The sequence below is a fragment of the Tasmannia lanceolata genome, unplaced genomic scaffold (assembly GCF_043159265.1).
Source record: "Tasmannia lanceolata isolate RefF3 unplaced genomic scaffold, GAP_Taslan_0.1 ptg000025l, whole genome shotgun sequence".
In the NCBI taxonomy this organism is placed as follows: Eukaryota; Viridiplantae; Streptophyta; class Magnoliopsida; order Canellales; family Winteraceae; genus Tasmannia; species Tasmannia lanceolata.
In genome coordinates, this window is record NW_027518702.1 from 8,166,872 (window position 1) to 8,237,745 (window position 70,874).

A 70,874-nucleotide genomic window follows, 5' to 3' on the forward strand; every position below is an offset into this window, starting at 1 on the left:
TAAAATCATTGCATTGAAAGTCTACGAAACTCTCCAAATCAATTATTAATCGAAACCCATTTCACCAAACACTTAGGATAGTTAAAAGGTTTAGAGAACTTTGAGTGTACGTTTAGCTTTTCAAAGTAGTTAGGATAGGAATTTGGTTAATCTGAGCAAGACCCACCCAATCTATTGAGAAGATTTTGCTATCCCTTTCTTAGACAAGGTTGCATCAATCATGGGCTCCCATCATATCTAAATTCCAAGCTTTTGCTAATATGGACTACTTTTTCTTTGTTAAAGAAATCAAGGCTTGATTCTTGCTGTCAAAAATCAGTTGTAAAAGGACAGCATTCAAGATCTTGCCTGGATGGCTCCTGAGCTACACCAGTCAACTTCATTATTAAACCAAATGGGTATAATATTCTCTTAGCCTAAAGTCTTAAGTAATGTGAATTTACATATTCTTCTTATTACTAGACATAAATCCTTCAAATACGTTGAATATAGGAAGGAAGAAAATTGACTAAAGGATGTCAGTTAGTAGAGGTAAATCTTTCACTTATTTTTCTTCTTAGAGAGAGAGATGCCATTTTGTTATTGATAGTGTACAAAATGTCAAGCCCTAAAAGCATTTTTTGTCATTTTTTATTATTATGAATAATACCTTTTTATTTTTGTCAAGCCCTAAAAGCATCTAATTCTAGAAGGGCTTAGTTTGTATGTGATCAATCAACATGAAACTCATCTTAGAAACATAAGAATTAGAGTCTAAGCATTATATTATGATTTCAAAGAAACAACATCATAAAAAGAAGTTAAAATTTAATTCACATGGAACATTCCTCCTATATATATATATATATATATATATATATATATATATATATATATATATATATAATATACTAGTAAAAAACCCCGTGCGATGCACGGGCCAACAAAGAATTGTACGGACCACATCATAGGTTCATCCAAACTGTCCATGTGATGGAACACAGCATCAATAGGTTGTGCCCGTAAAATCATTTTCATAGGCTGATCCTAGCTCTCCAATCTATAGAGGTTTCCATAATTAAAAAATCATAAAAGAGGGGGGTAGGATTGAAATTATGTGGCTTTAATGAGTGCCTTTGTTAAAAAGCATAAAGGAGGGGGTAGGATTGAAAATATGTGGGTTGAATGGGTCCCTCCATTGTTTGAGAGAGAGAGAGAGAGGCTTCTCTAGTTCGCCGACCAAAAACATAGTGGGCCCACATTGTTTGGATGATCCAAAGCATTCATTTGATGGGCTCTGACATAGATAGGGTGTGCCTAAAAAATTAGCTCCATTGCATCATCCTTACTCTTCGATTTGTGGAGGTTATATGCTTTGGATCATCCAAACAATGTGGGCCCACTGTGTTTTTAACCTCCACTGTCCATTTTTAACGTCCACAAATCAAAGGTTAGGACTTAGGATGATCCTATGGAGATGATTTTTTGGGCACACCCTATCTATGTGAGGGCCCATCAAATGAATGCTTTGGATCATCTCAACAAAGTGGGCCCACTGTGTTGGTTCTCTAGTCGACCGACTAGAAACACTTTGCTATATAACATTAATTCATAGCTAAGAAAATATATTAATTAAGCAATTCAGATAATCAATGATTATCTGAAGAAGTAATAAATTTAGAAAATCACTAATTAAGAGATGTGAAGAGGTTAACTAAAGGTTAACCCCAAAAGCCAAAATTGTGTTAATAAGGATGGTAAGTATTTGGCAGTCATTTTTTTTTTTTTTTTTACTTTTAGTTGGGGAGAATGAAATCTCACATCAATCAAAGTCCAGATCAAAGGGAAATAATAAAAGAAAAGGAAAAGAGATCCAATGTTGGAGATATGCAAAGTGAAAAGTTCATAGTGAAAACAAGGTGGTTAGTGGCAGTTAAAGCATTGAAGTGGGCCCTCTTTTTTAGTTGCATAGTATTGAGTAAATCACCTATTTCTGGAATTTGATTTCTCATATATGATAAGTACATGTGGGGCCCTTTTATTTCGTAATCTAATACATTCATCTGCTAGGCCCTATGGTTGATGAGTTACGAACCGAAGATCTTATGTTTCGAACAATCATATCTCTCGAACGACTGTTGCCTTCACTTGCTGAATAATCTATTTTACAAACCACAAATTCAAGGGTTAGGATCATCCGACGGAGAAGATGCCCTTTTCCAAACCTACTGTGTTTGTAGTTTTTTTTGTGGGATTTGCTAGGGACTTCCACATAAACGCATTTCGTGGCTAGCTGTTGCATGAAAGAGAAGCCACACGGGCTCACTTTTCAGCAGATTTTGTCTTATTCATTTAATTCATCTCAGAACACTACTCTCTCATGCAACAGCCAGCTTTTTATTAAAAAACTCGGCAAATTATAGTTTCATGGTGCTTGACAACTTGCTTTTTCCAAATTCTACTTTATATTTTTCTATCTACCAGGGTCCAGTTTGTTTTGGATTTTGAGAACCGATTGCGGATTGTTTGAAGCAATAATCAGTTTTGGACTCACAATCGGTTCTCAGTATCCAAAACAAACAAGACGTAAGTAGTTGGCTTCAATGTTAAATCTCCATGCCGTGATTCTCGGTAAGAGTCTTGTCAATCAACCAAACTATTTATCTTCTTTTTCTTTAAGACTAAAAAATTGGTTTTTTTAATAGTTTCATATGCATTGCTCAGCTTATATTCATATGCAATGCAGTTTGCATGTTAGTTATTAGCTTTCTAGATTTATAATAAAAACCCAAGTGGAAGTAAATGAAAAAAAATAAATGAGGAATGTATTGAGATTTTATATGGTGTAAGCCCGTAGAGTCCAGTATTCGTCAAGAAGTACTGTACTGTACGGCATACGTCATAGGAAAATCCAAACCGTCCATTTGATGGGCCTTAACATTTGATGGGCCTTAACATAAATAGGTTGTGGCCCAAAAATCATTTCCATAGGAAGGTCCTAGTCCTACGATCCCCAAAAAATCATTTCCATAGGATGATCATTGCCCTATGATCCATAAAAAAATCATTTCCGTAGTATGATCCTAGCCCTACCTAGGATCATTATGGAAACCTCTATAGATAGCCCTGCAATTCCCAAAAATCATTTCCGTAGGATGGTCCATTATGAAAACCTCTATAGATCGAAGGTTTGGGATCCTCCTATGGAAATGATTTTTGGGACACAACCTATTTACATTGTGGCCGGTCAAATGGACAGTTTGGACCATCCTATGCTGTAAGGCGTATGGTACTTCTTGAAAATTATTGGACTATACTTTTTTTTTGGGAATGGTACAGGACTAGACTATACGGGCTTACACGATATAAAAAGTCGCATTGATCAAATGAGAGAGGGAGAGAGAGGTATTTGAAGAAACAAAAGAAAAAAAAAAAAAAAACAGAGAGAGAGGAAATGTTGGTGAATTCTATTAAATTAAGTCCACACTCTCCAAGTCCTTATAAACGGCTAGACCATGTAAGTAGAACTCTCCAAGTCCTTATAAACGGCTAGACCATGAAAGTAGAGCTTTCTTATTTAATTGAATGAAGCTGTTGTGGTTGTTACTCTTTATATAAATAGTAACTTTCTGTACGGCTAAGGGTCCTCTTATTTTGTACTGTAATTTTCAATCACTAAATCAATGTGAGACTTTGTTTATTTATTTATTAGTTGTTAGAGATACTTCTTTAGAACTAAGAAACCCATATAACCTTGTTAGAGAAATAAATAAGAAAAGCTATATACTAATATACAAATGTTGGGGCAAAGCAAGAAATCATGTTAATGAAAACTTTATAGTAAATCACATTAAAAACAGAAAGTATACATGTTGTTCCAAAAATGAAAATCATTTTACAGAAATATAAGAAAATTCTATTACTAGTATTTGGGTCGGTTGGTCTTATAGCATTCAGGCCCATCCTTTAGCTTAAATTTTTATAAAAGGGTAAAAATTTAGGTGCCCAATTGAATACAGAGAAAGACAAAAGGGTACTTCTCTTACAAGAAGAGGGGTAGGGACATTTTAGTAATTTAAAGGGACTTGTGGTTAGAAAATTGGAATGTGTTATTGAACTATTACCCAAAACTGCTTAGCTCACTTGGGTTTGGGCCTTTTTCCATGAGGACAAATCCAAAACCACGCGGTTTCTCTTCACCGAAGTGGGTGAAAAAGTAGTATTGTCTTTTACACCAAAAAACCACCTAGCGGTTTTTGGTCTCAACATCTCAAAAGGTTCAGTTAGTTGAAAATCTTACCCTACACAAACTTCTATTTATTCTCCCCCTCACCCTTCAACTTTCTCCTCACAACTTACTTTTCCTCCTCTTTGTTTCTCCCCTCTTGTAACCACTTCAATGTAATCATATACATTTTCTTCTTAGACTCTTATTTTTTTTCATTTTAGTTCTTTTTATGACAAGTCTTAAGTGGGCTTAATTTCTTTCAAAATGCTGAAAACCCACCATTTTTTTGTGCAGGGAAATGGCTTTTGTTGGCTTACTTGTAGTTGGTTTTCTCTCAATGTTCAAATCTGTTTATGGGTATGGTTGGGGTTATGGTGGGGGTTGGACTAATGCTCATGCCACCTTCTATGGAGGGGGTGATGCCTCTGGAACAATGGGTATGCAATGGAACACAAAAACCCCAAATTTAGTTTTTATACTTATATTACTATAAAACCTACCAAAAAGATGTAATGAAATGAGCATTTGTGGCCATTGTTATTTTAGGGGTGACACTTATTTTCATAATGTTGTTACATTGACATTTTTCTCTCTCTTTGTTTTCAAGGTGGGGCTTGTGGTTATGGAAACCTCTATAGTACTGGTTATGGGACTAACACAGCAGCTTTGAGCACTGCGCTCTTCAATAATGGGTTGAGCTGTGGGTCTTGTTATGAAATTAGGTGTGTAAATGACCCTCAATGGTGTCTTCCTGGCACTATTGTGGTCACTGCCACCAATTTTTGCCCACCAGGGGGTTGGTGTAGCCCTCCTCAGCAACATTTTGACCTAGCTCAACCTGTATTCCAACACATTGCTCAATACAGGGCTGGAGTTGTACCTGTATCTTTTAGAAGGTATAACTTTCTTTGACATGCATCAAAAACCTATTTTGCTTTGGGTGCTTGATTTTTCAACTTTTTTTTTTCAAGGTTTCTGGGTTGTTTCTTAAAATCAAATCCTGTTCTTTTAGGCCTAAATACCATATATTTTAATGGGTGTATGTTACTTAAAAATCTTCTCTTGTTTGTGATTCTTATTGAGACTGTTTTCTCTTTGCTCTGTTTTAGAGCAGATTATAAGTGACATATATGACCTAAGAAGCCTAGCTTGTATTGGGTATTTTTGTGGGTTGCTAGAGTTTTCCCTTCTTTCTAATTCATACCTTTTCCTCCTTTGTGGTTTTAAGTAGTAGGGTTATCTAGGACTGGTAAATGAATATGCTTCTTGGGTATTTTCACTTTTGTTTTCAAGGGTATTTTATATGGTGTAAGTCAGTATGGTCCAGTAGTTTTCAAAAAGCACTGAATGGCTTACACCATAGGATGATTCAAACCATCGATTTGATGTCCATTTGATGTGCCACCATGGTTTTAAATTTCGACCGAAATCCAAAATTTCGGATCGAAATTTCGGATTTCGGTGGAGACCAACACCGAAATGGACCAAAACCGAAACGGTCATTTATTTCGGCCGAAATTTAGGTCGAAATTTCGGTTTTTCCGAAATTTGACCCAAAAAAACTGTTTTTTTATATTAATTTAATATTTTACCGAAATTTCGGTAATTTCGGCCGAAATTTAATATTAAATAAAATATTTGTTTCGGGTTATATACCAGATTTCGACCGAAATTTCGAAATTTCAGTCAAAATTTCGAAATTCCATGGTCCGAAACCAAAATTTTAAACCTTGTGCGCCACAACGTAAATAGGTTGTTCCCAAAAAATCATTTCCACCTATGATCTATTGAGGGACTGTATATTATGGAAACCTCTATAGATCTAAGGGTTGGGCTCATCCTATGGAAATGATTTTTGGGGCGCAACATATTTACACTCTGGTCCATCAAATGGACGGTTTGGATCATCCTATGGTGTAAGCGGCATAGTACTTTTTGAAAAATATTGGACTAAACGGGCTTACACCATATAAAACTCGTTTTTAAATTTTAATTTTCTCTTTCTTATTGTTTGTTTACTTTGGTGGGTTTTGAAGGGTACCATGCATGAAGAGAGGAGGCATAAGGTTCACCATTAATGGCCATTCCTACTTCAACTTAGTCCTTATAACTAATGTTGGAGGTGCTGGTGATGTTCATGCTGTTGCCATCAAGGGTTCAAGAACTGCATGGCAACCAATGTCTAGGAACTGGGGCCAAAATTGGCAAAGCAATTCTTACCTCAATGGCCAAAGCCTCTCTTTCAAGGTCACAACAAGTGATGGACGCAGTGTAGTTTCCTACAATGCTGCTCCTGCTGGATGGTCCTTTGGGCAGACCTTCTCTGGGGCCCAATTCCGCTAGACATTAGCTCAATTCCTAGCTAAATTTGGGGGGTGCCTCTATATTTAGCTCTATTTGAGACCATTGCAATATAGTATTATAGCTAAGTGTTGGGTTAACATGGAAGGGCTAATTTTAAGATGGCCCTTCTCATTTTAATTTCATATAGTGATTTTCTATTCCCTATCCCTTGGGATAGAAAATAGTAATGTCATGTTCTGTTTAGAGCAGAGGTGGACTTTTACCACCCGCTATTACTATATGGAGACTTATATTTTTTGTTTCTCATCTTTGGGAGATTTTTGAAGTTCATTGTAATCAGCTACTTGCTGAGTGTTTTCTTTGTTATATGGAGCCAGTATTTGAGACTGTAAATGTTGTTTTCCAAGTACCTAAGTAATGAAAAGCAGTTAATCCTGTGGTGTTTATGTTGTGTAATTTTGTCAATTTTATCTTCTTCAAATTGACTTCATAACTAAAGAATGTTTGGGTTGTTTTGGATTTTGAGAACCGATTGTAAGTCCAAAACTGATTATTAGACTCAAAGTTAAGGGAAATGATATCTGTACAACCATGTTTTGATAGTTACACTAACGTATTTTGTCTTATATTATTTAAAGAACTGTCCAAGGTTATTACTTATTGTCTTATCAACACAACCATGTTTTGATAATTACACTAACTCATTTTGTTTTTTATTATTTAAAGAGCGGTCAATGTTTATTATAGGTCCCAAAAAACCATCACAAACCAATTAACATAGAAAAGACAAGCTGGGTTTGTGTAATTATTAAAACATGGTTGTGCTCATATCATTTCCCAGAATTAAACATAGATCTGAGCCCAATAATAATCAGTTTTGGACTCACAAATTCACAACTGGTTCACAAAATCCAAAACAAACAGGGCCTTGGTGTTTTTTCATAAAGCCATTACACCATTATATGTAGAGGAAGCAAGAGCACACCTGTAAATATCAAAGAGGGTGTGTGTTTTTTATATTTTCCCCATTCATCTTGGAAGTGACTTTCTCCTTATTTGTTCTCTATTAATTTATAAAATGTCTAATTTATGGTTGTTTTTTCTAATTTTCTTCTAACTTTCTAAAATATAATTAAGGATTTGCTTTATTTTTTTTATTAGAACAACCATTTTAATTGGGGGACTAATGTTTCGGCAAGCAATGACTCTGAACCTCCCCTCCCTCACTCATTATTTAAAACCTTATAAATGTAAACTTCCCTATAGTTATTAAATACTTCAATGTAAATTTCTTCATAGCTATTATATATCTTATCTATACTACTATACAAAGAAAAGTGGATGATCCTAGAACCTAGAGGTGACAAAGGACCCAGACGATCTAATGAATCCAAAGGGTCAAAACTTAATTGGAGACGGCTAATGTATGAAACTATTTCCCCTCGTTTCGAACTACAAAAACTCTCTCTCTCTCTCTCTCTCTCTCTCTCTCTCTCTCTCTCTCTCTCTCTCTCTCTCTCTTATTTCTTCCAATTCCTAAGTTACTGGGCTCTTCCTCTGCCCCTAAGTTCTAACAAGTTAGACATTAACCTAATTTGGCTCTGTTTGGTTGCCACTTGCTTGGCATCCTCAAGGATTTCCCATGCAAAAGAAAAAAGAAAAAAAAAGCATTCATTGTTCTTCAACTTTATGGTGCTTGGTTGCCAATTTAACATCGAAATCCCTGAAGACTACCACACAAGTTTCAGAGGTAAAAATTGCATGTCTTTCCACGCGGTATCAATGCCCCCTCCTTATACTTTCCAAGTCAAATTTATCAAAAAATGAGGATTTTGGCTTGGGAACTTTTGCTTTTTCTCTTTCTCTCTTCCTTCTCTCTTTCTCTTATTTTTCATATTGATAATAACACCCTCCTCCACTGCTCTACGAGTTTGGCAGCCAAACACTACTACAAGGTAAATCAAATGTCTGTCTCCTCACCGTTGACTACTTATACCACTAATCTACAAGGTAACTACCTATATTCAAACAAACTGTCTGGTTGCCACATGCCTAGCATCCTCAAGTATTTCCCAAGCAAAAACTGCACTTTTTTTTGTTACTTTATGGTGTTTGGTTGCCAATTTAGTATCTAAATCCCTAGAGACTACTAGACAAGTTTCAGAGGTAATAATTGCATTGCATGCCTGGTAATGTGCATCAATGTCCCCTCCTTATACTTTTCAAGCAAAATTTCTCAAAAAGGGAAATTTGGTTTGGAAAAATTTGCTCTCTCTCTTGTCTTTCTATATTGGTAATAACACGCTCTCCCACTGCTCTACGAGGTTGGCAACCAAACACTACTTATCACTAATCTACAAGATATAAGTCAAAGAGGATCCAAACACTACTTATTCTTATTCTACAAGGTATTAGTCTGAGGATCTTCTGGCCGTACCGCCGTAGTACCAAGAAGTGAAATTTTAAGAAATTTTTCCAAAAACTGATGGATTATTTATTTTAAGACCATAAGAATTATTTCTATGGTGTTCCCACTAAAGAATATGATTGCTCTGTCAAATTTACTGCCTCCAAATGTACTAGCAAATTCAATTTGATTAAAGAAGAACGAAGGCTTATGTCATCCTGACAGCTAGTTTTTTTTTGGTAGAGAATAAATCAAAGAAAGAAATAGGCTAGTGATGTTGACACTACCATGTTTTGATAAATGCACAGACTCAGCTTGTCTTTTATTATGTAATCAGTTCGCCAAGGTGATTACAGTTCCGAAAAAGCTCTAAGAAGCCAATTAGAAAGGAAAAGGCGGAGTTTGTGCAACTATTAAAACATTGTAGTGCCAATATCAGCAGCCAAGAAAATATTCCTTTTTGTTGCTCCACAGGTGGATATGCTGTTAAAGTTGTTGCAACAAAATTGAAGAATACAACAGTGGCTTTAATGAAACTCTTGAAAACTTGTCACCTTTCATACACTTGTCTCCTTAATATCTCTCTTCTTTAATGTGATGTTTTGTCGGTGTTTGCTACTTGAATACAGACTATACGAGTGTAATAAATCTTCTATGTTTCTTGGAAATAAAAATGGTTAAGATTTCGTTTTACTGAATTGGGTATGTGATGAATCAAATTTACTTAAGCTGGGTGTTTCTGTTGAAGTATAACATAGGGACAACTCAAAAGAGGGGCAACATGTGCCACGTGTAGGCCAACCCCAAAAAGAGGGACAACACAAGACGGGGAGCGTTAAGTATAAAAGATTAAGCTTTTGGAGTAATTGGTCATTTAACATGGTATTAGAGCTACAGGTTCTAGGTTTAAATGAGGGGCCACACGTGAGGGGGGAAGTGTTGAAGTATAAATGATTAAATAACGGCAACTCTAACAGCTTAAGCTTTTGGAGTGATTGGTAGTTTCGTAGTTCCTTTTCGGATATCTACTAGTTCCTTTTCTCATATCTACTGAACTGGGTATTCCTTGAAGGGGATTTGCTAGGCAATTTTGCGGATCATTTTTGTAGGAAAAAAAATGACACACATGCTCACTTTTTAGCAGATTTTGTCTTATTCATTTAAATCATTTGAGGTGGCTGTTCTCAAATGCAAAAGTCAGTCGCAAAATGGCTTTCCGCAAAATTGCCTAGCAAATCCCTCAAATTTACAGTGGATCTTAACTGGGTATTTCTTGAACCATATTTACAGAACTGGGTATTTCTTGAAGGAATCGAATTTACAGTGGAATTGAATTATTTTTTGCTATCGAACAGGTGATTTTTTGTTGTGTTCTTTCTTTTTCAATTCCTCTCTATTGTCTCCTCTTTCCTTGTTTGTTAATGGGTTTTAGCTGGATAGAAGCCTGATATTTGTCCTCACTTGCTGTTATGTATCACATGATTGGAGAATCTTTGAAGAGAACAAGAACCTCAAGTCATCCATGACCACTCCTTCTTAATTCCTTATGGCCTTCTGTCGTGAATATTATACTTGTAACATGGATGGCAGATAAGGCATAAAAAGTAAAGACTACTGATATTGGCACTACCATGTTTTAATAATTTGACTAACTCAGCTTGTCTAATCTGTTTTAATTGGCTTCTGATAGCTTTTTGGGAACTGTAGTAACCTTTGACAGCTTCTTTGGGAACTGTAGTAACCTAAATACAGCTGTTTAAAACAGAAAAGACAAGCCGAGTTAGTGCAATTGTTAAAACATGGTGGTACCAACATGAGTCAAAGTAAAACTTACTGAATATTTGAAAGTTATTCTTTCTTTTCCCTCAGAAGATGAATTTCTCAAGTATTTTCTTGAGAAATTTAAATTGGATAAATAACGAGAACGTAAAGAAAATTGGTCCAAAAAAAATGGTCTTTTTCTTCAGCAAATTGGTCCAAAATAACGAGAAATTTAAATTCAGTTAAGTTATCTTGGCAAGAGCTCAAAAAATCATGTGGGCCCACATTTTTATTAGAAGAGATGAAGATGAATAGAAGATGTTGTATTGATAGACGTGAAGAGGGCTTGCGTGTGGGCAACCTTGACAAGTACTTATCTTGCTGTTCGTGACACATCTCATTCATTCTCCACCTTGCCCTGGGTCCATGCTTTCATGTTTTGGTTATGCTTCTCTGCTACTACATACCATAAAATAAGACTATCCCACTTCATCTTTTCTTTTTTAAATCAAACTCCCTCCTTTTTCCTCCATTCTTTTCTAGGGCAGAACATATAAACCTAGTGGGAACTTCGAGTAAAAAATTAGGCAGAATTATCAACAGAACCCATGCTTTTCAAAAATTATCAACGAGGGACAAAAGAGGTCTTGTCAGTAAAAGCTGGACGAAAATGCCATTTTCTTAAGCAACACGTTTTGCTTTGCTTTCCCTCTTTTCTCTTCTTTCCTTCTTTTTTTTACTTTTCCATTTTCAACTTTGTTTTTGGACCAGTTTTCTTTACTTTCTCGTTATTTATCCAATTTAAATTTCTCAAGAAAATACTTGAGAAATTCATCTTCTGAGGGAAAAGAAAGAATAACTTTCAAATATTCAGTAAGTTTTACTTTGACTCATGTTGGTACCACCATGTTTTAACAATTGCACTAACTCGGCTTGTCTTTTCTGTTTTAAACAGCTGTATTTAGGTTACTACAGTTCCCAAAGAAAATTACTCCAAAAAAATCCTGGGATTGTGATATTTCTCTGTGTTGCTGTTCTTCAGATTTTGTTCTGAGCCAAAATCTTTTAACAGAACAGATAAAGAGATAAACCAATCGGGTAATAACGATGGCACCCGTATCCAATAAGATAGAGAAGACAAGGTGGATTCAAGTGAGTTAAAAAAATCTCAAACACATGCAGTTTCCTGGGAATTTCAGATTGGTCTGCACCTTTTCTCGGGAAATGTGTTATTATTTTCAAAATAAAAGGAAAGAGGAATACTAAAATCTCATTTTCTATTGACATTGAATATCAGCTTTACATTTCATTCTGTTCTTTTATATGATGGGTGTTTTAAATCTAAAACCAAGTCATGATTGTTGAAGTATAAATGATTAAATTAGTACAACTCTAACAGCTTAAGCTTACGGAGTAATTGGTTGTTTCACATGGTATCAGAGCTATTTCCTCACGGCAGGTTCAAAACCCCACAACTCATTGATATTAAAACTTCACTTGTACGGCCAACTCAAAAGAGGGTCCATATGTGCCACGGGTAACCCAAAAAAAAGGGGCCACACGTGAATGTTGAAGTATAAATGATTAAATAACACCAACCCTAACAGCTTAAGCTTTTGGAGTAATTGGTTGTTTCACAATCTTCTTCGATTTTGATTGAAAAATCAGATTTAACATTTAATTCTGATGGGTGTTTTGAATTTAAAATTTTCTTTTTTCACTTTGTAGATAGGGCTTTTACCTTTTTCTTTTATGGGTCTTTTAAATTGAAAAAACTGATTTAAATTTTGTGTCATGTTGTTGGAGAGGAATCCCTGACAGGGAAATGCACATGGCTGTCCTATACGGTGGATCATCTTTCTTTTTCAAGAGGTCAATTTCATGATCTTTAACATCCAACTTGATATTTCACCACTTGTGGTAAATAAAAGTTCCAAGTTAAAGTTCATGGACCACTAGCATCTGTAAAGATTCTTTCTGGGCTTCTATTCTTCAGGAGAGCCCATTTTGATTATCCTTAATGTTTCAACTTGGGTTTCCCACATGGAGGTTTTACAAACTAAAGCCCATGAGGGCCCCCTTTATTTTTTTGAATGGAAGCCCATGGACCCATTAAATCTAAAACTATAGCTTTTGAACTTTGAACTTCAAATTTCAGCATCAAGCTTTTTAACTTGGGTTTCCTACATGGAGGTTTTACAAAATAAAGCCCATGGGCCCTTTAATTTTTAAAAAAAGATATAGCTTTTGAACTTTGAACTTCAAATGTCATCATCTAACTTTCTCAGGCATTGATTCAAATCTGGAAGCAACAGCCTGAAATGAATTTCTAGATTTCTTTTGGCCCTGTTTGGATTGAAGGATTTTCTTGGAAAAGTTTGGAAAGGAAATTTTTTTCACTTCTTTTAACCATAAAAAAACATAACTTGAACCAACCCTATTCAATTGTTAGTTAGGGGGACCTTCAATTTATGATGACATCCCTCTAAATTAATCACAATTAAATTATTTCCCTCTAAATTGACGAAAGGAAAAAATTTCCAAGAATTTTTTTTCCATGAGCAATGTTTTTCTTGTGCGAGTGGAGTAAGGAATATAGAATACTCAACTCAACTCAACTAAGCCTTTGTCCCAAACTTGTTGGGGTCAGCAGTAAGGAATATAGAATCATTATGGATATTTTACCATTTATAATGAGGAAAGCTTGTCTCTGTTCAGTTCAGTTTTAAATATTCCCATTCAGTAATTTCAAATTTGGGAATATAAAGCAGTTGGAGTTGGGTGAAAGATATGATACTTATGGCATTATTTGGGAAATGCTATATTCTCCCTCCTTTTTTTTTTAACTTGGGACAGCCCCCTCCAGTGCAAGCCTCCTCTAGTGTAAAAGAATGTTCATAAATTAACTAGAGGGGGCTGTCCCAAGTAAAAAATAGGGGCAAATATATCACTTCCCCTTTTTTTTTTGAGTCTTATGTTTTGTTTCTTGCTAGTGGAATTCTATGTTTGGCAATAGATAAGGGTATCCTTAATTCCTTATGATTAGGTATTTAGAGATCTTTTTGCCTTAACCAAGAGATAACAACTTTAGTTTCTTACCATTTCTTATGTCCTACTATTGTCTTTATTAGACTTGTTTAATGTCCTACTATTGTCTTACCATCATGACTTCAACTTTTTTACCCCCATCATATAAGCCCCCCCCCCCCCCCCCCCCCCCCACCACTTCCTCAAGTCGGTACGAGTTGCGGAAGTAGTGACGACGGTCCTGAAATTCGCATAGTGCTTACATGGGCTGAGGTGTGCTTTGAGGGGGAGAACGCATGCATAGGGAGAGTCGCTTCGGCTTCTGGAGTTAATGGAGGGTCATCGATGCTGGGAAAAAACCCTTTCCCGCTTTGGTCCAACCTGTGAGAAAACGATTGAATACAAACAATGGAAATATACTAACCACAAAAAATATCAACAAACAACCACAACCAACACAAGAGAATTTTTACGTGGAAAACTCCTTCAACGTAAAGGATAAAAACCACGGGACCTTTCTCGGAGTCCACCCAAATCTTCACTATAATACTTTAGGTACGAAACCTAATTCTCAACATCATCAACGGGGTAAACATCCCCCATTCCAACAACAATGGAATCCACAAATATGAGAGAAGATAGAGCAACAATATCAACTCCAAACAAGAAGAAAAAGTTGAAGAAAATGGTGAAGATCTCACCCAAAATCTGTTGTCCGTAAATGACGCAGAAACCTGATTTAGAGAACTCCAAATTACAATCCAACCGTTCAGAATGTAGATCAAGATGTCACGAACCTGCTGTCCAAATATCAGCTCAATCAGACCACGGATCAACCTCCGACCGTCAGTTTGATCACTGCTGCGCAGAAACCCCTTTTCCTGTGAATTTTCCCCGCTTTTTTCTTCTATTTTGTGTTGTTCTCTCTAGTTGCCAAAGATTAGGGCTACACTTAGAGATATGCTTTAGGTATAGAAAGACCATATTTTCCCTCTAGTTAAAACAAATTCCAAATAAACCCTTATTGGGCTAGACTTAAATCCAACAAATCTCCCCCTCCAGCCCAATGAGGGAGATTCCAACACTGACTCCTCAAGTGAAATCCATGCCGGCCAGATGCCGGCAAAAATCAAACTTATCTCTCGGAAGTGCCTTTGTCATCATATCTGAACCATTAGCTTCGGTATGTACTTTATGTAGTTCCAACTCTTTGGACTCTAAGATGTCTCGTATCCAATGATACCTTACATCAATATGTTTCGACCTCGCATGAAAAGTGGAATTTTTCGCGAGGTGGATAGCACTTTGACTATCACAAAGTAGCACATACCTTTCTTGAGTGAGACCAAGTTCCTCTGTAAGTCCTTTCATCCAAAGCAACTCCTTGCAAGCTTCCGTTGCTGCGATGAATCCTGCCTCTGTTGTAGACAAAACAATACATTTCTACAATCTTGACTGCCAAGCCACAGTTCCCCCTGAAAAATTGACCAAATAGCCTGAAGTAGATTTCCTAGTGTCAACATCCCCTGCCATGTTTGAATCAGTATACCCAACAACAATCGGCTGTTCACTTCCAAATGAAAGTTTCAAACTAGAAGTGCCTCGGAGATATCGTGGGATCCACTTTACTGCATTCCAATGCTCTCTTCCTAGATTTGAAGTAAACCGACTAACTACTCCAGCCGCATGAGCTATATCTGGCATTGTACAAACCATTGCATACATCAAACTACCCACGGCGGATGCATAAGGAACTCTTTCCATGTCTTTCACCTCTTTCTCACTCGATGAACATTGTTTCCTACTAAGCTTGAAGTGTCTAGCAAGAGGCGTGCTCACCACTTTAGCTTTATCCATTTTAAACCTTTGAAGCACTTTCTCTATGTACTGCTCTTGAGACAACCACAACCTCTTGGCCTTTCTGTCACGACTGATCCTCATACGAAGAATTTGCTTAGCCGGCCCCAAGTCTTTCATTGAAAACGACTTACTCAAATCTCGCTTCAACTTTTCAATCCTTGAAGCATTCTGGCCAACTATAAGCATGTCATCCACATAGAGCAGTAAAATGATGAAGTCATTTTCTGAGAACTTCTTCACAAAGACACAATGATCGTAAGTTGTCTTCTTATAGGCTTGCTCCCCCATAAAAGACTCAAACTTTTTGTACCATTGTCTCGGCGCTTGCTTCAACCCATATCAGCTCTTCTTTAGCTTGCAAACATAGTTCTCTTTACCTTTCACTTTGAAATCCTCTGGCTGCTCCATGTATATATCTTCCTCCAAATCACCATGAAGGAAAGCGGTATTCACATCCATTTGCTCAACCTCAAGATCAAGACTAGCTGCCAAACCCAAGACAACCCGGATTGAAGACATTTTCACAACGGGCAAGAAGATCTCATCATAGTCAATTCCCTTTTTCTGACTGAAACCCTTAATGACCAGCCTAGATTTGTATCGAGGATGTGAAGAATTCCCATCATCCTTCAACCTATAAATCCATCGATTCTTCAAAGCTCTCTTGCCCTGAGGCAATGTCACCAACTCAAAGGTGCGATTGTCATGCAACGATTTCAACTCATCTTGCATCGCATCAACCCAGTCTTTCTTGTTCGCATCCTCCATTGCTTCTTCAAACCTTTCAGGCTCACCTGCATCTATTAGTAGCACATACTCCTCAGGAGAGTATGTAATGGATGGATGGCGGTCCCTGGTAGACCTCCTCAAAGCAGTAGCTGGTGGAACTGTAGGTGCATGCTGTTGAACATCAACAACACCATCTGCCTGAGCATTACTGTCATCTGCACTCTGCTGGTCATTCTGAGTTTGATCCTGAACTTGATATGGAATCTGATCCTGAACATCATACTGAGTATCGACGTCATCCTGACCTTGCAATTGCGTCTGCAACTCGATGGATGGGGCTGAGTCAACATCAACCCACATATCAGAATCTCTAGATACTATCTTCTCCGTCTTCTCAATGTCCATTATGGTCTGATTCTCAACAAAAAAAACATCTCGACTCCTCACAATTTTCTTCTCAACTGGATCGTAAAGTCTGTAGCCGAATTCATCATAACCATAACCAAGAAAGATGCATTGTCGCGTCTTGACGTCCAACTTGAACCTCTCATCCCTCGGAACAAGGACAAATTCTTTGCAACCAAATACTCTTAGATGGTTATAAGAGACATCCTTGCCAAACCAAACTCTGTCAGACACATCACCATCTAAAGCAACAGTGGGGAATAAATTAATAACATGTGCCACTGTACTTAAAGCCTCACCCCAAAAGGATTTTGGCAATTTGTCATATGAAATCAGGCATCTGACTCTCTCAACCAATGTTCTGTTCATTCTTTCTGCTATACCATTCAACTGAGGTGTTTTAGGAGGTGTCTTCTGATGTCGAATACCTTGCTGTCTGTAGTACTCATCAAATGGTCCGATGTACTGACCACCATTGTCTGACCGGATGCATTTCAACTTCTTTCCTGTCTGTCTCTCTACTGAAGTCTGAAACTGCTTGAATACATCCAACACTTGGTCCTTCGCCTTTAAGGCATAAACCCAAAGTTTCCTGGAATGGTCATCAATGAAGGTAACAAAGTAAGCAGCACCACCAAGTGTTTAAGGTTTTATTGGACCACAAACATCTGAATGTACCAATTCTAATAAATCTGCTTTTCTCGAAGGAGGGTGACTTTGAAATGAAACTCTTTTCTGTTTCCCAGCCAAGCAATGTGCACATTTCTCAAGCATTGCACTCTTCACTCCAAAGAGTAAATTCTTCTTAACTAATATGCCCATACCTTTCTCACTCATATGACTCACTCGCTTGTGCCACAACTCAGTTGCATTCCCATCTTCCACAACATTACATATACCCTTGGAAATCTTGGCCTGCAACAAATATAAAGAAGACTCTTTCTTTCCTCTAGCCACAACTAATGAGCCTCTGGTGAGTTTCCACTGTCCATTATTAAAGGTATTGCAAAACCCTTCTTCATCAAGTTTTCCAGTTGAAATCAAATTCAAACGAATATCTGGTACATGTCTGACATCTCTGAGAACCAGCTTTGTTCCATTATTTGCCTCCAAACACACATCTCCCACACCTACAACTTTGGCCAAGCCATCATCGCCCATCTTCAATGTGCCAAAGTTCCATGGCGTATAAGAAGTAAAGAACTCCTTCTTTGATGTGATATGAAGCGAAGCTCCACTAACAATGACCCAACTCGTCTCATTGCATGCAAAATTAACGTTATCCATACAATGACAAGTTCCTCAGTGGCGGTGGCGACCCGATCATTATCATTGTGATCCTTCTTCTCATTGTTGTCACTACCATTTTTCTTCTCTCTTTTCAGCTGGAAGCAATTTTTTCTAATATGGCCCTTCTTGCCACACTCATAGCACTCAACATCCTTTTTCCATGAACATGACTTACTTCGGCTCTTGTGTTTACCTTTTGGACCTCTACTTTGACTTCTCCCCCTGTTTTCGGCAACCAAAGCTTCAGAGTGGGACGAAGAACCTTGAGTTTTCTTCTCATTTCCTCATTTAGAATGCCACTCTTAAAAAGTCCATGGTGACAATACCATCAGGAGTAGAATTACTCAACGACATACGAAATGTCTCCCACGAGTCTGGTAGAGTACCAAGCAACCAAAGCCCTTGTACCTCATCTTCAAATTTAATATTCATGGCTGAAAGTTGATCTATCACTCCTTGAAACTCATTCAAGTGATCGGATATAGATTGTCCATCTCTATATTTCAACCCCATAAATTGCTTTATCAAGTACATCTTGTTGTTGCCGGTCTTTCGCGTATACAACGATTCAAGCTTGCTCCACAGAGTCCTGGCATGTGATTCTTTACTGATGTGATTCAAAACATTATCATCCACATATTGTCGAATGAACCCGCACACAACTTTATGCTCAAGAGTCCAATCGGCATCGGTCATGTTGTCAGGTTTTGTATCGCCGAACACCGGTAGATGCCAACGCTTCACATATAGAAGGTCTTCCATTTTACCCCTCCAAACATGATAATTCCTTCCATTCAAGCTAATCATTTTATTCAAATTCGTTTCCATCGTTCAATCAAAGTCATTAACAACCTTGCTTTTCTCAAGCAATATCACAAACACCTTGTGTGCAAACAACCTGGATGCTCTGATACCACTATGTTGGGAAAAAACCCTTTCCCGATTTGATCGAACTTGTGAGAAAACGATTGAACACAAACAATGGAAATATACTAACCACAAAAAATATCAACAAACAACCACAATCAACACAAGATAATTTTTACGTGGAAAACTCCTTCAACATGGAGGATAAAAACCACGGGACCTTTCTCAGAGTCCACCAAAATCTCCACTATAATACTTTAGGTACGAAACCTAATTCTCAACATCATCAACGGGATAAACATCCACTACAAGAAAAAAGACATTCAACGACATTCTTTTACCGACGTTCACAAAAAATGGCACTAATATTATATATATACCGATGTTTGTAAAACTACCGACGGTGAAGGATTGTTCCCGCGGGAAGTAACTTATCCCGCCCAAAACATGCGTAGTATTTTTTTACCGACGTTTAAGGAACGCCAATAAAAGTAATTATTTACCGATGTTTTATATGTTAAACGTCGGTAATTAATTGGATAGATGCTTTCCTTTTTTTATGACGTTCACGACCGTCTCTGATTATTAGAAATACCGGCTTTTTTTCCCAAACGTCGGTGACGTGTTAAAAGATAAACTCGCGCCCTAGCTTTTCCCACCCCGCTCTTTCTAAAACGTTCTCTCCCTTATCTCGGCAAGAAATCCTCCAGAAAAACCAATTTTTGCCCTTCTAAATCGAAACCTCCCTTTCGTGCAAAAAAAAAAGCCTAATCTCTGTGGAGAAAAAACCATAATCTCCATCCTTTCCAAATCATCTTCATAGAATATATGATCCTAACCCTTGATCTGAAACGGGTAGGGCATATCATATAGCAGCCACAAACAATAAGAGGAAAATTGACAATCATCTCAAAGTAGCTCTCCAGCTCTATCCAATCGCCTGTTAGGGTAAGTTCTGTACATTATTTTTTTTTCATTTTATACTGTTTTTGGGCTTTTTTCATAGATCATTTACTTTCTGCTTATTGGGTTTTTGTGCATTTGTTTTCCCTATTCTTCTTTTTGTTCATTGCCAATATAGCAGCCACAAACAAGAAGAGGAAACCCACATCGGCAATCATCTGAAAGGTGCGCTTCGGTTTATCCATTTTGTTAGCACATAACCCATGTAAAATTTTTTTTCATTGATTTTTATTTCCCAGTTTCTGGTATTTGTAGACTCCGTAGAGTTTGCGTTGAAGCCGTAAGAATTTGTATAAAGGATTTACTCCTTTTATCTTCCCATTTCTTCATATTTTATATTTATTTATGATTTGAATTTGTGTGATAGCAGGAAGTGCATCTGGAGGTTCATCATTTCTTCCTATTTTATATTTCTCCATGCCCTAGGGCTTTGCTTTTGTTTGATTTTTTTCCATCTAGGCTTTTATTTATTATTGTTATTGTTGTTGTTGTTATTACATGCCTTGGAGTTCCAACAGTGAGTATTTTTTTTTAATTCCCCAAATTGTTGTCCAGATCTGGTGAAAGATCCATACTCAATCTGCCCTATTTTGTGTCCCGTCAGGTGTTTTTTTCTTTGGTTAAGAAAGCTTTCAAATAGACCTGAAATTCATGCCATTCAATTGCCATGGAAGCTGTCAACGAAGACCACTTTTATTCAAGTTGTAAACGCCCTATTTACCCACCTAAACACCCGTTGAGTGTGTGCTCTTTGACATGTTCCATCAGCCAATCAAATACTCTAATTAGTGAGCCCATGATTAAATAGTTGCTAGTCACATTTTGAATTTGTATTAATGTCAGTTTGTATGCCAAACAAGCTGTGAACTAAGGGCATTAATTCCATATGCTACCAAGGACATTAGCTCCATTAGCGTCACACTTAATTTAGTACATCAACGCCCATTACTTCTATTAGCCTCAAGTAAGAACAATTGTGGAGAAGTTGTTACAACCAAATTCATTAACAGGCCATTACTGTTCTGTCTTTGAGAGTTGTTTTGTATTGGAGTGCAATATTAAGGAATGCATGTATGCTGTCTGTTTAATATCCTCTGAGAGTTAACAAGATTCTAGCGTCTTAGTACTTCCACAAGAAGTTGGTTGTGGCAACTATTTCAATTTATATGCTCAAAGTCTGTCATAACCTCAACTTGTGGTACTGTAACTAGAGAAGACACAACCTAATGTATATATAGTTTCATTTCACTGTTTCTTCATTTTTTGTATGTTGGGGGTGGTGGCAGAGGTGGGGAATTGTAGGACTATGTGTGTTGGGGGAAGTAGGGAGTAGTAGTATGTGTGTGTTGGGGGGGGGGGGGGGGGGGGGGGGTGTTAGGAACAATCATGTCCAAGTTAACCAACTGGGGGGTTAGGCACACTTGGATTGACCGAATATAACACATTCCCTTTGTTTGATTTGGCTTTGAATAAAATTAAGTAGTGAGTAGATATATCTGGAAGTTCCATCATATTTAGGATTTAGCCTTGGTAGGTTTCCTCCTCTCGATTTTCATCTAATAGGAAGTAGGGTGGCATCGTATATACGAAGTGCATTCACATGGAAAATTGGGACAATCAATTTTCCCAACACTTGATTAGGAATAGGAGGATTTGAAGCAATGAGAGCAATGGGCATGGTCACTGCCGCTGACAACTAGCTATCAAAAGTTGTGATTGTGAGTGTGAGTGCCTTCCCTTCCCCCACATTGTATTGCAAGTGTATCGGCTGCTTACAATCACAAAACACTTTCCACCCTATAAGTCCTTCGAGAACAGAACATTGCCAGTGATCACAAACCCAACAGGCAATCTCCCTATTACTACGAGCACGAGCTCAGTAGCACAAAGACGTGAATGAGTGGGATTGCAACCCCCCGGGAGCAAAGTCGACACAGTTCATTGATAACCCAAGGGTGTTGAGCCATTTGGTCGTGACATAACGACCAACTAACCTTGACTTAAGTTGTAGATCCAGTTATGATATTATCATAATAATCAATACATATTATATGTAATTACAAATGGGTTTTGAACTGGCCAATCTAAGGAAAGCTTAAATGGCTAATAAAGACTCGTTCTTTAAGCTATTTTTTAAGTTCAGAACACAACAGAGGGTTATATTGTATATAGGTTTGGTAGGTAGCAACAGCTTAGCAGTTACCATGCTTTGAATTTTGATTAGGTCTTTGGTAGTACGTAGCTCCATAGAGAAGCCAAAAGGTTCCTTTAGTGACGATGGTATCCATCTTTGAACTAGAGGACTATATTGAAATCTAGTCCTAGCTCATCTTGCATGGTGTTCATGCACAACATAGAGAGTTAGGCTAGAAATATGAAACTTCCCACAGGAATAGCTGTGTCTGATTTAGGGATCGGAAGAACCCCTCTCTTGGCAGTACGGGTGGGGGAAATCCTCTATTTCTGGATGTAACTGTTAATTTGGACCAGAAACTGGGAAGGTGGACATTCACATTATTTCTGAACACGGTCAAGAGTTCATGGTAGAATGGAGTTCACGGTTTCCACAAGAACAAAGGGCTTAGTTCCCATGCACATGTGAGATGGTTACTTTGAACTTTCAAAACTGCTTCACAAGAATTCAAGCCCTGGAACATTAATTCAATGGCATTTTCTAAAAGATTACAGTCAAAGCTTTGCTTTCTGCACAAGTATTTCATAAAATTGTGACATCCATTTTATCAAGCACTTGAAAACCAAGTTCATCAATAAAATTCCCAAACAACATCACATTACTCAGGCCTTCAAATTCTATTCATAAGGTATTGAAAAACAAAATAGGCCCTCAGAGATTACACTTAGATGCATTCGAATAGGCTCTTGGTTTAGGCATTCCAATGTGCATAGAAACCCTAAGTTTTCCTCAAAATAAAACCGAAATTCATTAAAAAAAAACAACAACAAAAAAAAATCCTAAACAAAGAGAGAAGAGGGGCTTCAGTGAATTCACATTCACATGAATTGGAAAATGTTTGTGATTCTCTGATCAGCAATGTAATTCCAGAACCATTTTTAAAAAAAGCAATGTAATTCCAGTAATTGGTTTTAGTACTTAGCTTTCATACTCAAGTAACGGCACCAGATGCAAAAGCAGCAGTAACAAATACTCTATCTTGTTATGGAAGATGGCATTTCTGGTTAAAGCTGCAACCAATGAAAATCTAAAAAATAAGTTACCTTTAGTGGTCCCATGGAAAACATGGACAAATTAATCATACCCCTTATATCTTTGCTAAAGATTTATCAACAACAAATATTGGATAACTATCGGTGTGTTTTGAATAAATGATGGACAAGAGAGACCTGGATACATTGGTCGTGGAAGGAGATTCCCTTAATATGATAGGTTTAGGGATCGGAAGAACCCCTCTCCTTCGAGGTTTGCCTATGCCATTGAAGTAGTGCAGGAGCAATTGGAGGGTCATGCAGTTTCTTTGTGGCACGTTAGGAGGTCGGCTAACAGTGAACCGTTTAGCCAGCTGAGGAGTTGGGAGAGACCGTATGGAATTTGAAATTCTTTCCTCCTTGAGATGAATGTTAATTTCACTAACACCCCATTTCTGCTCAGTATGTATGGTTGATGGATGGATTCAAACCATCTTTGTGGTGGAACCTACCATTAATGTGCTGCACTAAAATATCACATTTATTAGACAAACATTTATGGAAGGGGTTCTGTGGATTTTTCGCTGCCAAGAATGAAACAAAATAGAAAGAAACCAATTCAACTCACCTTGCTGATAAATGGACTTTTGCCTTTTGAATACCAGATTGCTCATTTTTTGTAACAAACCAATTCAACTTGCCCTAATCCACAGATGGACCCACCATATTAGAGAAATCAGATCCAATAACCATACACCCACATGTATATCAATGACGTATGATGAAACGATCTAGATCTTGACGTGATTAGAAGCTAGATCAAAGAAGATCATCAAGTAAAAGAACCAATGATGCGACACACAAAGCGAAGCTTGTGAGAGAAAAAGGGTCTCTCAGGCTACGATTGACAGTGCCTCTTTAGCAATACGAAGAGCTTAGTTTGGAGCCCAGTAACATAGCCCAGGCGACATAGACACACTTTTGTTTATTCCTATTCAACCGACATGAGAGCAGACCATGTGTAGACTATATGTGATCATTGGAGTGATCATAGAAGAAGGCTTAAAACAGAGTGGGCCAGCTTGCTTGATCATATTAAGGAATTAAATGAATTCCTTCTAACTAATATGAGAGTAAAATGTTACAGTGTATTTTATTCAATAACCCATTGTAATGATTGATCATTTTTTTTAATAAGCATGTATGGCTTTGGTTTTTATTAATTTGATACTAAGAGATAACAACCCACACACATTTTCATAATGCCAGTCCCTACATATTTTTAATATTAGCAGCCCTTAAACTTTGACATTTGCAACCCTCACCTTGTTTTAACATGTGCAGCCCCCACCTTGGTGTAACGAAGTCAGCCCTGTTTTTAGCACATTAATACAGTCCATGGCGATACTCCTTGTTTTCACGTAAACTCAGTCCATGTTTGGCCCCAGTTTTGGCACAATTCTGTCCATCATTTAGGCCCAATTTTTTGCTCAAATCTGTCCACAGTTTGACCCCAGTTTTGGCGCAAATCTGTCCACAGTTTGGCCCCTGTTTGAGGCGCAAATCTGTCCCATAGTTTAGCCTTGTTTTATGCAATATTAACTTATAGTTCAGTCCCTATTTTGTATAATGCACAATCAGCTTGTAGAGCAGCATATATATATGTATGTTTATGTGAGTCTATATGTGTGTATATGTACATGGGTGTGGCTGTAAGTGAGTGTCAATGGCTGTATGTATATGTGTGTGTGCATGTTTGTGAAGGCATATGAATATATATAAAAGTGTCAATATGGATCAGGCGTTTGGATAATTAGTTAAACATGATAATAATAGCAGTCCCTCATATGATGAATATTGATCCTTCTCTTTTGTTAAATCAGTAAAATGTCTATAGCTGCTGTCCAGCAGGGGTATATACTTAATAGTTGGGACCTTTGATTGATTTAAAGTATTCAGCTAGTGTTCCACAGATTTATACACTGGTTCAGACCCTCTTTACTTCAGTTTCTTATTGAATCATAGGGTTTACACATTGGTTCAGTTTCTCGCTGGTTCTATGTTTTTACACTTGTTCAGTTTTACTGATTTTGTATTAGATAATATGCTGACTTTGTGGTGCATCTCTAGTTGGAATGGATCAAGATGTATTATTTGTAGTTCTTATGTATTTATGGTATTCATGTCTTAATGCAAGAGATTATTTCCTATTTATGTATGAACATGAATGCTTTCCCTATATATTTTTATGTTATCTAATATCATGATTTTTGGTACACAGGACCGAGACAAACTTGTGAAAATATATGGGGGCATAGGATGTGATATTCATCCGATTGACAAATGTATGTGAGGAGTTTGTATCATCACGTCTACTCCCTCGGTTTATCTACTTGTATCCTGTATGTCAAGACATGCGAATATATGCAAGAAGTTTTTGTGTAGCAAATCACAAGAGGGGAACATATATCCAAGGCTTTTTTGAAGTGATTGGATTACATTTTTGACTGGGCTATAGTTTTTGTTATTGTTTTGTGAATGTGATGTGCGTATACAGGTTTTATGTTTGTTGTAAGGATGGAAATGGTTTGTTTGATGACTTTGGATGCCTTTTTTTATGTTGTTTGGATGCCAATATATATGTACATGTTACTTTATAATGGGTAAATGTTTTGGTTAATTTTACATGGAAATTAATGATTTGTTTGATGACTTTGGATGCCTTATTTTTCTCTTGTTTAGATGCCAACAGATTCATGTTATTTTCTAATGGGTACAGGATTTATACAGGTTCTAAGTCCCCCAATTTGCTGCTCTGTTTACAAAAAAAAAAAAAAAAAAAAAAAAAAACTATTCACCGGCGGTCATAAAACCGTCGGTAAATCGAAACACTATACGCCTTTATACCTTTCACCGACGGTTATAACCGCCGGTGTATGTCATAAATACCGACGGTACAAATGCACGTCGGTATATAGAAACGGAAAAAGTCCATCGAAGTGTCATTTACCGCCATTTAGCGACGCTCATGACCGCCGGTGTAAAATACATTCACCGACGGTTACTTCAACCGTCGCTGAATGTTTCTTTCCAAGCCAATTTTCTGTAACTTTACCAACGTTTTAAAGCGTCGGTATAAATCCATACACCGACGGTTATTAAAGAACGTCGGTAAAAGGGTTTAGTCACGATGAAATTACCGACGCTACGCCAAACCGTCGGTGTTACGTAAAGCGACGGTTTTACGGGGTTTTACCGACGGTCATGAACGTCGCTGAATCTCCTTTTTCTTGTAGTGATCCCCCATTCCAACAACAATGGAATCCACAAATATGAGTGAAGATAGAGCAACAATATCAACTCCAAACAAGAAGAAAAAGTTGAAGAAAATGGTGAAGATCTTACCCAAAATCTGCTGTCCGTAAATGACTCAGAAATCTGATTTAGAGAACTCCAAATCACAATCAACCGTTCAGAATGTAGATCAAGATGTCATGAACCTGCTATCCAAAAAGCAGCTCAATCGAACCACGGATCGACCTCCGATCGTCGGTTTGATCACTGCTGTGCAGAAACCCCTTTTCCTGCGAATTTTCCCTCTTTTTTCTTCTATTTTGTGTTGTTCTCTCCAGTTGCCAAAGATTAGGGCTACACATAGAGATATGCTTTAGATATAGAAAGACCATATTGTCCCTCTAGTTAAAACAAATTCCAAATAAGCCCTTATTGGGCTGGACTTAAACCCAACAATCGAATCTAAGGGGCATGGTTATAGCGCACGCCTTTGAAACAGTTGAGGAGTTATGGCACGTGGGAGTTAACACTCTAAGTTCAGGGAAGCTAGAGCATCTAGATGATGGCGATTGCAAAGGAAGCGGTGAGAGGATCCACATGGCATGATAGGGCAATGAATCCGAATAGTCACTATCCGCTCAATGAACTCAGTTAGTTGTGTCTCGAACGGTGCTAGAGGGGTCTATAAAAGGAGAGCTATGGTCTACATTTTTCTGGCACAAGTCTGATATTTACTTTTCTTCACTTTTTTTTCCTCCTCAGCTTGGCGTGCACTATCTTGCTTTTGAAGGTAGTCACGAGTGAGCAGGCGGATAAAGGATGGAGTCTAGGTCATGCAGAATCTCGCCGTCTGTAGGTGACCAGAGTTCGTCTCGTGTCTCAACCATGAGGTCCACACGCATTTAGTCTTCTCGGCCTCCCTCCCGCCTGGGTCCATCTCTGGGGGTAGTATATTTGATGCTACCTCTGGTGGACCCGATGCGGGAGGTGACGAACCTTCTGGTGGATCCCAGTCGTGCAAGCTTCCGGTCCACGTCTTTCCTTCTCTTCTTGTGTTTCCAATTGAGGGAGACTTTTCAGGGGGCAGCCCGGGAAAGTGGAGTGGGAGTGGAGTAGAAATTCGGCTAGAAGGGCAGATCATGAAGGTGACGGTCCTCTCATCTCCTCTGGTGTCCCTAGGCAGGGGACTTGGTGGGAGAAGGTGAAGGTATGCGGGATAGGCAATGCAGAGGATTAGGGGAATCAGCCAGTTCCTTGCGTGGCTGCGAGGTTCTTTAGCACAAGTTTGACTACCCGATTCTCTGTTTTAGTGTAAACCCGGCCTCGGGTCTCTACCGTGGATGTAGTGTCTAGCTGTCTTTGTGTGTAACGGCATAGAGCTTTCCTTGTAAATTTTCAAAGTAATGAATGGAAACTTTTCTATACTCCTTGTGCCTTAGTGCTTTCGCTGTGTTTTTTTTTTGCCTGTTTTGTGCTCGCCGCCGAGTGTCTATACTCTAGAGAGGCTAGGCGGAGGAATGTTTGATGAGTGGGATAAGAATGGACAGCATCGAGGTGGCCTTGCAGTATAGTCAGTTGTCAAAGGCAAGATATTGCTGTAAGGCGCACACTTTAACTGAACTCAGACCTTTGGAGTAAAGAGAGGTGTTCTAATTAATGATTTGGGGGATCACTGCTTGGATATAAAGTAGATCCGCAGGGGGCTGATTGCGCCTTACGGTAAATTTAGTTGGCGTGGCCCTTGAAGCTTTCGACTAACCAGTGAGATGTACTCGCCTAGGACGCGAGGCTGAAACACTCCACGGGCCTGCGAGGCTAGATGCTCTCGACTAGGCCGTGAGGCTGTTCGCTGGAGAGGCACTTTTGACTATCCCGTGAGATGCTCCACTTATCCAGGCTGCGAAGCTGAAGCACTTGGCGGGCTTGCGAGGCTAGACGCTCTCGACTAGGCCACGAGGCTGTTTGCTTGGGAGGCGCTTTTGATTAGCCCGTGAGATATTCCGCTTGTTTAGGCCGCGAATCTGAAGTACTCGGTAAGCTCGAGAGGCTAGACGCTCTTGACTAGGCTGCGAGGTTGTTTACTGAAGAGGCGCTTTCGACTAGCCCGCGAGATGTTCCTCTTGTCTATGCCGCGAAACTGAATCACACGACGGGCCCGTGAGGTTAGACGCTCTTGACTAGGCTGTTTACTGGAGAGGCATTTTCAACTAGCCCGCGAAGTTGAAGCACTAGACGGGCCCGCAAGGCTAGATGATCTCGACTATGCCGTGAGGCTGTTTGTTGGACATGCACTTTCGACTAGCCAAAGAGATGTTCTGCTTATCTAGGCCGCGAAGTTGAAGCACTCAGCGGCCCCGTGAGGCTAGACTCTCTCGACTAGGCTGCAAGGCTGTTTGTTGGAGAGGTGCTTTCGACTAGCCCGCGATATGTTCCATTCGTCTAGGCTGCAAGGCTGTTTGCTGGAGAAGGGCTTTCGACTAGCCCACGAAATGTTCTGCACATCTAGGCCGCGAAGCTGGAGCACTCGACAAGCCCGCGACGCTAGATGATCTGGGTTAGGGTTGGAAAAGAAGAAGCTGATTTAATTCCAGGTTGGGTCTACGGTTGTGGTGATGCTGCCTAATTTTAAGGGGACAAGCAAAAACGGTTCTAGAAATATCAATTTTCTATGTAGTATTATATATTTAATAGATTCGTGGTAGTGCAGGCTTCCTGAAAATGAATTCATTTTATTAGGGGGTCAACTTGGGTTGGGGTCAACCTAAAACCCGATGAGTTCAACACAATTTTGGCTCAGGTTGTGCTGGTTTTCGTTGGGTTGGGTTAGCGTTGGAAAAGAATGATTTAGGGATTTTTGTTGATTAGTCCTTACATGGTAAAATTATTGCTTATTAGTCCCTAAGAAAAGCATATTAGCTAAATACTCCTATTTTTAGAAAATATTTGCTAAAAGGTCCCTAAAACTCACGAACTTCATTTTTCTCCGTTAAAAAATTAAAATGGTAAATTTAACCACCCCCCCCCAAATCCATTTAATCCGTTTTAGCATTTTTTGATTTCCCTTCCAACATTTTCGGAAAAAAAATTAGGAAATAAGCAACAATATTATCTCTTCCAATATTGACTTTCCATTCTCCCTTCTCCCTTCTCCCTTCTTCTTCTCCTAAGATTAGAAGCCAAACCCTAGTTCTTATTCCCAAAACTAAACTAAAACCCTACGGTACTGCAACCGGTGGCCATGATCAAGAACACCGAGACCTCCAACTGTTTGAGATTTGCCGATCGAGGTGAGTGTTTTCTTCCTGCTTGGGTTGATCTTCATTGTGTAGACTCTTTATTGGGCTGTGATCCCCATCTCTCCCCCCCGGTGGATATAAGCCCCTCTCTTCCACTTTACAGCCGGTACAACCACTCCAAACCTCTATCTCTCCCTCCCCCCACCAGAAACAGTTGGTGGGCCCCACAATTAATTTCTTTAAAGCTTTGAGCAAGGTAGGCCAACCCCATGTTTTTCAAAATGAAAAGTACAGCCCACACCATAAGATGATCCAAACCGTCCATTTGATGGGCTGGTTTGGAGTGGTTGTACCGGTTGTTGTGGGGATATCACTGCCCTTATCAATGTTCAAACCGTCCATTTCTAGGGTGACACTACGATGCCCTTATCAATGTTCAAACATAGCTTGTCTTTTAATTTTAAGTGGGTTGCAAGGAAAATGGAATCCCGTGATGAAGAAAAAGATGGGATCATCTATTGTTACACGTGCACATTGGAAAAAGAGAGGCATGTACCTTGAGAAATACAAAAAACATCCAAATCGATCGGCCATATTTACACCTTTTTTTTCAATACGGCCCCGTTTTAGAAGTGTTTTCCTACTTTTAAATTGGTTTGCAAGAGATTTTTTGAAACTACAGCTCTTTAAATACAAGATGGATTAATGCTTCTCTTACAAAATGCCTTCTACTTAGGCCTGGTTGGATTGTAGGAATTTTATTGGAAAAGTTCTGAAAGGAACAAAAATCTAACATAAAAAAAAGATAAGGTAAACCAACCCTTCGATTTATGATGTTATCCCTCTAAATTAATCAGACATAATTCCTCAATGAAACAAATTTTCCATAGAAATAATTTTCCATCCGAGATATTTTCTTGCAATCCAATTCCTTAGAAAAGTTAGAAACGAAAAATATTCCTAAAATTTCTTACTTTATTTATCTATAAAGAAAAGATACCCTATTTAATTTATTTTAGAGGGATTTTCAATTTATTTAATTCCTAAAATGATTTTTTTGTTGAAGGTTTTTTTACCAGAATATTGGAAGAGATAATATTGTTGCTTATTTCCTAGTTTTTTTCCAAAAATATTGGAAGGGAAATCAAAAAACGCTAAAACTAATTAAATAGGATAGGGGGTAAATTTGCCATTTTAAAATTTTTAACTGAGAAAATTGAAGTTCATGAGTTTTAGGGACTTTATAGCATATATTTTCCAAAAGTAGGACTATTCAGCTAATATGCTTTTCTTAGGGACTAATAAGCAATTATTTTGCCCTGTAGGGACTAATCAGCAAAAATCCCAATGATTTAATTCCAGGTATGGTCCACGGTTGGCGTGATGATACCTGGGGTTGACTTAGGGTCATGGTTTTAAATTTCGGATTTCGGTGGAGACCGAAACTGAAATTTGGCGAAATTTCAGAAATTCAGGGTACCGAAACCGGTACCGAAACCGAAATTTTAAACCATGCTTAGGGTTGGCCTAAACCCGATCCGGGGTGTCCCAAGGGGATAAACAAAAAAGGTGGTGGAAATATCAATTTTCTATGTAGTAGTATAGATTTTAACAGATTTGTGATAATGATGCTACCTCAGCTAGACATTTGTCAAACACCTATTTGGGTTTCAGATTTCATGTATCAAGAACTTGCTAGCGATTGGATATTGCTGCAAAATCTAACCCACCTGGCACATTTTTTCTACCACACATTTTCCCTTATTTATACCAGAAAAGAACCTTAGCCACCCACTTGTCAAAAACTCATTGGACGATGAAATCCACGTGGCAAAATGTCATTGCCTGCCATCACAAAAAATCTGCCCACATGGCAGCTCTCTAGGACCCAGACATATATTTGGATTTGATAAGAGATAAGGAGGGATAAGGAGGAAGAGCTCTGATTGGTGCATTGAACTCCACAGGTGAATCCTCACCATCAGATAACAAGCACACCTAATCCGACCGTCTATTCTAACCGAAAATTTAGACCACAACTTTGTGAATCTAAAGTAATACAAAGGACACACCAAACCTCCTCTCATTCCCCATCCATTTCCATCCCTGAATTCTCCCTGAATTTGACCGGAAAATGGCGACAGTTGCCATGCAAGCTTCAATTGCTGTTTTCCGGCCATGCGCATCAAAATCGAGATTCCTGACCGGCTCTTCCGGTAAACTCCGACGATTCTCCGTCAAAATGCCGACATCATCACCCAATTCCTTCAAAGTAGAAGCAAAGAAAGGCGAGTGGCTTCCGGGTTTGGCTTCGCCGGGGTATCTCACCGGCAGGTATAACAATAGTTAGCAAAACTCCATATTAAACTCAGATTTTTCCCGTAGTTTTCCTAACTATGGTCTATGGGTATGACCGGAATTATGCATCCAAGTTTACAAAATTGAATGGGATAAAATAATTCAGTTTGATAATGGTTGGTATTTTGATTGTAGCCTTCCCGGTGACAATGGGTTCGACCCTTTGGGGCTCGCGGAGGACCCAGAGAACTTGAAGTGGTTCATCCAGGCGGAGCTTGTCAACAGCCGGTGGGCAATGTTGGGTGTTGCTGGAATGTTGTTGCCGGAAGTTCTTACCACGCTTGGGGTAATCAACGCTCCAAAGTGGTATGATGCAGGGAAAGCCGAGTACTTTGCTTCGTCTTCCACCCTCTTCGTGATCGAGTTTATACTGTTCCATTACGTAGAAATTAGAAGGTGGCAAGATATCAAGAACCCGGGTTGTGTTAACCAGGACCCCATCTTCAAGAACTACAGCTTGCCTCCACACGAGTGTGGGTACCCCGGTAGCATCTTTAACCCCCTCAATTTCGAGCCAACGCTCGAAGCGAAGGAGAAGGAACTCGCCAACGGTAAGGCATGATTCAGTAATAGAGATTAATAAGGAATGTTTTAGTAATAGATATTAAGCACTACTGAAATACGCGACAGGGTATTGTAAGTGGTAGAGTGGCCACGATCCATGAGATTCAGCCCTATATCGCATCGATTAGTAAAAAATTAAAAAACAAAATTGCAAAGGGGAAACTTCTAATATCTTTCTAATATAGAGTACTTATTATGGGATTGAATCAGTGAGCTCAAAAGAACTTGCTGTTATTTTGGGTTTTGATTTGTAGGGAGATTGGCAATATTGGCATATTTAGGTTTTAAAATGACTAGGAAATACCTATTTAACGTTGGACTTGAGAAAGTGTTCTGAAATCTTAATATATATAGCCACAAGAAACAATCCATATCTCTCACATCCCACGAATTTCTGGGTGAGATTTGTTTCATTTCCAAGGCATCAAATAGAAATGAGGTGAGTTGAAATTGCTAAAGGATAACTTCTAACATCTATCTTATGTATAGTTTTTTTAGTTTTTATATAGAATTGAATCTGTGAATTTCAGTAGAACTTACTGTTGAATTTGGGTTTTGATTTGCAGGGAGATTGGCAATGTTGGCATTCTTGGGTTTTGTGATTCAACACAATGTGACTGGGAAGGGTCCTTTTGATAATCTTCTACAGCACCTTTCTGACCCATGGCACAACACCATTGTCCAAACACTCAGTGCCAGTGGTTTTTAAAAGCAGGGATATGGATGTGTTCTTATTTGTAAGCATGGAGATATGGGCTTAGAGTGATATGACCTTCAATGTAAAAATTATCCTAAAATCAATGTATAGGGGGGACTTAGAACAGTAGTGTAATTCCACCCACCTCAAGGATCCTATTCTATTAGCTTTCATTGCTTCTCTCTAATGTAGCGCTGTTCTCGTTTACCTACATTAATGGGCATGAATTTTCTATGGCTGTAATTCTATCTGCATATAATTATAAATCACAAGAACAGAAAAGAGAGAAGAAACAAAAAAAATGAAACAAACTGCTCTTACACAGTAAACATCTGATTAAAAGGACAATCAGGCCAGGAAAAGCACTGAGAAAGAATGCATTTACATATCTTGAGCTACTTATATTTGAATTCAATTTACAGCTCATGTCATTAATAATTGAATAAAGGAAACCCTCCTGTAATAAGTAATCTAACTATAAAGTCAAAGAATTGAAGGACCCAGATCAAATCTGATTTACAAGACAATCTAACCATAAAGTTAAATAATAGAAGGACCTGGATCAAATCCATTTACAACACACTATTGAATATTAAAAGTTCCATAGCTCCAGGATTGCAAATTTTGTAGCTCAATGCCTCCACCAGATGTGATCAAAGAACCAAAACACTTTCTTCTTTGGGATCCTTAAGATCTTTTATACATGTATAATTATCATACTGTAGTTGTATCAGCAATCCAATAATCTCAATTAACAGGCCAGTCCACATTGATTGTCAATTACATGGACATAATCATTCAGTGATGGGGGTAACAAAGCCCATGGGAAACTCGATGGGCTGAAAGACAGCATCATTCCATGAATCAGTTTGGTTGCTGCACAAAACAGCTTAAGAACCTTATAAAAAGGAATTTGAGCTAGGAAAAGTTGTAATAATGGCAATGATAACTGCCAAGATGGCCCAAATACTAATAACTCTGAAACCATGCTTGGCTTTCTGTTGAAGTATAAATGATTAAATCGCCAACTCTAGCAGCTTAAGCTTTTGGAGTCATTGGTTGTTTGAGTTTCACAGGGTATCGGAGCCTCACGGTCCTGGGTTCAAAACCCAACAACTCCTTGATATTAAAAATCCAAGTGTATGGCCAACCCAAAAGAGGGGCCACATCTGCCATGTGTACGGCCAGCCCAAAAAAAGAGGGGCGACACGTGATGGGGATTGTTAAAGTATAAATGATTAAATAATGCCAACTCTAACAGCTTAAGCTTTTTGAGTCATTGGTTGTTTCACACTTTCAAAGGTAGGAAAAGCATCTGAGATATTTTTATAGCATCAGACTGTCTGTATAACTTGAATATTGGCACTCAAGTCAAGCACATATAGCCACGGCAGTTAGCTATATGTTCAAAACCTAACAACTCCTTGATATTAAAAATCCACATGTATGGCCAACCCAAAAGAGGGTCCACATGTGCCACGTGTACGACCAGCCCAAAAAAAGAGGGGCGACACGTGATGGGGATTGTTAAAAGTATAAATGATTAAATAATGCCAACTCTAACAGCTTAAGCTTTTGGAGTCATTGGTTGTTTCACATTTTCAAAGGTAGGAAAAGCATCTGAGATATTTTTATAGCATCAGACTGTCTGTATAACTTGAATATTGGCACTCAAGTCAAGCACATATAGCCACGGCAGTTAGCATGCGAGACTCACCCGGTGATTCAAATCTTACTAAGAATAGTAATCTCAACCATGGTTTTAAATTTCGGTTTCGGTGGAAATTTCGGTGAAGATCTTATAATTTCGGCCGAATGTACCGAAAATTTTAAATTTCGGCCTTGGACGAAATCCAAAATTGATTTCAGCTGATATTTAAAACCATGATCTTAAAACACATTTTAATCATATATACAGAACTTGAATATACGTTTCAAATCACAATAAAAATAATAAAAATCAGATCGTGCAAGACTCACCTGGTGATACAAATGTTCATCAAACATGGCAACAACGCAAGGCCCAGATGCGGAAGTCCAATTACGATGGCTGGTATCATAGCCTGGCCGGGGTGGTTCAAAGCCAGTAACTTGATAATGTACAGCTGAATCTTGTAAGTTCATTTCTGCTTCTTGCTTGAATTTGTTTTCACCAAGTAAATTAAGATTGAATGACTGGTATGGGTACTGGCCTCCTAGTTGTAGCTTCAAGCATTCATTTGGAGTTAACTCATTCATTGCACCTTCTTGCCCTGTTCTATCAATCTCTGTTTGCTTTTCGAAGTAACTGGAATAAGTCGGAACGGATGCACCGGATGAGCACTCAATATCTCTAGAACACATTGAAGTGTCACATGATTCAGGTTAGCAATAAATATAAGTCTATAAGTTACAAGGAATAGCAAGAAAAAGGTTGAAAGCAAGCTTTTATAGTGCCCAAAGCATCTATGAATCATGGGGTTGTGAACCACAAGACACTCCAATTTTTACTGAGGAAGTAAATGGTTCAAAGAGCACATAATTTGAATGTAATAGTTAAAAGCAACATATAATTTGATGAATTAAAGTCTTCCAGATTCTTGATAAGCAAAAGAAAAGCATGGACCGATATGTACCATTTTATATTATTTTTATGTTTGAGAAATTTTCCACATGTCCTAAACAAATCTAGAGCTAAAAAATCAACATGTAAGTAACTCTTCAATTATCCAGGTTCATCTAATCGACCCATTTCTCAGAAAATCAGAACTTGAGGTATGCTCATAGCCTAGCTAAAATGAGTTAATTCACTTGAGTTCCAACTCAATCAACAAGTTCCTAACAAGTAACCACTGAATTCAATTATCAAAGAAAATTATGCTTAAATAGCCTTTATCTAGATTACAAAATAATTTTTCAAATCAAACATCACCAGAGGTGATACATCAGAGCTTCAAAAAAAACTAAAACTGAATGGGAGGAAAAAAACATAATGCTACCATAATGAAGCAATTTAATAGTTCACTTACCTCCGAGGCATCAAGCTTGGATCCTCAGATAACATCATATGCTGATTGTCATTACTAGGAAACCAAGATAAGGGTTGGGGTTGTTGCTCACCCCCCATTCCTAATGGTAACTGCATGCGATTCTGAAACTAAAAAATAAGGATAGGATCAGTCACTGTGCATTTTAAAATATAAGACCTTTCACAGATCCAATGTGACAAACAATTTGGAGGAGATTTTTACACTATTAGAGTTTCTACCTGACCGGTGCATTCTAGTGACATGAGTTGCTGCTTCCCAAAGTGTTCCTGTGATGGTTTCAACATATAGTCACATAACTACCATGGAACCAACTGACTTCCTTTTTAGGATAAAAACATAAATTAAAACAATTCAGAACAACAGTATAGCATGTAAAATGTTCACATAGAGAAGCTATAAGCACGAGAATATGAAATAGATGATGTCTTCCAGCCACATGATGATGTCATCCTGCCTTCCCCCAGTGTTAAAGATAAGAAGCATAGAGGGGAAAAAATGATAGAATAAAATTAATATTTTTTTTTGGGGTTTATATTGGGAAAAAATGATAGAATAAAATTATTTAAAAATTTATAAAATATATAAATTAAGAAAAAAAATAAAAAATATAGTGATATTATCGCGGTAAATGAAAACATCAGTATATTTTTTAAATTCCTGGGATTACTTTGGGAATTTGTCATTTTATCAAAATATCGAGATAAAATCGCTATATTTTGAAAATATCGGAGATATTTGTAAAATAGGTTACGGCTGGATCTTAATGAATTAAATGTTATCTTGGGCCACTCTCTCATTAAAATTTCTACGTTCCTGTTCACTCAACTAAAAATATTTCATCTTGAATATACAGTATCATCAAACTAGGAATGATATGCATGACAAAAGTCTACTTAGAGGAATCTCCACCTATCCTTTTTATGAACATTACATGCTGGCACTGATTCTATGAATGTACAGCTAAACAACACAATTCTATCCACAGGCATGAAGTAATTAACAAACAACTCTCTCATGCAACAATCTGTTCGCTACTTGGTGGATTGGTGGTGTGGCTTGAAAATGATTAATCAATTTTACTTTTTTGAAAGACATCAAAGTTTTATTAATAGCTGTAACCATGATATGCCCTTAATCTCAGAAGACAATTCTTTGATTGGGAATTAGATCGGCTATCCCTGATGTTGGAGATTTTGGAATCACAATATGTCAGCTGCTTGGGGTCTAATAAGAGGGTTTGGATCTGGTGCACATCTGGGAAGTTTAGTGTCAAATCATTTACTTTCATCTATCACCTGGCACAAGATCTTCACAGGCGGCCAAAGTTTGGACCATTCCAGCTCCTCCCAGGGTTTGCGAATTTAGTTGAACGACAGTATCGGACAAGATTCTTACAGTCAATCACCTGAGGAGCTGTCATATGTTGATAGTGGATCACTGCGCTCTTTGCATAGAGGCAGATGAGACAGTGGAGCATCTTCTTTTACATTGCAAGACTCATACGGTGTGGAGCAAAATACTTCTTAGGTTAGGTATGTGTTGGGTTTTCCCTACTAAGCTGGCGGACTTTATTAGTGCCGGTGAGCTTTCCCTTGGAGGAAGAAAGGTAAGATACTAAGGAGGTTGCCATTGTTGGCATCGATCTGGACAGTGTGGAAGGAAAGAAATGCTAGACTATTTAAAGGCACAAGCAGAAGTCTGCATCATATTTTCATTCGAGATCTCTTTCCAAGTTTAGATTTATCTCGGCGTATGACCTGTGGTATGGTTGGAGGGAGATTTGCAATAGTGGTGATTGTTCTTCTAAGCCGGATGGGCCCCAATGGGGCCCACCTCCTCATGGATTTCTTAAATTCAACTTTGATGGTTCCAGCCTAGGTAACCCGGGTCCCTCTGGGATTGGAGGGGTTCTTAAAAACGAAGAGGGGGTGACGATTTCGGCCTTCTCGGGTCCGATTCATTGTGCCGACTCTAATGAGACAGAAATTAGAGCGGCACTTCAGGGCCTTAGATTTCTCAATGCTCAGGATTTATCTAAGGTTATTGTGAAGGGTGACTCGCTTAATGCTATCGGATGGTAAAGGGTAGTAAGGTTTCCCCTTGGAGATTTGCTCGTTGGATTGATGAGATTAGGGACCGTATTAGAAGATCAGAGGTTTCCTTTCAGCAAGTACAGAGATCCGCTAATGAAGAAGCGGATAAACTCGCTAGGGATGGAGTGGCGAGGTAGGATCTAGCATTTTATGACTTTTTACAACCCCCCCCCCCCCCCCCCCCCCGGCTTGTTTTATTTGTATTTTTTCATCCCTGCTCCTTTTTTTGCTGACTAACTCAGTCGGGCTTGTATATTCTTTTCTTCTAATTAATGACATCTTTAAAAATAAAAAAAGACGGCCCAGTGCATGAGGCTCCCGCCATTGCGGGGGTCTGGGGAGGGCTAGATGTAGGCAGCCTTACCCCTTCTTTGCAAAGAGGCTGTTTCCGTGACTTGAACCCGTGACCACCAAGTCACAATGGAGCAACCTTACCATTGCGCCAAGGCTCACCCTCTTATTTATTAATGACATCTTTGCCATTAAAAAAACCATGTGGAAAACAGAATAAATCCCACAACTACATCATAATCCTCATTAAAGCACTCCGACAGAAACCCCAAAATACCAAAACCCCAGTGCATAAAGCAATTTCGGCAGATCAGTAGTCCTTCATTTGCGTTGAAAACATATGCGTATTTTCCTTCCCAATCCAGCGTCCAGAGAGCCTCCTTCCCTCCATGCTAATGCAATGCCATTCTCTCAACTCCTAAATCACGTGAATGTCCATTCTCTCACATCCTAAATCACATGAAAGCCCAACAGATCGTGGTTCGACTGATGTCTCCATCCTGATGCCAAGATCCGTCTGTATGATCTGTATATCCTCCCTGCCCGCTCCATCATTGGCTAATTTGTCCGCATCTTCGTTGGCCGATCATGACCTATGCTGAAACTTAGGCATGATACGCTCGACAAGGTCCCTTATTTCTTTGATTATGTTCTCTATCCAAGCTATAAAATTTGAAGAGTTGCCTTCGGTTATCTGAGCCATTTTCCATGTACCATCTCAAGACCCACAATAAAGATCTAGCCTCCGCCTCGTTGGACTAACGGATAGCAGCTAGCATAGAATTGTACGCCTGCTTGAGTTCCAGAATAGGCCTCTAATGCCCTCTCTTCCCAGATTTCCTTTTGAACTGCCATCAAAGTTCAATTTAATCCATCCGGCAGGAGGTGGTAACCATTTTGGTAACATCTCCCCAACACTATAGGAGAGCGCAACTTTACCACTCCCACACCAATGAATAAGGTCCCGCCTTGATATCTAGAGCAATACTGTCCCAACCTCTCTTTTTGTCTCGAATATGTGGCTGTTTCTTTCTTTCCATAGATGTAAGATTGCAAAAGGTACCATTCAAAAAAAAAAAAAAAAAGATTGCAAAAGGTACAAACTGCCACAAAGCTCTGCCCACATCTCCAAATGGTCCCCTACTCCACTCAAAGAGGAAATCCTTATGAAGCTTTGGAAGACCCATGAAAGCCCAAAGATTTTGATGACGTGCATCCAAATACGATAGGAGAAAGGGCATTGCACTAGTAACTGTTCCAAGAATTTTTCACTGAACTACCAACTTGCTAAGTGGAATTTCCTTCTCTTCAAACTATCACACGTGTTTATTCTTTTTCTTTACCACCTTCCAAGCAAAAGCCACTACACCAGGAGGAGCCTGCGACTTCCACAACCTTGTACAACGATGTTCTTCCTTTTTCATGAAGGCCAACCTGTAAAAGAAGGATCGGACGGTGAAGTCACCAGAAGTACTCTCCGATCCGAACAACTAGAAGACCAATAATAAGCATAATGATGCGAAAGGAGGACGGATAGGCAACCTATTGCATTGTCCTTTAGGTTACGTCTAAAATACTACCATCCTCCCTCACCCTCACCCTCTCTTCTCCAGGTAGTCGCTCACTCTTGCCTCCCTATTGGTCTCTAACAAGTATAGGCTAGGAAATACATGGAAGAACTGGGACTCTCCTAACCAAAGATCTCCCCAAAATCTAGTCCCATCTTCCCTCCCCACTTTAAAAATCAGGTCTGGACTCGCAAATACACCTCCATGTACCCCAAGTCTTAATTTTCAAAAATAAAAAAAATTTACCCCAAGTCTTTTCCTATCAGAAGTTGGTCATTGGTATACTATGATTCAAATGTCAGGTTTCGCTAGAGGTAGGCAGGCAGGAATAACATCAATATATTCAATACGGTTGGAGACTCTCCTTAAATCTTTCCTTCTATTGGATTGATTTTTATGAGTTGATTAGAAAGAACATCAAGCCCTTCAAGACGGTCAAGGAGTCCTTAAGCCTAAGGACAAGAAGAATTTGACCCTTCCACAAGAATTTTCATGTGAAAGTTTAGTAGTGACAAAGTTGGGAAAACATGGGAAACGAAGAGGATGAGTTTTGGGAGGAAATAGATTGAAGATGATTTGTTGTGGAGATCTAAGACTAAGAGAGAGGAAATCAGAAATATAAAAGATGGAAGAAAAAAATAATAAGGCTGAGAGAAAGGTGAATAAGAGGATGGAAATTAAGCCTTAAAAGAAAGGGAAGATGATGGAGAATCCAACAAAAAACAGTGCGGCGGGTTGGATTTGTGGGAGCTGATCGCAAAATGGGATTTGGCCCTTTGAATTTCATGGGATTAGAGCTATAATTACATGGGTTTTTGGATTTAATTAAAGAAAGGTGCTAACATGCACCTAATGACTTATGTTGGGTGCTTGTAGTTGAAGAAAGGTGCTAACATGCACTTAATGACATAAGTTGGGTGATAGAAAAGAGATAATTTAATTGAGTTGCTAACATACAACTCAAGTTAGGCTTAGGATGGAAAGAGAAGAGGAAAAAGGGATCACAATTTAGGAGAGATGGTTTTATACTCTCAAAGAGATGACAAAACCCTAAAAAGTGATAATTATTGAAATATTTTATAAAGCGAATGAGATTATGAGAAGGATAAGAAAGAAGAATGAGAATGACAGAAAAATGTAAAATAATGAGAGAAGAAAGGAGCTTTGATTTTGGAAGAGAACAAAAGAAAATCAAGGATCTGATTAAAGGGGATTGAAGGATTGGATGAATAAATGTCCTTTGATCTTGATCTCCTAGTGCTGATACCATGTAAGTACTTCTTTAAGTGTAAAGAATAATAGAGGTAGAGATAAAAGAAGAGGGAAATATTGGAGTCTCAAAACTATTCCTTTCATTCAAAGACTTTTAGAATTGAGGCATCTGTGTAGAAGATGAAAGCTGATAATTGTGTCACTCATATTACTTATGCAAGCACAAGTACTAGGATTTCCCCCCACCCACAATTAGACCATGTAAGCTACTCATGTCTCAGTATATTATCGATATACAAAGTTGGATTACAATGCATAAGTGGATAAGCATAGAATGCCCATATAGAAAAATCAAAACATTTCAAAATATATATCAGAATAATGAAATGTGCAGCGTCATCTTAGAATTCAAGGTGTCGGTGCCAATTCATGTTATAGAGTAACCAAAAGTACACAGCACACAGAAAATAAGAACACATCATATTTAGAGGTAAAAGCATACATCAAATAGAATATAGAACTCCACATAGTAAAAACTACCTTCTGTGTTCGGATTTGACTAAGCGATTCCTTGAGAGATTCTTCCATTGTCCTAATATGGTCGATATTATTGATCCTATCTATATCACTCCAATAGCTGAAAGAACATCATAAGAATAAGTTAGTGTGAAATTATTTCATACTGGAGAGTAGATAAAAAGGCATGACCAAAATTAATATACATGCATGGATATCATCTTAGCGATTCCAAATATAAAATGCAATGATTAAAGATGTCATTCCAAAGACAAGTCAAAGCCAGTTGTGTTCTAAATGATGTCATCCTAAAAATTCTGTACCGAAATAAAAAAGAGTATCTAAAGGACCAAGTAGGCCGCCCATTAGAAAAAGAAAAAGATCAAAGACACAATACACATGGCATAATGATATCTTCATAATTACATTTAGGATTTTCCTGAAAAAAATGGTAGAATTGACTAATAAATCGTTTCAACTTATCTAAAGATTAATTCAAGATAGCAAAAACTACTTTACCACAATTCAGCCTAGAGTGGTTAGTAATTAAGGGGTCCATAAACTAATAATGTTAGAAGAGTTAGAAGAGCTCATTGTATTAGCTATGAAGCGAACTTTGGCAGAACAGTATCTGATTAGCCATCTAAAGATCAATTCAAGCCAGTAGCTACTTGAGCAGTTCAACCTAGAGTGGTTAATAAAATAACTACATGTAACTCATACCTAAATCTGATTATTGTCAGATATCTAGCATTATACATAAACTCAGATTACATTGTATTTACTTCAAGAATTTCAACTGAATTTCCGGGGACAATTACCTCTTCATTTAATCGGTGCTTCTTTTGGCATCATACGAATAACAAGAAGTGTGTGTTGATATATACCAACCACTAAGGGCCTGTTTGTTTTAGATTATGACAACCGACTGTGGAGTCCCCAACCGATTATTGGACTCAAATTTAGTGCAATTTTTGGTCCAATAATTGGCTGGGGACTCCACAATCGATTGTCATAATCTAAAACAAACAGGGCCTAAGCTAGCATACAATGGATCACATATGGCTTTCAAAAAAAAAAAATCAAAAGTAACAGATAACTTTGCCAATGAAATGTTAGTTATAAAATGAATAATGTAGCTCTCATGCAGTCATCCTCATGTTCATATTCCAAATGAAGGAAAAAGGCAACCATGGCAATAATGTTTAGGTCTCAAAGAAGCACCTCAATCTCTCGTGTAATTCTGATAGTTGAGATTGCAATAGTCGTGACTGGTTACTCAATTCCTGTCAAAATAATTCTAGTCAAAATGTAATATATCAATTGAAAGTAAAGAAAAGGAATGAATAGCTTAAAGAGACGAAGGATATTGGCAATCATATTTTGGGAAGCATACCTCAACAGTTTGGGTACTGCAACAAAAACAAGGCATGCATATATCAGAAATTTCGGCTGATTAAGATGGAAATGTAACTTTAACCAAAATTAGCACATACCTTAGACTCAAGAAGTCTTGAATATTGACATCATGGTCCAACTTCTTGAATGTCTTTTTTAGGGCCTGTATTCCAAAAAAAAAAAAAGAAGGAAAAAAACATTGAAGCATTTCATGTACATAACATAAAAATGGGTCATTATGCAAAGCACAATAAGTTCAATTATATGGGTGTGGAATTTGCAGAAGCCAATAAGATCACGAATGTCTGACTTACTTCAAGGCTCTCAAGCTTCCTGTTCCAATCAAGGAATTAAGTCAAAAAATTGTTATCTATAAATCCATCAGAATTTCCAAACACAAGAAAAATTGATAATAGATCACAGTTCGGCTGCACCTTTTCGATCTCTCCTGTGGAGTTAATTGAGCAAACTTCGCAATTACCTCTTCAATATTGCTGAATAATAAATAATTGACCATTAGGAAATTAGAATAAGGATACAAAATATAAAATGAAACAAATCATTTCTAATTGACTGCAGCTATTGAGAATGAGACTGACATGGTAAAATTATCAAGATCTATTGAGAAGACACATCATTCTCAAATCATATAGCTGAAAATATTCTGGCTGGCCCATTCTCAAGTTAAGTAGCCATGAATAAAACAGCGTCCAATAAGCACACAAAATCGCATTTATAATCCTGAAGAACTAAACCAGAATTTTCATTGCTAACAGCTGAAATCCAAGAAGAAATTGGTTTGTTTTCTTTGTTCTTAGGAGTTGTACTAAAAAAATTTAGAAGTAGAACTAGATACCCAAGCAAAAGCAAGGCCCACATGGCAATATATTGAGCATATATGACTAAGATCTACATGCACTACACACAATTTCACCATTTAACATTTGAAAATTATATGGTACCAAGCGCCCCCCCCCCCAACTCAACTCTCTCTCTCTCTCTCCTTTTAAATGATAACAGGAAAATGTAGTAATAGAAAACAGTACACATTTGGGCAGGAATAAGCCTATTTAAGTCAGTATTATAAACAGTAAAATGGTTTATCGCTAAAAATGGTTAATGATTAGAAATTGTTTAAGATAGAAATCTATAATTTTAAAAGACATTTGAGTTATTTTTCTTTGATATAAAATACTCACATTGAGGATTCTTTGATTAATTACGCAAATGAAATTATAATATGCAAGTAGTTTTACTCATTTCTCTTTGAGACAGCACCATATTCTACTCTTATTATTGTTGTTCTCTTCAGGTATGTGCATGGTTTTGTTTTGGGTCTGGATTTGACTTTGAAACTTGTGGTTGTTAATCTATTTCTACTGACTACATAAAATATCTAAGTACTCCCAACTTTATGATTTCGCTTCAATAACTAAAAACAAACAAACTTCGCAAACCAAATGGAAAATTTAGTGCATCACAAGCAAAAAGAATTGATAGTATCGTAATAGTCTTCAAGATAGATAGTGGAAACAGCAAGCTTCATAATCAAAGATCATTTTTAATCATAATTGGTCGTATAGTTGAGTTTCAAAAGTCTTCCCTTTTTGAATAGATGACAACTTAATTTTTCGCCGCAACTAACAAACAAATTTCTTTCAAATTACAGTGCGTTGATTAGAGTACGGGAATAAAATACCTGCGTTCTCCAAGGCATAATGTAGGTTTTCCTGTTGGTGAAAACATTAGAAGGGCAATGTCTATGTCACACAAGATTGATAGCTCCTTGGCTTTCTTCAGAATTCCTGCCCTCCTTTTTGAGTAGGTCACTTGTCGCCCACTCGTATTCTCTAATCTCTTTATCTTTAGCTTAACCCTTCCCATCCTGCCAACTTTTCGACGAACCACTGTGTTTCTATCCTTTTATTATTCTTCCCAACCTTCCTCTATTGCCAAAAAAATAAAAAGTCTACCAATTCAAGCTAAAATCCATTTTTTTTACTCATACTAACTCACAATCTATCAATTCTTACATGAATAAACATAAATTTTGTAATCCAAGCAAAACTCCCAAATGCCTCGCAACCACCAAAAAGTAAACAAACCCTAGTAAGAAAAATAAAAAAATGCAAACCAAACCGAAATTTATGGAATTCAGATAGAAAATCCGTACGCATTAAACATCAGTACCTCAAATTTTGATAAGAACAGTTGGAAAACTTCACAGGCTTTCAACAAAATTCACTAAAAATACCCCCAATCTATGAAAAATGACTGATAAAATAACAAATAAACCGAATTCTTAAAAACCCACATAGCCAAAACACCAAACTTCAATGCAAAAGTTAAAGAATCAAGCAATAAATACTCACAAAGAGACTCTTCCCTTCTATTACACCATAATCTAAACCCAAAAAAAAAAAAAAAAAAAAACCCAGTTCAGAAAAGCTATAACAAATTGAATCTAAGAAGCCCAAAATCCCAAAAAAGGAAAATATGAATCAATGAAATGGAAAGGGAAAAATACATGCAATAAAAGAGGGAAAAAAAACAAAAGGGAATAAGGAGAGGAATAGAAAGATAGAGAGCTTACATTGCATGATCGGTAAAGCTACAAAATCGGCCTTTAAAACGAGAGAGAGAATCGGGAGACGTCTGAAATTTCAATGGACGCGAGCTTGTGCTCATCCCTCCTTTCTCTCAGGGAGAGTTCGAAAATTCACGAAATCGAATTGGGTTTAATTTAAATTTTATTTTTTAAGCCCCCTATATTGATTGACCTGTTCACATTTGTTTATTTTTAAGGGTAATGATAAATCCGCACCCACTTTAGGATAATTCGCATCGCTTGTAAAATGTAGAAAACCTTTAAAGTCTGCTTCAATTCAAGTTATAAGGGGGGCCAATTATCCTGCAGAGGGTGCGAATTTATTATCTCTATAATTTAATTTAAATTGGAAAAATTGCCAATGAGGGATATCAAAACACAAGAATTGCCAACGGGGGGACACATTTTTGAAAATTGTTAAAAAGGGTTGATAACCCCTTTTGAGAGGTTGATAACCCCATTTAGAGGGTCAATAACCCCCTTTTAGAGACTTGATAACCCCCATTTCGTCCCTTTCTAACAATTTTTCAAAAGTGTGTCCCCCGTAATTCTTGTATTTTGATGTCACCTATTGGCAATTTTTCCTTATTAATTTTCCATGAAAGTCTCTACGCGTCTTTTTCGTGTTACTTTTATGAGGAATGCTAAACTCAGGAGCGCGCCCTTGAAAAAATAGGTAAAAGGAAGGCCTTTCAACTCATTTTTTGCAAGGGCGCCCTTGAGTCTAGCATTCCTCTACTTTTACATGGTGTAACCTGGTATAGTCCACTATATTTTTTTCTTAAAAAGGTACTGTATGGCCTACACCATAGGATGACCCAAACCGTCTACTTGGGTTGCGCCCAAAAATTCAATTCCATAGGATGATCCCAACCCTCCCATCTATAGAGGTTTCCATAATATGCAGTGGATCGGAGGGCTAGGACCATCCTATGAAAATGTGGCCCATCAAATGAACAGTTTGGATCATCCTATGGTGTAGGATTGTACAGGCTTACACCATATAAGAACTCTGCAAACAAACCCCTGAAAACTAAAAATCCACTTCTATAATCCCTTTGATGACTAGACCCACATGTAATGACAACCTTATTAAGCCATTGGCCTTTTATTAGTGACTGTGGATCAATGAGATGAAAGATAATTGATGCTATGGACTTGTGAAAGCCACTGTTATAATGAGTAGCATAGTTAAAGAATTCAATCAATCCAAATGTAGAGACAGAAATATTTTAGCTCACTGTTGCTCTCCTTTGGCATAGCTACCCCTCCTACAAAAGATTAGAACCAGAAGCTCCATCTCCCCTTTGGGGTGATTAAATCATTTAGCTTATGAAACAGAGAATCTAGAGGTAAATAATTTTCTTTAGAAAAATTGAATTAGTCTTAGCATTTACCAGCTTTAGCGCAGGTTTTATGGAAGTTCTCCACAACTCTTTCACCCCACAAACACATATTTACATTAATGTGTTTTTGAGGGATGCTAAACTGATCGGCGGCCACGCAGAAACTGGTCACAAGGGCGCCACCATTGGATCCACATCATTTGCTTTTACCGTTTTCAGTGCCATTATAAATGCAATCACCATGACGTAGACCCAACGGTTGTGCCCTTGTAACCTGTTTCTACAAGGGCGCCTGTCAGTTTAGCATCCCTCTTGTTTCTTACCTAAATCTTATGAGTTTTAGGTAATAAGTTGTAATTATATTTCCCTAGGCCATGTTTGGAAACCATGAATTTTTTTTTCATGGAGTATTAGCTTACCAATGGTAAGAGAGGGTGGGAGAGGGAGACTTCAGAGGGATTGAGTGAGGAAAGGTCAGTCATCTCCCATCCAAAATCAGTCCCCATATAGCCCTCCGTAACACCAGATTGGGGTCAACTTATGCTTTGAGGATTGATTCAATTCTTTACTATACATGTGGCAACTCTCATCTTCCATGTTTAAGCTGGGTCTATGTTTCATTTCATTCTCAAACCAATCTCTGTTTATGGGCATGGTTATCAGTTATAACCCTCCAGTTGATTTTGGCTTTCTCCACTTTTTAATGGAAGCATAATCTGTTTCGTGCATGTACAGTCTTTGAGCTGAATTTGTTGGGTCATGGATGTCGAAAATTTTAAAATTTGAGCTTTTCTGATTTCAATATGATTGCAAGCTCAACCTCCAATTCATTTTCTGTTAACCAACCACAATTTTTAGAAGTTGAAGTACACAGTTTTTTAGAAGCATAATCTCTGATTGCATGGGTTTTTTTTTTTCAGTTTCTTCAGTTCTTGCTGTTTAGGTATCTTTCTCCAGTCTACTAAAAAGAAACTTAAAATTATAATGATAAGGTACAAGCTATTTAGTTCAAAAGCAAATGATAATAACTGGGAACAATATCAATTGGATGCTAAACAATTATGATATGACAGTAACAACACTTATGCAGAACAGTAACAATAATTACGAATAATATTCAAATTTAGCGGCGGACAGCCAAGTTATTCGAATTCCTTTCAGAAGCATACCAATCTTGTAAATGATTGCTGATTAATAATTAATCAAATCATGATTCTTGGAACTGTGATTTGAAGATCTCAGGCTGAGATGCAAATGCCTCCACCAATTCCTGCTTTGTCAGTAGCCTGGTGGAGTAGGGAAACGTCGTATTAGGAAGCTTAATTGCTTCGAACTGTATGGGCCTCACCAAAAAATGGCTCCCAATAGCAGTAATTGTTTTCTCAATGAAATTATATTTTGAAGGCAAATAATCCTTCATTGTGCATAAAAAATCATCATGGCGCCTTGCCTGGTACAGAAATTGTGTCGCATTAATTAAATAACCTTCAGATGAAAGGAAATTTTGGAAGAGTAGATAAAATAATGCCAGATGTTTGACCATGCAAAGCATAAACTTTTAATTTGTAAGAATGCAAATAAAGACAGGCCCACCCACTTCTCAGAAAAATCTAGAGTGTTGATTTGGGATTTTGGGAGCATAGTCAACACTCTCTCTGGTTTCTTCAAAATAGCTAGAAAAAGATGACATTTTGAAACCCCAGATAAGAACCTGCTATAATAAAAAAATATTACTATTTTTTAATTATCATGAAAATATCATCACCTTCATGAAAATTTTCTGAAGGATTCATTAGCCGACCCCAACTAGTTTGGGGCAAAGGCTTAGTTGAGTTGAGTTGAGTTGTAAAAATATCATGATGTTTCATGATATTTTCAAAGATTTTCTTTTACTAAGGTTTTAAAATTAAATAGAATGATAAAAAAACTGAAAACAGCTGAAAATGTATTCTAAAATATTTATTTTTCCAATTTTTTCACGATAAACTGAGCAACGAAAAAACATAAAAAAAAAACATCTCCCAAGATTTTCCTGAGAAATACCTGAGAGGATGGGAAAACTGATCAAAACACTAGAATCCATGCAAGATTGTGTTTGGAACTTTGGGTTCCTTCAAGTGTCATTGTGAAAGATCTGGTAAAATGCAGAGAGTACAAAGCAAGCCACATACTTTTGAGTCTTGGACATAGCAAAACTCAATACTGAACACTTAATAAGAGGAAGGGAAAACTGATCAAAACACTAGAATCCATGCAAGATTGTGTTTGTGTGCAATAAATTATACCCTCTTGTACATAGTTATGGTTTCTATTTATATTCCTGAGTCCTATTAATGTCCTAGGGAATCAAATGATGACATTAATCTTGACAAGAACGCCTTAATGAAAATCATCAATAGTAAAAAAAACCACAAAATTGAAAGAAAAGTGAATTAGAAATATGGGACATACCAATCGGTACTCAGGAACCCGTATGGGTTGTTTCAAGTAAGCCATATTCCTAACATCATAATCCCATAAAAATGATGTGTGATGGATCCATCGATATTTGGTTATAGACTGAGCATTTCCACCAAACTTGCAGTTACCAAATACATAATCTAGAGCAACGCAACATCAGGCATCCAATTAGGTGATATTCATTTGCTTCAAAAAACAAAGAGATAAGGGTTCATCTAGTACTTTACCAAAATAAGCATATAAGATTGATTCAGTAAGCCTATAGGTGACCACTAATAATGCCTCAAACGACAAAAGACCAAGAATGGCAGGCCATTGCTAGCCTCAAGTACAATATATGAATTTCAAAATCAAATACTAAAAAAATATGATACACTTAAAGGTGTCCCATTCTGAAGATTTAAAATCAAAAGGCCCAAGAGTCTAGCACCTTTAATGAGATATCTAACTCAAAATATTATTAATGTCATATAGTTTGCTTTTAAACTTCATAATAATAACGAGTAACATTCTTTATTCAAAATAAATTATAGTTTCCTTTTGAACTTGATTATAATAAACTTGATATAACACACTGTTTTGAACTTTACTCAATCAGAATAGCTCAAAGACAGCAGCCATCAAATTTGGAGCCAATTGGTATTTCATTTTCATATCAATCAATGTTCATTGCAGAATGTGGGCTGCAATAGTGCAATCACTTTTCATGATGGTTATTAAATGCAGTGTTTTCAAAGAAACCAAAAGTGTACGACTCAAGGCGAGGTGCATGCAAAACGCAACAAGGTGCAAGTCCAAAGGCAAAACTCCTAAACGGCGTAAGATACAGGGTCAAAGGTGGAAAAGGCAAACTTCATGAAAACATAGGCATATGTCCCAGTATTATCACAAAATATTAAGAGACCCAGGGAATAATTGTTTCTTTTTTGTGAATTCATTGAATTTTAGAAAATTTCAAACCATACACATTTTTCAATATGCTACAAACAATGTATGAGCTTGCTTGGTACAACATCTCATCTCAAGCAATATCTACATTTTTTTATCAGTGCATGGTACAAGGCAATGAACTAATAAATTCATTGATTAAGGAAATGCTCAATTTTTTTTTCTGAAGTTATGATATAATCTTTTGAAGAAAAGAAGTTAGGATAATAATCCATATACCATTCTCGCGGAGACGGAAATCACCAATGCGTTGGAGTACTTCACCATACAACTGGCCAGTCCAAGACATGATGGGGCGGGGATATGGCTGTAATCCAGGAATAGCATCCTTGTTGCAGATAAAAGTGACAAAAACGGTTCCACCGTCAACAATAACGGTGCCTCCTCCAGTAAACCTTCTGATGACAGGAATGCGATCTCGGACCACAGTTTCAAGCTCAATAAGTTCAGAAGGTTTCCTGGAATCAGGGATTACATCAATTTTCAGTTCTTAATTTTTTTTAATTGTCTTAACTAGTTTCCTTTACATGCAGAAGGGTGCATTTTGGTGTACACCCAATTTGTAGTCTGGATGCAATTTGGGCCATGGGATTGCAGGTCACACCCAGATTGTGATTTGGGTGTACATCCAAGTTGAAGATTACACAGAAAATGCAATCTAGAAAGGTCCATATCTATGTCATAAATATCATTCTCGCGAATTTCTCGGCAAGGGTTTAGGATTTATATTGCGAAAAAGACGATCAAATAAAATTAGGGCAATGATAAATGCGCACCCCCTGTAGGATAATTCGCACCCCTCTAACGTGAATTGACATTAAAAAGCGTTAAAGTCTGCCGCATACCCACCTTTAAAGGGGTGTGAACTATCCAATAGGGGTGCAAATTTATCATTGCCCTAAAATTATTTAAAAATATATAACATATATTGAAATTAAGAAAAAATAAAAAATATTTTAAAATATAGTAAAAATATAGTGATATAATCGCTATATTATCGCGACACAAGAAAAATATTGCTATATTTTTAAAATTTTCAGGTTTATATCAGGATTATGTCGTTTTATAAAAATATCGTGATAAAATCGCTATATTTTGAAAATATAGAAGATATTTGCGACAAAAGTCCATATTGCAGTTTGAGTGTGTACCAAAGGAACCCTAAATAAATATCTTATATGGAACCACACCTTCAGGGCTAGAGAAGTTACATAAACAGTGATGTGTGTTGGATCAAAATAAACCAATAGAACTTAGCTTCATCAAAACTGGAAATATTATTAGTTGAAAAACTGAAATTCAGAAATAAGTGACGAGAAGATTTACCCAGATACTCCCATGACTATAGTAGAAGCATTTGTTCCATCATTGATGATGCACCAATTATCTGAAGAAGTCCGAAGAAGCCTCTCCTCCAAATGAAGTTGCTGCAAAATGGACATTGCTTTAAGTCTGACTATATTCATTAAGGGAAGCCCAACATCTCTAGCTCGAGATATAGTCATCAATCGACTAGAATTCAATCCTCCGCCACTACAATTCTTATATAAATGTAACCACAATCTCAAGCTCGATACAAAAGTCCGATCGTCAATTGAGCCTTTTATCACATACAAAGTACATTGATTACACACCCATTCCCTCTTTTGGAAAATATCACCTCCCAACCTCCTTTTCATCTATGTAACACCATGATGCTTTGACTCTGACCTATGTCGAAAAAATTTGATTTTCCTTTCATGCCCAGGCATTAAACCAAGGAATTTCCCCTGATCCTTTTGTTATCAAGGTTATAGGGAGATTTTTTCTCTATCTTTGTTGATCCTTTCCTCGAACCTAGGCTTTGAACTTCAAAAAGGAAGTGGAAATAGCCATTTATAGATCTGATCCAGTTCGGCACGGGTCAAAGACGACTTGAGTATAACTTGTTGCCCTCTTTATATAAAGGTTTCAGTACTAAAATAATGCACTAAGCTGCGTTTGGAAACCATTCTCTTGATTCTCATCCTGGAATAAAAAATTATAATGATTTTTTTAGTGCTCTTGGTAACAGCATCACAAAGTATTTTTTTTAGCAGAATGATGTTTACTGTGAGAAAAAAATCTAGATTAACTACAGTTTTAAGATAGATGTTTTTTTTTAAGGTAACGATAAGTTTTAAGATATATGTGTCATCACTCTTTAAGAATAATGTAATTGAATTGGAGAGATTTATCAGCCGTTAAGTGATTCTTAATATCAGCTTGATATATTGTTTAATCTAATCCCATAACCGCATACGTAACTTAACTTGCCACCCAAGTAAAATGCATAGCCATGTAAAAAGCATTTTCTTTGGAGTATGAGGTGTCAGTGCATTTTCTTTTTCAGTTCATGTAACAAATACTACATAGCTTAGAGCTACAGTGAATTCTAAAACAAAGGCCAGTCAAATCATTCAGGGTAAATATTTCAGCTAACCCAGAGGCACGGATAAGCCAGTAAGTAAACTCCAACACATGGTTTCTTTTTTCACCAGTCAGTCAATGGCAAAATTTCATTCTCAAAGGACATGTTAGCATTGTTTTGTAGCTAAATTCTGCAAAATTTTCTACTTTTGTCAACATTTTCAAATGAAATAACACCAAATATTTTCTTAGCTAACCCCTGAAGGATGCCCCTTGTAGTTTGTTATTAGTTAAAGTAAGAACTCCATTCAACAGAGTGCTTAAAGTCTGTAATAGTCTAGCGAATAAAGCAAATGTGGGTTGGACCAATCAAATATGGGTCCCTCTATGGAGCATTAGTCAAAATTTCTGTAAGCATAGAGCATAATTTTGAAAGAAATTCTTTAAGAGCTTGACCTTATAATAAAAAATATAGTAAAAAGTTCTAAGAGGTTCAAAGGCATCAAAAAGTAACTAGCATGTTGTAAGTCTAATTTTGTAATCTCTGCAAGCACTACCATGACTATTGCCTAAAAGAAATATGGAAATAAAACGCATGTTACTATGATGACACTTCAACGATAACCTTCTAAAGGTCAATATACCCACATTACAATATACCCACATTACACTTTTTTTGAGAAGTGGTAAAGAATATATTAATGAGAAGAAAAGGAAAACAGGGGGTCCGGTGACAGAGATGGTCAGAACAGTGTAGAATGGAAAAAAGGGAAGAGAATAATTAGAAAAACAAAAAGATAAAAAGACAGTCCCTCAAGGGGGAAGGAAATAAAAAATCTGTAATTCGCTCCTACCCACTCTGTCCTTGGCTAAACTATCACTATTAGCTGATCTTCTCACATGCCTAAATGAAATGGAGGATCCCACTACTAGGTCCAAGATCGCATCTATCCAACGCGTAAACCTCAAAGTATGGGAGAGACTCCCCTTTAGCCATCATATCACATTAAGGGAGTCCCCTCCACTATCACTTTATCCATGAGTGAGTGGTCGAGGAGCCTAATACCTTGAAGAGCTGCTCTAATTTCTGCCTCATTAGAATCTGTAGTCCTGATATGGAATGAGAATGCCCATCTCATTGCTCAGCTTTCATCATCTCTCAAAAGGCCACCTACTCCTGTTGGCCCTGGATTACCCATGCTAGAACTCTCAAAGTTTAACTTCAGATAGCCTGGATATTGAAGACTCCATTTTTGGGAGATAGAGACCGTCTGATTGCCGCAGGAACACACCTCACTCCATCCATGCCATAGGTCATAAGCTGACACAAATTTGAAACTAGGAAAGGCCCTCACCCGTGAAATTGTTAGCACCACCACCTTGGTGAAGATATAATGAGGACTTTTCACTAGCCCCCTAAAAACCTAGGCATTACTTTCCTTCCATGTAACCTAGAAAGTGGCTAGTAGTATGACATTCCAGAGGACCTTTCCTTTATTTCTCCATGAAGCATAGGCACAGCTTTCCAGAAAGTCATGTACCTTGGATGGGGAAACCCATAATATGCCGAATCTCCTAAATATTTTACCCCCACACAAATCTGGCAACTTTGTAATGAAAGAAGATGTGGTCTACTAGTATAACTACCCGGTCTGCTCATAGCGGCCACAATTTTGGGCATTTCTTCTCAAAATGAAGGGATCAAAATCTTATTTCTATGAATTTATACTAAATGTGGGGGTGATGTTTGCTCCCCTTCTCTTAACTTAGGAAATTATGAAATAAATATCTTTGTAAGATTTGGAATCTATGGTAAAGAAGGAGAAACACATTCGTTCATATTGAAAATTCACATGTTTTGAACTATTTTCCTTTTTAATGTCACAAGAACTTCAACAATTTGGAATGATTCTTAGAGTTGGTATTCTACATTCTTTTAAGACAATTGTGAGGTAGCTATGAGGTGGAAGAAGGAATTCAAGATCTATTTATACCCAATTGCTTTCCCATGCTCTGTTGTAATAGCAAAAGAGAGAAGAAAAATTGCTAAAGGCATTACAATAGTTTCTTAAAGTTACGGGTTTTAGATATTTTCTCCTGGAATATAAGATAGAATAACATTTGTAAAAGAGAGATCGAAGAAACTGCTTGTGTGTTTTTTGTAATTTTTTAAGCTTCTTTTCATGCCACGAAAGTTTAGAAAGAGATAACTTCGAGAAAACACACCTTCAGCCATTGCAAGAGTACAGAAATTTAACCCTTTTGCCGGTTTTTGTCTATGCAGAATTGTGAATAAGGCCAGCTTGGGAATCTAAAAAAAAAAAAAGTTTGTTCTAGAAAAAGAAACAGGATGCCAAAAAAAAAAAAAAAAAAAACTCCTACATGGAATTCTCCAAAGTTGTCGGTCCTCATCAATACTATTAGGGCAAAGAAATCAACAGACACCCAATAAATAAATAAAAACTCCTTTGACTCTCCCGAATTATGACCGCATCAACCGAGTCCTCAACCGCGTCGTGCCGAGTTGACTAGGATTTTCTTTGGCCGCATTCCGTGCCCCATCCGCCTTTTTAAACACTTAATAAATATCTCATTTGTACACAACCAAACATCTCGAATGGAATACATGCAAAGATCATATAACCAACAAGACAAGCATAGAAGTTAATCATACCATAGGAGGAGGTAATATTCAACTTTTGAGGTATAGAAGCGGGAACAACTTCAATCGTACCATACGACTAAGCAATAGCATGACTAAGAGCATTTGAAGGAAACTGGTAACGAAACTAAGGCACATTACAGACCGTTTCCAAAAGAAAATGCTATAACTGATCGAAACTAACAAAAATAAACAAATACATTAGATGCTATTTTCAAGAACAAAAAAACAAATAAATTAGATGAAACAATGGAAAATTTGGCCAATCACAATTGAAAAAATAAATCTTCATATCAATTGGGGATAAAAGCCAAATCATTGAACAAAACTAGTGGAAATTTCAGCAAATTGAAGAGGTCAAATGTTATAGATGTTATGCTTTGTGAATTGATTTCACATAGCATGAATTCAGTACAGGAAATTAAATCAGGTAGAGGTATGTAAATAAGTACCCCAACTAGTTTGGGACAAAGGCTTAGTTGAGTTGAGTTGAGTTCAGAGGCATGTAAATAAGTAAACATGCATGAGCATAGTGTTTACATACATTAATACAAACACAATTTATAATTAGAATACCAATAAGTATCACCAACAACTCATTCTTGGACTGAGGATAGTATTCCTGACCATGATTCTCAAAACAGCTTAAAAATCTCTTTTTCTTTTATATGAAGCACATCTCTACTACTCCTAGTTGGTAATGACCGAATTAGTTATAATCCCACAAAGCTAATGTGAATTTCAGCCAATGGAAGTACGTCAAATGTTATAGCCAAGGCAAATCGAAAAGAAAATGTGGTAACTAAATGAAATTATAGGCATTTTCCAATTTCAAATGAAAAATGTTGTAACTCATGAAAGCAAATTGAGAAAACAAATACATTAGCTGAAATTAATGGGAAATTCAGCCATTTGTGATGAAACTAAGCAGATTACTTGAATTAGACAAACTGTGCAAAAAACCCACTTAATTCTATTCAGCATACATTGCTGAATTCCTGAGCAACGAGTTTGGGAATTTCTTACCACATTTAGGAGAGGGGTTGGGGAAGGCCGGCGACTACATGAGGGGGAAGCTGTCATAGAAGATTTGCCCCTTGCTTTACAAAGATTGTTATGAACTGACTAAACGTATAGATTATCTCGGAACGCTAGCGAAGCTAATAGTACATTTTCCAGAATAATGTTCTTCATTGATTTTAAAAAAAAAAGAGTACTTACATGTTAAATAGAAACCCACTTTGCAGCCACTTATGACTTCCTCTAAAACTCGTACCAAACCAATTTAGATGTTAGGTACCTTACCAATATGCCAAGAGCTCCAGAGCTGATGGACCGCGTTAGGCAAGGCCCTTTAAACATGTCCCATACCAAGTTGTGTCCCACCTAGTCCCCACACCTAGACTGGCCCCCACTCAAGACCGTAACACTAGACTCCTACCCATGGTTTTAAATTTCGGTGGAGATCGAAACCGAAGTTTCCCGAAATTCCATTTTTCACCATTTACCAATTTCGATTAAATGCCATTATTTATTTTAAAAAAATGTTACAAAATTTCGGCGGAAATTTTGGAATTTCGGTCCTGAATTTCGAACCAAATTACAAAATTTCGGTCCGAAATTTCAGTTTTCGGTGGGGTCCGAAACGGTCACCGAAACCGAAATTTTAAACCATGCTCTACCCATACCAAACAACTAGATAGCAAACTCACAAGCTACACAAATCTAAACTAATTTATCCCACCAAAGTAGGGCCCATAGGAGAGTGGGTTTTCTAGTAGGTTTGAAACCCAAACCCTAAACCCTAACCTTTCCCACTTGTTGTAGGGTACTGGTCTATGTTTTCCAGACTGTCTACCTAAAGCAGAGGTTTTAATACATGCAATAAGAGGACTCTATAAGAAGATGTTTTGAGCTGTATATGAAATACAATGAATAACCACAAAATTTTCTTTTTGAGGAGTTCCTGGATCATTATCTAATCCATTACAATCCAACACAAATGAGTTTTGACACCCCACAGGAGCCTGATGCTTCTTTTGTAGGGGAAGCCCAAAAAACTAATCTCAGAAAATCCATTTTAGAGTTATAATAATAAGGGTTTGTGAAGAAAGGAACTTTGGAGAAGGAGATTCAAACCCTTGCATCTAATATAGCTTGGATTGAAGAATCTCAGACGAAAACAACCCACCAATCTCATATTTTTCTCAACATAAAAAACCCATAAACCCAAAAAAAAAAATCATAGAGAAGTGAGAGAGAAAGAGGAAGAGATCAAGGGTTGAGAGAGAGAGAGAGAGAGATGGGTTTTGCTCCTCATCAAGAACGTACCTTTACTGTGCAAGTTCAAACCAAGCAATCAGGAGAGAGAGAGAGAGAGAGAGAGAGAATTTGGCAACCCGTAAAATTTTTTGGGCGATGATATTTTCAGTTTTTCACCCCCGCAGTCATTCGCCCCACTTCAACGTGACTTGAGTCATTTCATTTGACATCAAAAAGCGTTAAAGTTGCGCAGTTCACGTTAAAAGGGGGGTGAATGCGTGCTCGGGGGTAAAAAATATTAATTGCCCCGGATTAAAAAATAAAAAACTCTGCTCCAACCGGATTTACCTTTTCCGGTTTTTTTTAGCAGCTAGCAACTCATCACACTAAACACTAGTTTATGAGATTTTGTTTCCTGATTTTTAAGGATTTTCATCCTATGAATGCTGATTTATCATGAAAACAAATTACTGGCAGCCAAACGTCGTGACAAGGGCATGTTCGGCTACCATGATTTATTTTTCATGGGGGTTGGACGGATGAAGTGGCAAAAAATCAGGAAACTGCCGATCAAATTTTGAGTAGTGGTTTTTGTTTTCTGATCTTTTGCCCCCCTTCTCATCATCAGAGAAACTAGTTTCCTGTTTTTTAGAGACTTCACCCTCATCTCCACTTGAAGACATCGATTTATCATGGAAAAAAAAATCCTTGGTACAAGCAGCCATGAATTTGTTTTCTTGGAATATTGGCTTACCGCTTACCAATCATGAGAGACAGTGGGAGAGGGATAGATATGAGAGGGAATGAGAGCAAGGAGGACAAGAAAAGCTTGAAAAACTAGGAAACAAAACACTCCGCTTGAAATATAATCCCCTTTTTCTTGATTTTTAGCCACTTCTCAGCATGAACTCATTTGTGGCCTCTCAAGTCTCCTTCTCCAACCCACACCCTACTCCTCAACACTTGGAAACACTAATTTATCATGAAAAAAAAAAATCATGGCTGGCAGACATGGTGAGAGAGTGGTAGGCAGGGTGGGAGACCAAGAAAAATGATTGTGCAGGAATGAGGAGCCGGTCCAAAATGGTTGAAAAATAAGAAGAAAAAACTATATTTTGATTAGAGCTTTTATTTTCCCTATTTTCAGCCACTTCTCACCCTTTTCTCCCCTTGTGCTCTTAATTTTGTCCCTCTCCCACCCTCCTTTTCCTTTTCCACCACTAGATAATATTCTGTGAAAAGAAATTCATGGCTGCTAAACATGGCCTAAGTTTTTGGAAGCAAACAAAACGTGCATATGGAAAGCAGGATTATAGTAGGTTACAGAGGAAGGGTAGTAGTAGGATAGGATTATGTTGGGGGTGCAACTCGGGTCAATTTTTGGGAATTCGGATTGAGCTTTTACAAGTTAATTTTTGGGAATTCAGGTTGAGCTTTTACAAGTCAATTTTTGGGAATTCAGGTTGAGCTTTTACAATAATCCGAATGATTCCGATTCATTTTTTAACAAAATCTCAACCCAACTCGACCCAAGTTGCACCCCTAGATTATGAAGTAAAGAGGACTTCATAAATAATTAAAATTACAAATCTTAGGGATTTGTAGTTTCAAAACTCAAATGTTTATTCGTGCAAATTTATTGTTAAGATTTTAGAAAGAATATCCACATAAGTTTTATTTGAAATCGAAGATATGTTTTTAAGTTTTAAATACATTCTTTTTTCTCCCTACAAAATAAGATCATCTAAATAGAAATTGGTATTAACAGGAATCACAAAGGAAGCACTAAGGATTAAGGAAGCGTGTGGGAACTGTGATTCCCCTAAATTTAGGAAGCAAGAAGAAATTAACTTCTAAAGTGATCTTCCCATTCCGATGAATATGGTATGGATGTTAAAGGGGCATTGAGAGTTTCTAAGGTCATGCCATGAGTGGATAGTGCCTTTAACGACGACGTTAACCTCATTCTAAAGTATCTTAGACGGTTCCTACAATATTTTGAAATCGCAAATAAAATTTTAGGTAATGGTTACCCCATGAAATTCCACCTCCAATGAAAATCTCTTATCAGACAAGCTATATAACCAGGTTGTTATTGATACAAGCATAGCAATTGTAGGAATTTTTTTTGGGCCAAATCTGTTCTGATAATGTGCAAATAAATAAAAAATGGCAATCAGACAAACACATAAAACTAACATGGGTATTCCCATCACAAGACCTCATTTGGAAAAGGAGTTTTTTAAAACTGATTATCTTCAAACCTTGGGTCTAAGAGATCTGTTAAATCTCTCAGCGAATTCTATGGAAAAGAGCCAACGAATCTATTGGCCGAGTAATCTAATAAATCTTTTTCAAAAGGTTTATCTTCAGAAAGGTAATGTTCCTTTCAACAACAGTCGGTTACGAATCTAAATCAGTCTGCAAAGAAATTGATCTTCTTAGATGGAAGATTAGCATCTTGACCCGCTTCGAGGGAAGGGTCTGTCCTCCTTTGTGCTCAAAACACAATTTCTTGGATAAAAATCTTCATTCCATTATACAAAAACCAAGGAGTGCTTATATAAAACACTCAAGGATAAGCATAGAAAGATCTTATGATAAGAATGGAAATAACTAAATAAAGATTAACCTTATATTGACTATTATCTAAATGGATCCTAGTTGCTTAATCGACCCTTCTTGCCTAATCTACCATCTAAGTAATCCAATGATCTAAGATCTGATATATTTCAAATCCAAACTAATCTATTCCACTCTAGTGGAACCCATCTAGGCACACAACATTCCACTGCCTTGAAATCAACTTTATCCTCAGGGTTGAGATTAAGCATTGGCTAGTTGGTGAAAAATAAGATCTTGCGTAGGACTTTCCAAAATTCTTCTCCCTTTTCTTATTTTTTCTCCATTCCTTTCTTATTCTCTTCGCCTTGCGACTAGTCACTATTTCGTATCCCATCATCAATGGTTGAGGCAAATCCATTTTCAAATCGATCTCATCATGCGCTTCATCAAAACTCCTTCGTTATGTTTTTTTGGAATGATTTGGACGTTGATGAGTGGATGGTTGTGGGCGAGGATCTTCTCGATGATATTGACCAATTATAATAAAATGGTAGATTCTTTGGCGATGACCTTTCTTTTATGACTTCTCAATTTTTTCTTATATCTAATTTCCTTCTCTCTTCTTCTTTTCTCCCCCTTTTTTGTTTCTTCTAAGCCTTCTCGACGGTGCTCTCGCTAAACTCTTCACTTAGCTTTTACAAACATGGAGGTTCTTCTAATTTCACGCAAAGCTAGAATGCCATCTTGCTAAACTTGGCATTCATAGATGCTAGATGCCTATTGATCTCTTTGGCAGTCTCCTCCCACTAATCCATTGTTCTTCCATTTTGCTCCTACACAAGGTCGGATGTTGCTGCTCTAATACTAGATGTTATAAACCTGAATCAGTTCGCATCAGAATTGATCTTCTTAGAGGGAAGATTAGCCTCTTGACCCGCTTCGAAGGAAGGGTCGGTCTTCCTTTGTGCTCCAAACACAATTCCTAGGATAAAGATCTTCATTCCATTTCAGAGAAACTAATGAGTGTTTATATAAAACACTCAAGGGATAAACATAAAAAGATCACAGGGGGAAGATTAGCCTCTTGACCCGCTTCGAGGGAAAGGTCTGTCTTCCTTTGTGCTCCAAACACAATTTCTGGGATAAAGATCTTCATTCCATTTCAGAGAAACTAATGAGTGTTTATATAAAACACTCAAGGGATAAACATAAAAAAATCTTACGATAAGAATGGAAATAACTAAATAAAGATTAACCTAATATTGACCAATATATAAATCGATCCTAGTTGCTTAATCTACCCTTCCTGCCTAATCTACCATCTAAGTAATCCAATGATCTAAGATTTGATATATTTCAAATCCAAACTAATTTATTCCACTCTAATGGGACCCTTCTAGGCACATAACATAGTTTTTGCAAGAAGAAAGAGAATGACACAAAGGTTGTATCCAAGAAAGGTGGGGGAGAGGAAGAATGAAAGAAACATATCATGACAAATCATAGGCATTTCCGCTGAAACTACAAGGGGAGTCATCAAACCTCTAGTAGGTTTCCAATATGCTCACATTAGAAATCTCAAGAGTAGATTTCAATTCCAGAAGTATCTCAAAGTTGGCCTCGTCGCTATGATGCCAGAAAAATAAGGATTCTTCTTAGCCTAAAATTGCTCGAATTAGGCAGAAAATACGACCATCATATTTGGGTGTCAATTTGGCTAGGACATCTACAGTAATTATTGCTGACTTTGAAATTTTGTTTCCTTGTGAACCAAATACACATTCAATGGCGTCGAGAAAAAGAGATCATTAAATTTCACATATGTTGCAATTAATTGTGTCTCCCAAAAATTAACCTTTCACATTTTAGTGGAGGGATGGGATTTACAAACATTTTTTTTAGTGAGATTAATCACAGCCCTTTATAAAAGGGCAGTGATAAATCGACTCCTAGATATCTTAAATCGACTCCCCATGTGCCTTTCTCTCACCTCCCAGATATCTTAAATCGACTCCCCATGTGCCTTTCTCTCACCATTTAAGATATCTGGGAGTCGATTTATCACTGCCCTTATAAAATTATGAAAGACTGATTTCTAGGTGATAAGCGATGGATGTGATACAACCTCCAGGAAAAAAAAAATACGATATTCGTTCTACTTTATCAAACAAGGAAATATGGGAACTTTCCTAATTGAAACCGAGTTCCAAAAACAAGACAAAATCCAACATGAAACCTGTCAAAGTTTCTCCTTCCACCATACTTCTCTCATTCATTTATCATGTACCCTTTTGCTCATGAATTGTTTTTCTAGTGATTTACATTGCTTTATGATGAGTGGCTTGTTAATGCTCAAACCCTTTAGAGCATCGGTTCGAATCGTGGTGATCCAACTTTGAAGAAACCCGAGTTTTATCATGTTTCTTTAGTTTTCAATAAAATCTGATAAAACCACTTGCTGGATCCCACTGAATCCAATCGAGTGATTACCAGAGATTGTGTAGGATGTCAGAAATCTCTTCCTTTGCCTCTCATTATTTCACGAACACAAACGGTGATGGGAACCAAAGTTTCTCATATGTTTCCATATGTTGATAAGCCTTAAAGTAGTTTGTTATAAAACAAACTTTCACTTGATAAGGATTGATCCTAGCATTGATTTCCATCGGGCCATCTATGGTTAGCATCAAATCCTAAGTCCTAACATGGCCGAGTTTGCATGTGTTTAGAAAACTGCTTGGCAGAATCCAATCCGATCATGCACAAATAAATAGAAGAGTAAAAATGAAAGCAAACCATATGATGAACATTGAGATATTATGTGGTTCGGCCAAAAGACCTACATGCCTAAGCGAGAACACAATCTTCAATTATGAGAAAACAAAATATATACAAGGATTATAATGGGATTAACCCGTGAAAACCTCAAGAGAAAACCCAAGAGGAATCCGAGAAAAAACCCTAGAGAACACTCTCTCCCTCTCTCTCTCATACACACATCCCTTGGCACAAGCACAGATTTATGGCTCGACCATAATTTGTATATTTATCACGAGTTAGAATATTTGTCGAATTTCTGTTAGACAGATTCTTCTTCTTCTTTTTTTGAGTTGTGACTATGAGAGAGAAAAGACGAAAAGAAGAGAAAAAATCAGCAAAAACTCCTTTCCATGATTTTCAAAAACTCATTGAAATCTATTCTACCATCTCGGTTCTCATCGTAAGCTTTGATCATCCTTTCACAAGTGTCAAAACTCTCTCCTTCACTCACACCCAAATTGCGTAGAACTCTTTGCAACTCTTTTGCATCAATGAAACCATCTTTATTCTCATCAAACACACAGAAAGCCTCCTTTACTTCCTCTAAGCTTGGTTCCTTCTCCACAAACAAAATAGAAAGCTCATCTAAATCCAAACTCTCCTTAACCTTACAAAATATACCCAACTTACCCATCACCATGTCTACCTCTTCTTTGCTCAGTTCTAAACCTCCCTTATTATTGAAGCTAAACTGCTGACTTGGTATGTTCTCCACCTTCTCATCTATTTTGGAATTCTTGCTCTTTATCTCATTACATACCTTCAATTTTTCCATGAAAAAATCTTCTTGAGATTGGAAAAAAGAGAGGAATATGAAATAGAAGCTCTTAAATCGGATGACCCAGTTGAGAATTCTGTGAAAGAAGAGAAACCCATCAAAATCAGATGATGAGAAAGAGGATGGCATGGGGTATTGTGAAGTCTTCATTCTTTATATGAAATATAGAAAAGGGTTAATGGGTTTTTTATGAGAAGCTGAAAATGGAATGCTTTGATGAAGAATGAGAGAGAAGAGTGTTCTTTTATATATTTGGGAAGGTATCAAGTTACGGTTCAAATGGGAAGGTGCTTGTAAGTTGCAGACTAATGGAGCCAGAGGAGATGGTCTTGTGGAAAAGAAAAACAAATAGAATAAAGTCATTATAGGAAGGTTCTGATATCCTGCTTATGTGGAGTGAGTCTGAAGATTGGAATTTTCCATGAAATTTCAGGGAAGAAAACAAAGGAAAGGTTGGCCTGCTTTTTTGTCTTGTTTGTTTGACATTTTCAGTAGGTGCAGGCATGTGTTTTTTCCACGCAACGCAAGAAAAAGTAGAGAAATTTCTTTGAAGCTTCGTAGAATTTTATATAGATAGTGGAATTCTATGGTCTGCGCCCCAAAATTTTGAAGGGAAAATAAATAGAGAAAACGGTTTCTACACACGACACACTAGCTTAAAATACAGTGAAGGGCGTATTGTTTGGGTGATCCAAACCATTCATTTGATTGGCCCTCATATAGATAGGGTGTCTACAAAAAATCAGCTCCATAGGATCATCCCAATCCTATGATTTGTGGATGTACAATTGACGTGTATAAACCTTCACAAATCTGTCCATTTTTTGCGTCCACTGTTCAAGGGTTAGGATGATCCTATGGAGCTGATTTTGTTGTGGACACCCTATCTATGTGAAGGCCAATCAAATGAATGGTTTGGATCACCCAAACAATGTGGGCCTCCACTGTAGATAACTTATCTAGATTCGTGTGTAGAAACCGTTTTCTCAAATAAATATGGGTAGAAATATATGTGGGTCTACTTTTGGAATAATCCAAACAGTTGATTTGTTGATCTTCATCTCAGGATCAAAATCTCTTTTCCATTGGATGATCCTGGCCGTAAAAATTGTTGGGTGCAAGGTGTACGGCTTGGAATGTTTAAAAAGAGCTGGCAAAAATTCTACTAATTGGAGGGCTAGGATTGTTTGAGATCGGAGAGTTTTGAAGTAAGACTAGTTGATTTCTGGGTCCAGCGGATGAATGGTTTGGATTATAAAATGGCTTGACGAATGTTCGATCGGTGAAATTCTTTCTATCTGATGGTCAAGATCATCCATCTCATCAATGTGAATTTGGTATCTACCCAAACAGACCCACCAAATGACCGTGATCTAACTTATATGTATGTTTTCACGGTCAAATTTGACATTTTTTAAGTAAAAAATGTGTGCATATTTTCCTAGGAAATGCATTATTGCATAAAAAAGTAGAGGTGGGGTCACTTGTTCTATGATCCAAACCGTTCAAGCCCATAATCAGTCAAAAACCTCCCCTGGGTCTCGATCACTCACAATAGACAAGGGTTAGAATTCTAAAATGATGAATTTCAATTTTACCATTGACCTAATCGAGCACCATCCGAAACTCAAGCACATCCAACGATCCTAACCCTTTAATTTGTGCCCCTTAAATGGATGGTTAGATAATGAAAAGGCACTGTAATTCTCCACAAATCAAAGAGTTAGGATCACATATTGGAAGTGATTCCGATTATATGAACGGTTTGGATCGTCAGATGGGTGGGCTCCACCTGAACTAACATGAATAATTACCACATAAAAGCTAAGGTTGATTTACCAAAAAAAATACCCTCGACAGAACTTCACCTGAAATTCAAAAGTTAGTTCTTAAAGTTCCAAACTGTGGTCCTTGGTTTTGTTGTATTTCTTTTTCCCTGCTTTGAATGCTGTCTCTGAATAATAAGTCATGGGAAGACCTCGTTTTTTGCAATGTATGAAACAGTCTATCTTAGACTACTTCGTTTGTCACATGTGATTCAACCTAAACCTCACGCCGGAAGAATAGTATAGCAAACCTTAGGCCTTGTTTGGCAAACAATGAAAAATTATTCATAGAATATTTGTGGGCCCAATTGCACGAAAGGGCATGACAGGCTAGCCACCTCGTAAATGGAGACAAACCGGCCGTGAAGGTTTGTCTCCATTTACGAGGTGGCTGGCCTGTCATGTAACATACCAGCAACGAAATGCTTTTTGCGATGGACCCTAGCAATACAAGAAATCCCTCAGTCCCAGTACCACAAGTTTCTCCCAACCGCACCCCTATTTTGCAGCTGGCCCCACAAATATTTTGTGGAATATTTTTCAATGTTACCAAACATGGCCTTAGGTTCCTTAAGGCCCTGTTTGGATTGCAAGATTTTGTTCGGAAAAGAAAAACTTTTATGAAATTTCATGGTTGCCAAACATGGACTTAGGTTCTCCTTGTGGTCTCTTAATTGCCCTGTGTTGATTGCAAGAAATTTTTGGAAAAGAAAAACTTTTCTAAAATTTCATGCCTTTCCATTGTGACCAGGGCCACCACATTTCAAACTTTATTTACATGGTCCTTTAATTTACAATAATATCCCTAAAATGTATCATTTTCCTTTAAATTGTGAAAATAGAAAAACCTAAGAAAAACTATTCTTCAATAAATGATTTTCGTGCAATTCAAGCAGGGCCTAAAGTGATCACCAAAGAGGCTCCGTTCACTTGCGTTCTTGGGAAATCGAATCCTGGGAATACTCATATTTTTTTCCCGAGAAAGCTAAAATACTGGTGTTCACTTGTTTTCCTGGGAAAGTAACAAGCCTAGGTGGAAAATGTCAAATTATGACATGGAAATTGCCAAAAAAAACGTGGAAATGTCTCTTTTCTCACGAGTGTGGGAAACCAAATCCCATTATTTTGGTCGGATTTGCTTTCCCAGGAAAACTAGTGAAAAATGGTGGGCAAGTAGTTTCTTGGGAAACCTTTTCCTGCACAGTTCTTACGCAAATGAACAGGTGCGAGAAACCTTTTCCTGGATTTATTTTCCTAATACCACGTGAGATTTCCGGAAAACCTTTTCTTTTCCTTTCCCGGGGAAACAAGTGAACAGTTAGGATGATTTCAAAGTGAGAGGCCTGTGTGTATTGAATATTGATCCCTAACACGAAATCGTTTTGGATCATTGAACACCGGGAAAAGTTGTACGGTAAAGAGAAAGGGTGCATCAATCAAAACAAGAGGGTTATAAAATATGAATATCCTTTTTCAAATCCACAGCCCTAACAGTAAACCGAGCCACATGAGGCCGAGAAAGGAGGGAGGGAGAAGAAGATCCTCATCTCCCACCAGAGACCCACTAGGGTTGGACCCCACACCCATTAGGTCCCAACCCACTAGGGTTTCTCGTTCTCTTTCTCTTCTCGACCGTGAATTCATCACAGAAGAAGGAGCATTTGAAGATGCAAGAATTTCACCAGACTATAATAACCCTAACCCTAGAAGCTTCCCTCATAGTGTGAAGCAACAGTGTTGGGAGAAAGCAGAGAGGATTAAAGGGCGAGACCCAGATCGATGGAGGCGTGACGGGCTCGGAAATGTTGTATTTAGGAAGCTTGTTGGGTGCCCTGGTTGTCTCTGCCATGATTATGATCATATTTTGCCTTATTCCAAGGTATTGAAAGTTAGGGTATTTATTTATTTTTGATTTGTTTGAGTTTTTCTGGCGCTTTTGCTTGTTGGGTTGTGGGTATTTTGGGATTTCGCGAAGTAGGATGCTTTGGATTGCAGTGTTTCAGGGTATTGGGGAGGCAATGAGTCAAAACTGCCCATATGTTATAGTTAGCTGAAGTTCTCTTTATGAAACTGCAAGTTACTCCAAAAACTTAAGATGTTGGAGATGGTGTTATTTAATCTTTTATACTTTAACATTCCCCCAACATCCCTCCTTATGGCGCCTCTTTTTAAGGTTGGCCTAGGCGTGATACTTGTGGTCCCTCTTTTGGGTTTGCCATTAAATGTGGGATTTTTAATATCAAGGAGGTTTGAACTCAGGACCTTTGCTCTGATACCACGTGAACCAACCAGTTACTCCAAAAGCTTAAGCCGTTGAAGATGACGTTATTTAATATTTTATACTTTAACACTCTAGAAATGGAGGAATCAATTTTATTTATTCTGATTTTGTTACATGCCTAATTGGTCATAACCCAAATAAACAATGGAAATAGAAAGAAAAAGAGAGTGGAAGGGTTTATTCGAGGCAAGCGGACCTCCTAGAGGTTCAATTGGAGAGGAACCATGAGTCTCTTAAAACAAAGTTTCTTTGTTGCAAAATTCTCTACATTTCCATGGTAATATAACTTTTAATACAAGAACAGACGTAGTTACGCATCACCCACTTACAAGACACATTATCATCAACTAACACTCACTACCCTAAAATACGTAAGCCATAAACATATAATAACTGCATTACAACTACCCCATAAACATCATAATGGTATACACATATCAGATTATCTAGTTGGGTTGTTGAACTTACGGGTTTTTGTGAAGTGGGCTGCTTTCATTTGGGTGTTTGGGGATAAGATAGAGAGTGATTACTGCTTTCCCCTTTTCAGGACATGACCTGGATGATACTGTTAAAGTATAAAAGATAAATAACGCCTTTCTCCAACAGCTTAAGCTTCTGGAGAAGTTGGTAAGTTAACATGGTATCAGAGCCAAAGGTCTCGAGTTCAAACCTCTCGGATTGCAAAGATCCACATGCGATGGTCGGCTCAAAGTGGGACCACATGTGCTACTTGTTTGCCAAGTGGGCCACACGTGCGGGGGAGTATTAAAGTATAAAAGATAAATAACGCCTTTCTCCAACAGCTTAAGCTTCTGGAGAAGTTGGTAAGTTAACAAATACAATTAGTTGAATGATTACAGAGTGTGTCTGTTTTCTTGTGACACACGCCTATTTGTTATTGAACTTTTATGTTGCTTATGAAATGGATGCTTTGATTTGAGTATTTTGGGAGGAAATGGGTAAAAATCACTGTTTTCCTATTCTTAGGAAACATTCCAGTATTTGAAACCCTGGGGCTGTATTTGATCTGAATTTTGGCATCATGTTGGTTTCCAAAGCACTTGGCTCTCAGATAATGTGGATGCAGACTCCTTAGCTAATGAAGAAGTTGTTAGACCTACTGTGATCTCCTCCCTCCCAATGTGTTCCTGATTGAGTTAGGCTCCTAGTACTTGGGTGGAGTTTTGATTTTATTTTTCTTGTTTCCTCGCCTGTGATCAGCTTGGTCTATTAACGTGATTTCGTTCTCTCATTTTTCTTATTCTAAAATCTTTTAATCGTTAAAAAAAGGTCAAGTTCCAGATTTTATAATTGTTGAGTTTCTATTGACAATTCGGAATCGACCGTTTTCCTGATCTAGCTGTTGAATTTTTGGATGTTGGGCTTTGAAGTGGTCTTCTCTGATTGAGTGATTGTGGCGAAGAAATTAAAATGCTTGCTGCTCCGTCCTCTCATTTGGGTAAATTTTGTGAAGAAGTGGCCTCCTTTGATTTGGGTGATTGTGGTGAAGAAATTAGAATGCTTGCTGCTTTGTCATCTGATCTGGGTGATTTTGAATTTCCTTAGGCCATGTTTGGTTGTGTGGGGGTGGCTCAGAGAATAGTGGAATAAGAAGTCAAAAGGGAGGAGACAAGCATTTGATTTGTCTGGAATTACCCCGGAGAATAGTGTAAGTAGGGTTTGGTTGCACGGCATATACTCGGAGAGTAGGAGAATAAGTAGGGGGTGTCATTACCAATATAGGGAGAGAGAGAGAGAGAGAGAGAGAGAGAGAGAGAGAGAGAGAGAGAGAGAGAGAAGAGAGAGAGAGAGAAAGAGAGAGCATCATTCCCTAGAAAATTCAAGCAAAATTCATTGCTTTTGAAAGAATTTGTTTTAAAAGTCATAAGAGGGGCCAATAAATCCACCTCAGAAAAATGCATTTAATGCATGGGAGAAACCTAAGGAAGTCAAAGGGGAGTCCAATGCTATTTTGGCAACCAAACGTGGAATGACATTCCAAATCCAAGCCAAATTCCGATGGCTGCTGAGCTTTTGTGCAACCAAACACAGCCTTAGAGATTCAAGAATTAGTTGTTTCATGGTGATTCAATGGTTGAGCTGGTGTACACTTCTATAAACTAAACTCAACTCAACTCAACTCAACAAAGCCTTTGTCCAAACTAGTTGGGGTTGGCTAAATGAATCCTATAGAAAAATTTCATGAAGAATGTGAAAGGAATCTATCTCTGGCTCTAATCCTGGCTCTAGTTGGGTTCTTCTACGTGCATCATTTTCTTCCATTCTATCCTATCCAATGTCATGTTCTCTGTTATGTTCCTAGCTATCAAGTCTTTCCTCACTATTTCTACCCAAGTTGTTTTCGGTCTGCCCCTACCTCTTTACACTTTTATGAAGTTGGTTTTTCCTTAGAAGAAAAGGTAAGGATAACTATCTTGCCCATTTAATAAAATGGTTTAGTTATCTAGATAGGCCAGAGTTGACGATGATTAGGTCTAAGAAAGGTGAAGGGAGTGAATCAGGAACTTATGAGTAAATGGCTTTGGAGATTTGGGGAGGAGTCTCAGCTTTGGGCTAGAGTGATTGCTAGCAAAAATGGGTCCGCCCCTGGCCATTGGGAATCAGAGGACAAATTCAGGTAAACTGGGTATCAGTGTGACGCGATATTATGCGATTCCGTCATATGTTT

General features: G+C 37.6%; 5 protein-coding genes, 1 long non-coding RNA gene and 1 pseudogene across 11 annotated transcripts in view; 4 read left to right on the plus strand and 3 right to left on the minus strand.

The window, feature by feature from the left end:
- The first annotated feature begins 4,227 nt into the window (after nt 1-4,227).
- On the plus strand, nt 4,228-6,955 carry LOC143857721 (expansin-A10-like). The gene is made up of 4 exons (XM_077368177.1): nt 4,228-4,380; nt 4,502-4,644; nt 4,815-5,103; nt 6,244-6,955. Coding segments are annotated over exons 1-4 (741 nt in total). The 5' UTR covers nt 4,228-4,378; the 3' UTR covers nt 6,551-6,955.
- Nucleotides 6,956-19,461: 12,506 nt separating this feature from the next.
- Nucleotides 19,462-25,697, plus strand: LOC143858044 (uncharacterized). Its single transcript, XR_013238847.1, has 3 exons — nt 19,462-19,805; nt 19,942-19,985; nt 25,267-25,697. It is a non-coding gene; the product is annotated as an uncharacterized LOC143858044 (long non-coding RNA).
- Nucleotides 25,698-31,549: 5,852 nt separating this feature from the next.
- Nucleotides 31,550-33,377, plus strand: LHCA4 (light-harvesting chlorophyll-protein complex I subunit A4). Of its 2 annotated transcripts, none has more exons than XM_077368861.1 (3): nt 31,550-31,849; nt 32,009-32,424; nt 32,692-32,789. In XM_077368861.1, exons 1-3 carry the CDS (start codon nt 31,650-31,652, stop codon nt 32,772-32,774), a joined length of 699 nt encoding a protein of 232 aa, XP_077224976.1. In that variant the 5' UTR covers nt 31,550-31,649; the 3' UTR covers nt 32,775-32,789. The 2 variants fall into 2 exon arrangements, with proteins under 2 accessions (XP_077224976.1, XP_077224975.1); XM_077368860.1 differs by lacking the exon at nt 32,692-32,789 and adding an exon at nt 33,004-33,377 and having other exon boundaries at nt 31,579-31,849.
- A 59-nt stretch (nt 33,378-33,436) lies between these two features.
- On the minus strand, nt 33,437-45,993 carry LOC143858205 (agamous-like MADS-box protein AGL65). Of its 3 annotated transcripts, none has more exons than XM_077368859.1 (12): nt 45,835-45,993; nt 44,941-45,187; nt 43,676-43,735; nt 43,556-43,574; nt 43,340-43,404; nt 43,240-43,255; nt 43,068-43,129; nt 41,868-41,964; nt 36,382-36,429; nt 36,143-36,270; nt 35,115-35,466; nt 33,437-34,010 (listed from the first exon to the last, which is right to left on the minus strand). In XM_077368859.1, the coding sequence occupies exons 2-12, from the start codon at nt 45,123-45,125 to the stop codon at nt 33,999-34,001; spliced, it is 1,044 nt and encodes a 347-aa protein (XP_077224974.1). In that variant the 5' UTR covers nt 45,126-45,187; nt 45,835-45,993; the 3' UTR covers nt 33,437-33,998. The 3 variants fall into 3 exon arrangements, with proteins under 3 accessions (XP_077224974.1, XP_077224973.1, XP_077224971.1); XM_077368858.1 differs by having other exon boundaries at nt 36,143-36,264; nt 44,941-45,148; nt 45,835-45,989; XM_077368856.1 differs by having other exon boundaries at nt 44,941-45,148; nt 45,835-45,988.
- A 2,161-nt stretch (nt 45,994-48,154) lies between these two features.
- On the minus strand, nt 48,155-58,127 carry LOC143857816 (Biotin/lipoate A/B protein ligase family). Of its 3 annotated transcripts, none has more exons than XM_077368320.1 (5): nt 57,985-58,127; nt 51,930-52,610; nt 50,823-51,061; nt 49,647-49,795; nt 48,155-48,481 (listed from the first exon to the last, which is right to left on the minus strand). In XM_077368320.1, the coding sequence occupies exons 2-5, from the start codon at nt 52,280-52,282 to the stop codon at nt 48,434-48,436; spliced, it is 789 nt and encodes a 262-aa protein (XP_077224435.1). In that variant the 5' UTR covers nt 52,283-52,610; nt 57,985-58,127; the 3' UTR covers nt 48,155-48,433. The 3 variants fall into 3 exon arrangements, with proteins under 3 accessions (XP_077224435.1, XP_077224433.1, XP_077224434.1); XM_077368318.1 differs by having other exon boundaries at nt 48,155-48,645; XM_077368319.1 differs by lacking the exon at nt 57,985-58,127 and adding an exon at nt 56,680-57,941 and having other exon boundaries at nt 48,155-48,645.
- A 5,203-nt stretch (nt 58,128-63,330) lies between these two features.
- LOC143857908 (putative calcium-binding protein CML45 pseudogene) lies at nt 63,331-64,429 on the minus strand (annotated as a pseudogene).
- Nucleotides 64,430-67,355: 2,926 nt separating this feature from the next.
- LOC143858011 (HNH endonuclease) overlaps nt 67,356-70,874 on the plus strand; it is a 9,611-nt gene continuing 6,092 nt past the window's right edge. The window contains exon 1 of the mRNA XM_077368594.1: nt 67,356-67,783. Coding sequence (XP_077224709.1) covers nt 67,364-67,783 — 420 coding nt within the window. The 5' untranslated portion in view covers nt 67,356-67,363. The remainder of the gene's footprint in view (nt 67,784-70,874) is intronic.

Excerpts from the sequence above, each read along its gene's own strand:
- LOC143858205 (XM_077368856.1), bottom strand. Across the intron at positions 41,965-43,067 it reads GAATTACACGAGAGATTGAG|CTATTGGAGTGATATAGATA; the intron begins GTGCTTCTTTGA and ends ATGTTCTTTCAG. Across the intron at positions 36,430-41,867 it reads GTCAAATCCGAACACAGAAG|GAACACTTTGGGAAGCAGCA; the intron begins GTAGTTTTTACT and ends AAACCATCACAG.
- LHCA4 (XM_077368860.1), top strand. The coding sequence starts at position 31,650 with ATGGCGACAGTTGCCATGCAAGCTTCAATTGCTGTTTTCCGGCCATGC. Across the intron at positions 31,850-32,008 it reads CCGGGGTATCTCACCGGCAG|CCTTCCCGGTGACAATGGGT; the intron begins GTATAACAATAG and ends TTTTGATTGTAG. Across the intron at positions 32,425-33,003 it reads GGAGAAGGAACTCGCCAACG|GGAGATTGGCAATGTTGGCA; the intron begins GTAAGGCATGAT and ends TTTGATTTGCAG.
- LOC143857721 (XM_077368177.1), top strand. Across the intron at positions 4,645-4,814 it reads TGATGCCTCTGGAACAATGG|GTGGGGCTTGTGGTTATGGA; the intron begins GTATGCAATGGA and ends TTTGTTTTCAAG. Across the intron at positions 5,104-6,243 it reads GTACCTGTATCTTTTAGAAG|GGTACCATGCATGAAGAGAG; the intron begins GTATAACTTTCT and ends TGGGTTTTGAAG.
- LOC143857816 (XM_077368318.1), bottom strand. The coding sequence starts at position 52,282 with ATGAAAAGGAGGTTGGGAGGTGATATTTTCCAAAAGAGGGAATGGGTG. Across the intron at positions 51,062-51,929 it reads ATAGTCATGGGAGTATCTGG|GAAACCTTCTGAACTTATTG; the intron begins GTAAATCTTCTC and ends CCCTGATTCCAG. Across the intron at positions 49,796-50,822 it reads TTTCCGTCTCCGCGAGAATG|ATTATGTATTTGGTAACTGC; the intron begins GTATATGGATTA and ends GCGTTGCTCTAG.